This window comes from Vigna unguiculata, chromosome 8, assembly GCF_004118075.2.
Source record: "Vigna unguiculata cultivar IT97K-499-35 chromosome 8, ASM411807v1, whole genome shotgun sequence".
Taxonomy (NCBI): Eukaryota; Viridiplantae; Streptophyta; class Magnoliopsida; order Fabales; family Fabaceae; genus Vigna; species Vigna unguiculata.
In genome coordinates, this window is record NC_040286.1 from 9,874,290 (window position 1) to 9,946,378 (window position 72,089).

Below are 72,089 nucleotides of genomic sequence, written 5' to 3' on the forward strand. Positions count from 1 at the left end.
TTAAGTCCTGTTGTTGCACGACTCTGGCTGGTTAGAGCTCTCGTCGGCGCTATCCGTTCTTCATCATAGCACTATCGAAGAAGGGATAACATTGATGGCTCCCGACGACGACGAGAAGAGCTTTGACCAGTTAAGGCACGTAGCGACAGAACCTAGGTGCCCTTCTTGGAGTTGTTCATAATGAAGATGGAATAGTATGAAAACTCTTGATCTTTGGGATCCTCCGATCATGTGGTTCAATTGCAATCTTGATTATTATGTAAACATTAACGAATAAGCTTAGGTTTAAGAGATCTTTCTTAGACAATAAGGGAGGATTAATTGGCCGAGTACTTAAAAATACGCTCAATTAAAACTTGTAAAAACCTTTTTTATTCAAATTCAATTGACCAACAAATTAGAGTATTATTGCTTACTACAAAACCATACATTTCAATGGATTGAAAAACAGAAAAAACATATTAATTTGTTCATGCAATATGATTCAACATAATGAAATATAAAATCAATCAACTCATTTCCTAGGAAATTCGGTTGGAACACGAAATACACCAAACTCACTTAAACAACAAGCTTTATCTTTGAAAATTCGTTTCACTGTCTTCGCATTCAGAAATCTCAAGTGTTACTTCACTCTTTGAAAAACCAACTAATATAGCTCGGTCATAAGTGAATTCAATAGGTTGATTTGTCAGTACAAAAATGAGGACCAAATTAACCACACAACAAAAATAGGGACCAAATTGAATAATTTTGACGAAAATAAGAACCAAATGTATATTTAAGCCTATAATGTAATATTGTATATAATTTTCTAGCATCTTCATCGTTGCATAATCTTTCAAAAAATTTGATCGTTGTGTAATCTTTGGATAAAATATTCATGTTCTTGATAACATTGATAAGATAAACTTTGCACAAAACAATCCTTGATATTTGATATGGATCCAAATAATAAAGGTTGAATTTTTTCTTCCATCCTTGAGTTGTAAATATGTAAACCATGCAAATATTTTTGACAAATAATATACTTTTGTTTATATTTGATTCTTCATTGCTTGCACTCTTGATTTATTTTACAACTAATTAATTCCTTGAATACATTTTTTAACATTGCTCTAATCTTGTTTCCTTATATATAGAAAATAGGCTTAATTATCATTTTGGTCTCCTAATTTGTTGGGTTGGTTCATTTTGGTCCCCTTATTATTTTTTGGTTCAATTTGGTCCTCTAATTCTTTAAAAGGTTCAATTTGGTCCCTGCCGTTAAGTGAACTTTAACACCGTCTCCTTGACCTGCCACGTGTCATTTTGTGGAATTTTCAATTTTTTTTAATTTTTTTTAATTTTTTTTTAATTTTTTTTAAAAAATTAAACTGCCACGTGTTACCTTATGGTTGTGACACATGTCAATTTGAGATTATTTTTATTTAAAAGAATGTACTGCCACGTGGCAGGTCACGATTGTGCCACGTGTCCAACTAACATTGGTTGTTTTCAATTTAGTCCCTCTATTTACAATTTTGATTCAATTTAGTCCCCCAATTTTTTAAAATGATTCAATTTTGTCCTCTCTAATTTGATACCAAATTAGTAATTAAGCTTAATTATAACTTATATATACATATTAAAATAATTTTTATTATATTTATAGATTAAATTACTCCATCTAACTATTTAAATTATTATTATTTTTTACATGTATAGAAAATTTCAAGTGTAAAAAATTACAAGTGAAAAATGTAAGAAATGAAATAACATGAGTATTTAGGGAGTGATTTGATGTATAAATGGTAAAAAATCATTTTAACATGAATATATAAATTGTAATTAAGCTTAATTATTAATTTAGTATCAAATTGGAGAGGACAAAATTGAATCATTTTAAAAAATTGAGGGACTAAATTGAATCAAAATTGTAAATAGAGGGACTAAATTGAAAACATTAGCTTGACACGTGACACAATCGTGACCTGCTACGTGGCAGTACATTTTTTTAAATGAAAAAATCTCAAATTGACACGTGTCACAACCATAAGGTGACACATGGCAGTTTAATTTTTTTTAAAAAAAATTTAATTTTTTTTAAAAAAATTAAAAAAAATTAAAAAAATTTGAAAATTCCACAAAATGACACGTGGCATGTACGGAGACGATATTAAAGTTGACTTAACGGTAGGGACCAAATTGAATCTTTTAAGGAATTAGAGGACCAAATTGAACCAAAAATAATAAGGAGACCAAAATGAACCAACCCAACAAATTAGGAAACCAAAATGATAATTAAGCCTAGAAAATATGGTGGCGTTGTTTGTAATGTTAAAAACACTTTGTAAGCGAATTAATTCTTACAAATTATATGTCATATATGAATATAAAAAAAGTAAACTATTGGCTTAAGTTAATCAATCGATCAACCCTTGTTAATTACACATACCATTATATCATTTATCATATCGTAAAAATTCTTAAAAGGCTCTCATACACATACCTTTATACCTTTAACTTTGCTAAATAAAACACATGTTAGAAGATTAATTATAATTAACTTAAATTTATATTTGTTACCATTAAATCATTATAGTGAGAGATAATAATGTATTTAGACAAGTACTATATAGTTTGATTTTTAACAATTTATTGACGGTTTAATTGTGTGTTCTTCTATTAAGAAGTACCATGAAATCGGGAAATGTAAAAGATCTGGTGCAACGGTGAATCCATTTCCATGAAATCGTGAACGTACATTGAATCTCTATCTCTGTTTCCGTTATGTTCGACGACGTCGTTCCTTGCTAATCCACTTGGTAACACTCTTCCATTTCTCTCATCGTCCTACTCGACGGAGGATCTTCCATGAGTGCCTCCAACAAATGGAGAACAATGCCACCGCACCACCACCAGCAGCCTCTCTGCACGCGCACGCACCAGATCGGAGCCCTCCTCCTCGTCACCACCACCTTCTTCTTCACGCGCCTCCTCTCTCCCTGCACCCTCTCCACCAGCGTCGTCCACGTGTCACACCCGCAGTTACAGTGGGGGCAGTCGCAGCTCTCGCTCAAGATCTACGTCTACGAACCTGAAGAAATCAACGGCTTGAATAAACTCTTGCACGGACGAGACGGTAAGGTCACGGAAGAAGCTTGCTTAAAAGGCCAGTGGGGTACTCAGGTAATTATTTAATTAATTAATTAGTTAATTAATTAACTATTTCAAATCCCAATTTTCTTAATTAGTTAATTGATGTTGATTAATTTTTAGGTGAAAATACACAAGTTTCTTCTGCAATCGAAGCAACGGACGCGGAAGAAGGAGGAAGCGGATCTGTTCTTTGTCCCATCGTATGTTAAATGTGTGCGCATGATGGGTGGCCTTAACGATAAAGAAATTAACAACACCTATGTTCAAGTAATCCATTCTCAATTCTTTCTTAATTTCATTCCCTCAATTTGAATTGCAGTTACTTTGTTTTAACTGAATTTCTCGCAGGTCATAAGTCAAATGCCGTATTTTCGATTATCTGGGGGCCGCAACCACATTTTTGTTTTCCCCAGGTAGTAAAAAGGGGTTATTAATTTCTTGTAGAAAAATGCTAACTAGTGTAGTTAGGGAATTGATTAAGAAGTTGAAAGTTTTTTTATTGGGACGGGGAAAATTGTACTGTATCAAGGTTTTTTAATGCGCTCCCATATGATTTTAAATAAAACCTTACCCATATTAATTCCTTAATACAATGGTTAGCAAGGTCCTTTGTTGTATTATGAAAAGAAAAACTACATTGCAAATAATAGCTAATGCTTGATGTGTCTTTTGTGTTGTGGTCAGTGGAGCTGGTGCTCACTTGTTCAAATCATGGGCAACGTATATAAATCGCTCCATTATTCTTACACCGGAGGTGAGCACTTTTTGCTTATTATTGCTGTTTATTTGTTTGTGTGTGAATTAGAACTGCCAAGATTAGGTTTATGAACCAAGCTGCTTGTTTATTGTAATGGACTGTGTGTGTAGCAATTCTCTAGATGAAATTGTGTGTAATGTAGATAGGTCAGTGAATCAAGCTGCTTGTTAGGTGTTATGAATTGTGTCTTTAGCAATTATGAGGATGAAATTGTGTGTAATGCTGAAACAAGCTTCGGAATAAAGTAGCGAATGTGTGAATTGGCATGGATATGGCAATGCCGAACTGTTCTTATGAAATAATTAACTACCGTCTGTTTTATTTTTGGTGATAGTATCATATAAGGATTACTTGAGAGGGAATGGAGTGAGTGTATGTTTTTCCATCATTTTCTTGGTGGTGGTTGATTTATGCCATTCATTTTTTAATCTACTTGGAGAAAAACTTGTAAAATCTCTAGAGCTGGGAACCTACCTTTGATAAGTAAATTTGATTTTTCCCCAGTCCTGACTGAATACTTTGAAGAATTTGGTTTTAGGGTATTGCCTTGTCAATTTCATAGTGAAAAGAAGCTTTAGAATGATCAAGTTTCAAGACCAAGTAAAGCCGAAAGCACATCTGCTTTGTGGTAACAGTACTTGATTTTTCAACGTGTTTATCTTTTATTTGGGTTGTGTATAGAGGCATCCTCAGAAGAAATGACACATAATTCTCTCTAATTTTTCTACACCGGTGGGGGCATTGCTTAAAAGCTTAACCCTGTTAAGAGGGTGTTTAGTTTGCTGAATAAAAATTGAATAGTGTCCCTGGAACCAACGTTAACGTTGAACTTGGGGATCAGAAGGTTATAAAAGAACATAACATGAGGATCGGACCCAACTTCGAAGAATTATGCGTATACAAAAAACTATATTTATAGACATGCATATACATGTCCCTATTTTGTGTTTTTGCGTTTGCTTGGTCGGGTCTCCCATACTTGCTAGATTGTGAGTTTTCAGATATACTTTAATTATTCTTTTACTTGTACTTGTCCAGAAACATAGAAATTAGCTAGCTATCTTTTTATTAATCTTTGTCTAGAAAAATAGGAATTAGCTAGTTATCCTTTTATATCTATATTTTTTATTATTTATTATTTATCCTACCCTTATCTTAGGAAAAGGGATTAGTTAGAGAGGGATGTCATGGGCAGGCCCATCATATTTATAAATAAAAGGATACTAAGGTAGAGTGGAGGCATTCAGATCAGATCAGTAAACCTTGCAAGAATAGAGCAGCGTCTCATTTGGTACAAGGCTCTGATGTATGGACACATGATATATCTGGTCCTGTATCAGTATTAGCGATTTAATTTGTGATTTTCGGATATTGTATATTCCTCGGTGCTTATTTTCAAATATAGAAGAGAGAATTTCAAACATGTGGCGCATCTCTATATCTATGTTCTTGTGGCGTTTTCAGAGGGCATTACTTTTTTCTTTTTTTTTTTCTCTTTTAATACGTATGTTGTCAGATTTAACCAACCTCGATTTGTCACTCTAAAACCTACTACTTTAATATTTATTTATAATATCTTTTCTATTTTTATATATTAAATATTTCTTCTGTTATATACTTTTAGTGCTAAAATTAGTGTGTTTTTCAGAAATTATATAATTTTCCATTGATTAATCGATTTTATCATATAATGATATAATAATAGTAATAAAAGTATATAATAGCTCTTTAATAATTAATAATTGAATAGGGATGATATATTTTTAAGATAAAAATTGTAATTCAAAATATACGCCAGTGGTTTAAAAAGTTATAATTGATTTATTACTTGTATATTTGTATTATAATAGTAATAAAAATAAGAGTACTATAAAAAAAGATATTAAAGTGGAAATACTATCTCCAACTTTTGTTAATAAAAATGTTCTTTCCCTTTCAATTTCTGTTCATAACATGTTCCCTCAATTTAATCAGAGGTTCCTCGAGCTAAAAGTTCATTCTTTGGCATGCCGTTGTAGGGGGATCGGACTGATAAGAGAGATACGAGTGCCTTTAATACATGGAAAGATATAATCATTCCAGGTAATGTTGATGATGGTATGACAAAAACTGGGGCTACCGGGGCTACCGTGGTCCAGCCTTTGCCTCTGTCTAAAAGGAAGTATTTAGCAAATTATTTAGGACGTGCGCAAGGAAAAGCTGGCCGGCTTAAGCTTATAGAGCTTGCAAAGCAGTTTCCAGAGAAGGTATGTCATTTTCTGCACTTGGTTGCTTCTGAGTGATATTTTGCCATCATTGTTTGTCAGATGATCTCTTCTAGAATTTTTCTTTTTTCATTTTTGCTACTAAATTACAAAATCAGTGAACGTGATGCTAATGCAATCCTTATAGCGGCTAAGAAATTTTGATTATCATTTACATGGATCCAATCCTCATGTTGATTCAATCCTTGGAATTTGAAAGAACTTCATTCCCATTGAATGTTGCAAAATTATTGGTTTATTTATACTGATTATGGATGTTTTTAGTTGTATGTCAAAACCATTTTGTTTCACCATAATATTCTTAAAGGAAAAAATTAACTGTTGCTGTCCTTTATATGCCATTGTAGATATGCTCTCATGTCTGTTTATACTCTGTTGTAACTGGATGGATTAAGACAATGCTTATGCTTATGCTTATTCAGACTATAGAATGAATCTTTGTCATGGTACAGAAAAATATATTAAGCAGTATTGATGGTATAAACAGTTGGAATGTCCAGATTTAAAATTCAGTGGACCTGACAAGCTGGCCAGGAAAGAATATTTTGAACACCTACGCAATTCTAAGTTTTGCCTCGCCCCACGTGGAGAGTCATCTTGGACACTTCGGTTTTATGAGTCCTTTTTTGTGGTATATTATTCTCCCCCTCCTTGTGTTTATCTCTCTTGACCAGATGTACATGAGAAGTAATCCATATTGCATTTGACAGGAATGTGTTCCAGTTATAATATCAGATCAAACAGAATTGCCATTCCAGAATGTCATTGATTACAGTCAGATATCAATAAAATGGCCGTCTAGTCGAATAGGTCCTGAACTGTTGCAGTACCTGGAATCTATACCAGGTGGAAATGCAGCTTCCAGTTCCACACACAATACCCTTGCTGTTATATATTTCTAAGCTTTAATTCTAATTTATTTGTTTTGATTATTGCAGATGAAGAAATAGAAAAAATAATAGCTCGTGGTCGAGAAGTTAGGTGCTGGTGGGTGTATGCTTCGGATTCAGAACCTTGTTCAGCAATGCGTGGAATTATGTGGGAATTGCAGAGGAAAGTAAGGCAATTTCACCATTCAGCTGAAACATTTTGGTTGCACAATGGATCAATTGTAAACAGAAACTTGGTTCAATTTTCCAAATGGGAACTCCCTGTGCCTTTGCCTTGATGGCCTGGGAGATAGATGATGCCCTTGTACAAGTTTTTTTTCTTATACGTCTTATTTGAAGCTCATGTTAGGTGCTCTTGATTGTCATCATCTGCTCAAACAAGAGTTCAGAGCGGGACTATCTACTTTATCTTGAAAAATATCATCTTATCCTTTATGAGGTGCTGAATCTGCTCAACCGTAACTCATCTCGTTGGTGAGAACAGGGGTAGTTTATTTCAAAACTCCTAATTTTATTGATAGTCGCAAAATAGGTAAAAGAGAGTAGAGGATTAAACTTATAATCAAAAGGCTGGGGTAACTATCGATCTGGACTTGAAGGCCAGCCATAATGGTCGATGAAGCCAGGGAATTGCTGGTTTTAAAGATATAGTCGAGGAACCCATTGCTGAGTTTGAAGATTATGTAACATCTCCTGGATAATGTAATTTGGTGAGAATTCTAGTATATCCGAGAGAGGGGCCAAATCATGATGGTCAATGTGAGGTAATTGTTGCGTTGTTGAGGGAAGCTAACCCTCCAGGTCAATGTGGTGAAGTGCCAAGTTATCTTTAAAGGTTGGCAATTGCTGCTGTCTTAGTTTAGCATGTATTTGCTCCATTGAATTGTATAGAACACTGCGATGTTGAGGCAATTTGTCATTTTGCAAGCCTACAATTTCTCTTGCTTGTTCACTTACCAAAAGTTGGAAGGAGGCGCGTATTTATTCAAATGCATATTAAATAATTTTCTTATAAAAAGTAAAAATATAAGTAATGGAAATGTGATAGACACGTAAACGTAATAGTAGAGAATTAGGGCTTTGATGGTGCACCGTGAGTTTCTCCATGATCGTGGACAGTTTATTTTGAGTTTTCTGCCTCGATCTTTTCTCCATGATCGTGATCAGAGTTCTTTGAGTTTTAAGCCTTGATCTTCTGCTGCAATTGAGGTTGTCTTAGCTCTTTCTGTTCCGGTTTCTACTGCACACCATTTGTTAGATTTTTTGGTCTTCTTGCTGCGTTTATGGGGCTTGTCATTGAATTTTGCACGTTGCGCTTAGCTTGGGTGTCTTGCTCTTAGTGTTATGTGTTGTGAAACTAGTATTGCAAAGGTTGTGCGAAGGTTGCACAATATTGGTACTGCAAAATCCAGCCCTCAGTTTCGTGAGTTCTTCTTCCTCCCTCAGATGGTTTCTTCAATCTCTGATGGTTTCTCGAATGTTACATATAAGCCCTCAGTTTCGTGAGTTCTTCTTCCTCCCTCAGATGGTTTCTTCAATCTCTGATGGTTTCTCGAATGTTACATATAAACAGTTTCTTGTTTGGGTATGGTCGACGATTTAAGGTAGACCTCTATCCGCAATTGGTGGAACATTGGGTTTCCTTTGTGGGTCTATCTGTTGTAAAAAATTGACAAATCACGAACAAAACAATACTTCCTGAGGCGTGTAAATTCACTATCCTTAAGGACTTATCCGCGGTGTGTGCGCAAGCCCCCCAGGATACAACAGGAACTTCTCGGATCTTCCGAGAATCTCAGAACTAGCAAGAAAGTACTCTTGAGAGAGTATTTAACCCAGATAGTAGAAGAAAGAAATATGAGAGAGGAAGAGAGCTTGAAGAATGAAGGAGAAGATTGAGAGATGGTGTGTTTTGGAGAGCACCAAAACCACCTATTTATAGGTGTGAGTGATGAATGGTGAATGGCTGAAAATTATAGCATTTATGGAGAAAAATCAATGCATGGCAACGGTAAAAGAGTATCCCTGCAACGTACAAAAAAACAGCCAAGCTTTCAAGTTTGAAAATCTAAACGGATGCACCTCACTCATAAAACTTGAAACTGTAGCATTTATATTTATGGCATGCAACGTTCAGATTCTTTTGCAATAAAAAGGATTATTCTATAACAATCCCCCACATATTGCAAAAGATAAGAAAAGAAAGATTGAAAGAAGAAAATTCTGGGTCTTATAGGACGTAAATGCATCGGAGCTGGTATAGCAAGCTATATGAACCAGTCCTAGACAGATAAACTTAACACACAGTGTAGTTGGTATAGCAAGCTATATGAACCAAAGACACTTGATGTGTGTTAGTGGTTTATCAATCACAATACACCCCCACAATCCTTGCTGTTAACGCTGTGTTGCGCTTACTAGGCCATGCGCGTGCCCGGTGTTCATGAGTGCTCTAGAGATCATGCCAAGATCTCATACAAGTGGCCCCACTCGACACTCATATAGGTGATTTCATCAAGTGTATGCTGCAAATCATACACCACCCGTAAGGGATATGAAAATCATTAAAATTTTGTTTAAACTAAAATTCTTATACCACAACAAATTTTAATTTACAAAGTTTAACCACTCAATAATACAGTCTTTAGCACTTTCACATACACCATGGGAATGGACATAATTGATAAAAAAATCAATTTAGTGCTATCAGAACTAACAAGTGACTTGTTTTTACCCACATGAACCTTATTCATGGGATCTCCAATCACAAAGGTTGGGTTACCATCACTTGTTTGTTTGCAAGTGGCTTAAGTCCCATTCCCCTCGATGTTTCTAAAATCATATTTCTTCCCAGGGGTTTTGTCAGGGGATCTGCTAGATTCCGTTTTGACTTCACATAATCAATGGAAATAGTTCCACTCTTTAGCAGCTGCTTAACCAGATTATGTCTCAATTGTATATGTCTATTCTTTCCATTATAGTTTTTGTTTTTAGCTATAGCTATTGCCGATTGGCAATCACAATGTATAGATACAAATGGGGTTGGTTTCATTCCTAAAGGAATGTTTGCTAAGAAGTTTTTCAACCACTCAGCCTCACTACCAGCCATCTCGAGAGCAACAAACTCAGATTCCATTGTTGATCTTGCAATAATTGTTTGCCTAGCTAATCTCCATGTAATCGCACCACCCCCAAGTGTGAATACATAACCACTAGTGGATTTTGTCTCATCTGAATCAGAGATCCAGTTAGCATCACTGTACCCTTCTAGTACAGCGGGAAATCCACTATATTCAATGGCATAATCCATTGAACCTCTTAAGTATCTCATAAGCCTTCCAAGTGCATCCCAATGCTCTTGATTAGGACATTGATTGTATCTACTCAGTCTACCTACTGCATAAGCAATATCAGGTCTTGAAAAGCTCATTAAGTGTAGTAAGCTCCCAATTATCTGGGCATACTGAGGTTGAGAAATAGATTCTCCTATATTTTTCATTAATTTAGAGTTAGCATCATAAGGGGTACTCACAGGTTTAAAGTCATAATATCCAAACTTCCTAAGAAGTTTCTCAATGTATTGTTCCTGGGATAGTAATATACTATCTCCCTTCCTTATGATTCTAACACCTAAAATCACATTGGCTTCATCCATGTCTTTCATTTCAAACTTAGATCCTAGAAACAATTTAGTTCTAGAGACTATATCAATGCATGTACCAAAAATTAACATGTCATCCACATACAAACATATAATGACACATTCACCATTTTCAGATTTAGAGTACACACATTTATCAGCATCATTAGGTGAAAACCTATCACAAAGTAACACATTATCTAGTTTTTCATGCCACTGTTTTGGTGCTTGTTTTAACCCATACAAAGATTTTAAAAGTTTGCACACCTTATTTTCTTGACCAGGGACAACACACCCTTCAGGTTGAGTCATATAAATTTCCTCCTCTAATTCACCATTCAGAAAAGCAATCTTAACATCCATTTGATGTATCACTAGCTTATGGGTAGCTGCTAGAGCTAACAAAACTCGAATAGAGGAAATCCTAGTCACAGGGGCAAAGGTATCAAAGTAATCTATGTTGGGTTTCTGAGTAAAACCTTTCGCTACCAACCTTGCCTTATATTTATCTATGGATCCATCAGGGTAATACTTTTTCTTAAAGATCCACTTACAACCAATGGGTTTTGCTCCTTTAGGCAAATCTACTAAGGTCCAAGTATTATTTTTCTCAATTGATTCAATTTCAGTCTTAATAGCCTTATCCCATTGTTTTGCATCAAGAGCACTAGTAGCCTCTAAAAAACTTGTTGGATCATTTTCAACTAGATAAGTATAAAAGTCATCTCTAAAAGAAGTTTCTTTCCTTTGCCTTTTACTTCTTCTTAAACCCTCACTCATGGCATCACTATTAGTATCTATAGGTTGTTCAGATGTATCACTAACCTTTAAAGGAAATATATGTTCAAAAAAATCAACATTTTTTGTCTCCACAATAGTATTATGTTCAATCACATCACTTTTAAGAATAAGAAAGCTATAGGCAGCACTATGTTCAGCATAACCCAAGAACATACAATCAGAGGTTTTAGAGCCTATTTTTCTTTTCTTGGGATCAGGTAACATTACTTTAGCTAGGCACCCCCCACACTCTCAGATATTTAAGATTAGGTTGATACCCTCTCCATAACTCATAGGGAGTTTTACCCGTTTTCTTATGAGGTATCCTATTTTGTAAAAAACATGCAGTAAGAAGGACTTCTCCCCCAAAGGTTATCAGGTGCATTAGAACTAATAAGCATGGCATTCATCATTTCCTTAAGAGTTCTATTTTTTCTTTCAGCTACTCCATTAGACTCAGGTGAATATGGTGGGGTTACTTCATGGATAATACCTTCTTTTACGCAAAAGTCATTAAATAAAACATATTCACCACCTCTATCAGATCTAATCCTCTTAATTTTCTTATTCAATTGATTGTCTACTTCTGCTTTATAAGTTAAAAATACATCAAAGGCTTCATCCTTACGTTTGATTAAGTACACTTTGGTGTATCTAGAGAAATCATCTATAAAGGTTACAAAATAATTTTTACCACCTCTAGACATGGTTTGTTTTAAATCAGCTAGATCAGTATGAATTAACCCTAACAATTCTGTTTGACGTTCTACGGGATAACATGTTTTCTTAGTTATTTTGGATTCTACATATACATCACATTTACCACTTTGTTTATCATGCATATTAATTAATCCTAGTCGTTGCAATTTCATAACATATGAGGAATTCACATGTCCTAATCTAGCATGCCACATATCATATGAGTCAACGATATAAGCAGAAGAACATGATTCATTTATAATTTCTGAAATATTGAGTACAAAGAGACCTTGATCACAATATCCCTTCCCCACAAAAAACATTATTTTTTGTCATTACAATCTTGTCAGATTCGAATGACACTTTAACCCCCACTTTTCCCAGTAGTGCTACAGAGATTAGATTAACTCTAATAGAGGGCACATATAACACATCACTCAAGGCCAGAGTCTTCCCAGATGTGAGTATTAGAAGAACCTTTCCTTTTCCAATGACTGGAGTTGTCTTGGAATCACCAAGATAAACATGTTCTTCTCCATCCCTTACACTAGTGTAGGAGGTAAAAGCACTCCTGTTTGCACAGATGTGCCTGGTAGCACCAGAGTCTACCACCCACTTGCTCACATTGGTAATCAGATTTACTTGAGAAACGACCGCAACTATAGTATCATCTTCCCCTTGGGCTATATTTGCTCTAGGAGGATTGTCGTTTCTTGCTTTGTGCCTGCACTGAGGTGCATGATGGCCTGGCTTCCCACATACGAAGCAATTACCCTTTTTCTTAAAGACGGGGTTAGATCCATTGGGACGGGAATTTCGAAAGTTATTTTTCCTTTTGTGATCAGGTTTGTTCTCGTACCTTTTTAAAGCAGGTTTGTCTTCTACCACATTTGCCTTTGTGGATAAAGCTTTGGCCCTTGCAGTAGCACTCCCCTTCCTGTTGGTGTCTTCTATTATGATGTGTGTAATGAGCTCTTGAAGCGTCATTTGCTTGTGTCTATGTTTTAGTTGTTGTTTATAGTCAGTACAGGATGACGGTAATTTCTTGATCAAAAGTTCTAAAACAAACTCATCAGGCAGGAGTATGTTCTCTGCTTTGATATCTTCAAGTAACTTGTGATATTCGTTGATTTGAGTCTTTATGTCTTTGTCTTTGATCATCTCCCAACGGTAGTAATTCCCTATGACGAACCTTTGTCGGACGACATCCTCAGCAGTATATTTGAGAATCAACGAATCCCAAATTTCTTTCTTCCTTATATGAGCAATACACATCGAACAAATCATTAGACAAGGTGCTAAGTAAGGTGTGTCGGCATACCTTGTTTGCATAAGTCCAATCTTCAACTTGTTTGGCACTGGATTCGTCAGGTTTTGAAGTTGAGAGAGCCATAGCTACTCCATACATGTCTAGAAGAGTAGACACACGTTCTTGCCAGCGTCGGAAGTTCTGCCCAGAGAATACCTCAATTTTAGATACATCCGGAAATGGTTTCGCAAAGACGGTCAGAGTTCCGGAACTATTTTGATTCTCCGGCATAGTAGAGTTGTTGTTGTTGTCAGCCATAAGTCCTTAAGATTGTTGTAAAAAATTGACAAATCACGAACAAAACAATACTTCCTGAGGCGTGTAAATTCACTACCCTTAAGAACTTATCCACGGTGTGTGCGCAAGCCCCCCAGGATACAACATGAACTTCTCGGATCTTCCGAGGATCTCAGAACTAGCAAGAAAGTACTCTTGAGAGAGTATTTAACCCAGATAGTAGAAGAAAGAAATATGAGAAAGGAAGAGAACTTGAAGAATGAAGGAGAAGATTGAGAGATGGTGTGTTTTGGAGAGCACCAAAACCACCTATTTATAGGTGTGAGTGATGAATGGTGAAGGGCTGAAAATTATAGCATTTATGGAGAAAAATCAATGCATGACAACGGTAAAAGAATATCCCTACAACGTACAAAAAAACAGCCAAGCTTTCAAGTTTGAAAATCTAAACGGATGCACCTCACTCATAAAACTTGAAACTGTAGCATTTATATTTATGGCATGCAACGTTCAGATTCTTTTGCAATAAAAAGGATTATTCTATAACACTATCTCCCTGTAAATAGAGTCACTCTCTCTTTTGACAAATACAGATATCCACATATCTTCTCTTTACTCATTCTCATCTTATCTTTGTTTCTCTTCTCTCTTATCTTCTTATATTCCTGGTTATTTTGCTTTTAAAAAGTATTTCTTGTTAGTTCTTAAGTCCTCAAAAAATATGAGAAGTTCTTATCATATCCTAAAAGACTTGTAGAACACACTATAAATAAGTTCTTAAGGACAATGAATATACACATATTAGGAAATCCATTTAGTTTGTGTCATCGTTAGCATTTACAATAATCTTAAGGACTTCTTGACTGATAGGATACCAATAACAACTTTACATGTAGAAGTCAAATAATATTTTTGGAAACAAGCAATATTTAGGGAACTTTTCTTAGATATTTCGAAAGTTGAAGATACAATAGTAAGGAGTGTGTTGCTACAAGGCCTAGGGCATTATCTGCTAAAGCATATATGGTAAAAGGCAAACCAACTCCAAAAAGGTATGAGAAAATACTTGATCACAAGAGTAAAGTTAATTTTAAAAAATCACATCCCAATGTATCTAACCCTAACCCCACTTTTAAAGAAAATAGAATTAGAGATGACAATCCTCCTAAGACAAATATAATTGAAGGAGAAAATATAATTATTGTGGTCGTTTCTTAAATAAATCTTGTAAGCAAATAATGGTAGAGTCTGGTGCTACTAGGCACATATGTGCCAATATAAATGCATTTACCTCCAACACTAGTGCGATGGATGAAAAAGAACATGTTTATTTTGCTGATTCTAGGACAACTCTTATCCTTTGAAAAGGAAAAGTTCTTTTAAAGCTCTAATAAGTGCTCATTTTACCTATAATTCAAATGCATTAACACGTCTTGATTGATTGTATTACATATAATGATGATTTTACTCCTTTTTACTTAAAATTCACTAAAAGCACGAGGATAAAAACATGTGTGGTAAAATTTATGCGTTTCTGATTAATTTCTACAGAATTAAAAGAAACAGAGCACAATACCTTGAGCGCTAGAATCAAAGCTTGAGCAGTGAAAGAATGTTTTAAGAAGATTCAAATTTTGCTTCCATAGCTCAAGCAGAGAAGATGATGCCTAAGCTACACAAAGAAAACTTCACCATGAAGCAACCTCAAGTAGCAGGTTCTAGAGCTCGACCATGGAGGAAAGCCAACATTGAAAAAAGCTTCGTGATTGACCACCATGTTTGGAGCTGCAACCAGTCCCCAATTTTCTATAAATTAAGGGGTAGACCCCCTTGTTTGAGAATTGAGAATTCCATATCTAGGATCTTAGTTTGTCTCTAGAATCTCTCTCTCTTCACTTGAGTTAGGCAAAAGCTAATTCATCTTATAGATCCAATTGACTCATCTAAGGTTGTTAGTAGGGATGGCAACGAGGCGGGGCAGGGACGGGTTTCACTATCCCATACCCATTGCCATAAAAAAAATTCATCCCCATACCCAAACCCAACGGGTATCAAAGTTTTATCCCATCCCCATCTCCACCGGGTAACGGGTATAATCTCGTACCTATACCCGTACTAGTTTCCTTACTACTTCAATATAAATTTTAATTAAATAATAAAAAATTACGGTAAATGAAACATAATATTATCAAATATTCAATATCAGGAGGATGGTTGTTTCTTCGATATCAAATACTTTGAAATAAATTATAATTGTTTACATTTTAGATTGGAATACCAAATAAAATTTCATGAGAACTAAAATATTTATTAAATTTGGAAATTGCAAACATTAATGAAACCTAGTTGATAAAATTTAAAAATATTTTTAAAAAAAATTAAAGGAAAACAAATATTCAAATTAAAATATATTTTAAATGTTTGTTTACTTCAATTTTTTAAATTCTAATGAATCTCTTTTTATATACTAATAAAATGATAATACATCACTTAATCAAAATGGCGCAAATAACAAATAATAAACATAAAAAAAAATTAACATGGATATTGTATCTTTTGAACTCCAATATATGTTGGATGGTGATAAAAAAATATTCATGACAATTACATTAAATTTTGATATTGTAGTAAATAAAAGTTATTTATACAATTATAGTGAAAAATTACAGTATGATTGATATAATGAGTTAGAAAATAAAAAATAATTAGATAAAATGTACTGAAATAGTATTCTACATGATGAAAATAAACAATAAATAAAAATATTAAAAAATTAACAAATGAATGTCTTAGAAACTATTGAAAGAAATCGCACAAAGGAAAACAAATATATAATTAAGGGTATGATAAAATGAAAAATACCTTAGACATCTAAGAATACTATTCAAATATCAACATATATACTCAATAGTTGAGAAATAAAAATAAGTAAATAATTTTTTTTATATTACCTAGTAATTGAAAGGTTTATGTTATTAAACACTTAAATTGAGAGTATTAAACATACTCATGTGAAAGGAAAATATACAATAAATAAAAATATTAAAAAATAAGAGAAATATTAAAATATGAGACATAAAATTTTTTAATTGACATACATCATTTTAACATAATTACATAAATGTTATGATAAGATGAAGAATATATTGAAGATGCAAATGAGTTTCATGATAAACCAAATAATTAGAAGAAATAAAAATTGAAAAAATAGTGTATATATATATATATGTATGTATATAGGGTTACTTAATTAATTGTGAATATTTTAACAATTTAAATGATGACGGAGATATTGCAGGATGGGTATTATGGCGGGGATATGTACATCCCAATAACCATCCTCATACCCAATTGAAAAAGTCGGGGATTCCCCATACTCATACCCATACCTAGTCAATGCGGGGATTCCCTGTCAAAACGAGGATAAGTTCGGGCAATACCCATGGGAACGAGTTTAGTTGCCATCTCTAGTTGTTAGGTGGCGAACATGCATCTATATGAGTTAATTGTTGTAAAGAGTCTTAGTCATTAATGCAATGAGTTCATTCATTAGGAGTAGAGAAATCACACTGAGTTTGAATGTCTTTAGGTCCTAGGCTGTAGACATGTGTCTTGGATTACATTAGTGTACTTTCACAAACAATGAATAAACCTTGTTAATTCAATAAAACAGTAACCGAGCATAAGAACAAAGTAGTGAAGTCTAATTCCCAACACATGTTATATCATTCATTTATTCAGTCGTTAACTTTGAGTTCTTGATCACTATCATTTTACAATCAAACGTTTAAAATCACAAATCCAAATAACATAATGAGTTTTGATAAAAGTTGATCAAATCCCCTTGGATATGACACTTAGTACTATAATTGAACCAATGCACTTGTTAAAGAATCTTATTCTTCTGCTTATATTGTTGATTCGTATGATGTGTTGCATGTTAGATTAGGACATATGAATTCCTCGTATGCTATAAAATTGCAATGACTAGGATTAATTAATATGCATGATAAACAAAGTAAGAAATGTGATATATGTGTGGAATCTAAAATAACCAAGAAAACTTATCATTTTGTAGAATGTCAAATTGAAATTTTAGGATTAATTCATATTGATCTAGCTGATAAAAAACAAACCATGTATAAAGATGGTAAAAATTATTTTGTAACGTATGATTATTCTATATACACTAGTATACTTAATCAAAGATAAAGATGAAGCCTTTGATATGTCTTTTAACTTATAAAGCGAGAGTAGAAAATCAATTGAATAAGAAAATTAAAAAGATTAGGACACATAGAGGTAGTGGATATGCATTTTTTTTTTATGTTCTTAGGCTATACAGAACATAATGTTGCCTATGAGTTTCTTGTTCTTAAAAGTGATGTAATTGAGCATAATAATATAGTGAAGACAAAAAAGGTTGAGTTCTTTGAACATATATTTCCTTTAACGGTTAGCGATACACTTAAGCAACTTATAAGTGCCAATAATGATGATATGTTTGAGGATTTGAGAAGAAGTAAAAGACAGAGCAAGGGAACTTCCTTTGGAGATTTTATTTCTATAGCAATGAGACTAGCCAAAACTCAATGTTGAGTTCGTATACATGGTCTCCACTTAGGTTAATAGCAACCACATACTATTTTTTCCATAGCAAGACTGATCAACCTACTCTTTCACTTGATGACAACACTATGATTAAAGCCAAAGGTTTCTTTCTTGTGTTCTTGTTGATATAAATTTGTTATTCGAGCTACATAATCAACTCCTAGTGCATAAAAATGATTATGCTTTTGGAGTTGATATTGAATATGAAACATACCTCCTTTTTGTTCTTCATGTGAGATGATTGGGCATAAATTGAATAATTACATAAAACACAATAAATTTGTAGCCTTTGAGAAAGGTGTGCAAAATGTTAAACAAATGTTTGTTCCTAAGCAAAAGAAGCATAAGGTTTCGTTTCTTATTGATGATAATGTTGTTGATGATATCAAGGTTTGTAGAATTTGCTGCATTGTCGAGGTATTGTCATTCACATTGTCACCTTGATGATTCATGTTCCTCGAAGTCTTCATTGTTATAGGTTGATTGATAAGTAAGGTTATGATCTAGTTTTAGCGAGTTCCATGATGAGTGACAATTTGTTCTGGTCAAGAGTTTGGAAATCTTACACTAGAAAATAAAAAATAATGAATAATATGATTCAAATTAACGATACTTCAAACTAGAAAATCTAGTTACCTTAACTTTGGGTTTATCTTTCTATTTATAAGCATTTCGGTTATAAGTAGAGGTGTCAATTTGGCCCAGCCCACAAGGTTTGGCCCTGGCCCATGTGGGCTAGGGCCAAAAAAACACACATTGAAAAAAAGCCCCCAACAAAGAAGCCCACAGGGCCAAAAATCCTACAAAAGTCCTGTGGGCCAGGGCCAACCCATGGGCTTTCATCTTCCACATGAAAAATATATTATTATTTTTAAATATATTACTATTTGTGGGACAGGCCCAACGAACCGGACAAGCACGACGACCCGAATAGGTCTAACGACTCGGACCTGCCCGACGACCTCGACAAGAAGGACGACTCGAACGGGCCCGATGATCCAAACAGGCCCAACAACCTGAACGGGCCCGATGACCCAGACGGGCCCGAATACAGGACAAACCCGACAACACGGACGGGCCCAACGACATGGAAGGAATCGACGACCCGGACGAGCTCGATGACCTGGACGGGCCCAATGACCCGGGCAGGCCCGACGACCTGACAGGCCCTATGACCCAAACAAGCCCGACGACCCGTATGGACCCGACAACCCGGACGTGTCCTACAACCCAGACGCGCCTGACGATCAGATGGAACCAACGACACAGACATGCCCGACAACCCAGACGGGCCCGACGACCCATATCGGCCCAACAAGTCGGATCGGCCTAACGACCAAGACGGGTTATACGACCTAAACGAGCCTGACAACCCGGACAAGCCCAACAACCCGAACGGGACAAATGATATGAACAGGCCCGACGACATGGATGGGCCCGCCGATCCGAACGGGCCCAATGATCCAGACAGGCCCAACGACCCCAACGAGCTTGACAACCTGTATGGACCTGACGATCGAAACGGGCCCTACGACCCAGACGGGCCCGACGACCCAAACGGGCCCGATGACTCGAACGAGCCCGAAGACACGTATGGGCTCAATGACCCAGACGGGGTCGACGACCCAGACGGACCCGACAACCAGGACGGGCCCGACGACCCGGATGAGCCCGACGACCCGGATGAGCCCGACGACCCGATGAGTCCGACTACCCGGACATGCCCGAAACCCATACGGGCCCACCGACCCTGACGTGCCCAATGATCTGAGCGGGCTTGACGAGCTGGACAGACCCTACGAGCCGGACGAGACTGACGACTCGAACGGGCCCAACGACCCAGACAGGCCCGATGATCCACACATGCCCAATGACTTGAACGGGCCCTACAACACGAACGGGTCGTCAGGCCCATTTGGTTTGTCGAGCGCGTTCGGGTTGTCGGGCGCGTTCAGGTAGTCAGGCTCGTTCGGGTTGTCAGGCCCGTTTGGGTCGTCGGGCCCGTTCGGGTCGTTTGGGACGTTTGGGTCGTCGGGCCCGTCAGGGTCATCGGGCCCATTCGGGTCGTCTGGCACATTCGGGTCATCGAGCTCGTCTGGGTCGTCGGGCCCGTTCGGGTCATTTGGCACGTCTGGATCGTCGATCCGTCTGGGTCGTCGGGACCGTTCGGGTTGTCTGGCACATCTGGGTCATCGGGCCCGCCTAGTTCGTCAGGCCCGTTCGTGTCGTCAGGCCTGTTCTGGTGGTCTGGCACATCTAGGTCGTCGGGCCCGTTCGGATCGTAGGGCCTACTCGGCTCGTTGTGCCCGTTCGGGTCGTCGGGCCCGTATGCATCGTCGGGCCCATTCAGATCGTCTGGCAAATTTGGGTCATCGAGCCCGTCTGGGTCATCGGGCCCGTTCGGGTCATCTGGAACGTCTAGGTCGTCGGTCCGTCTGGATCGTCGGGCCCGTCGATGTCGTCGGGCCAGTTCGTGTCGTCGGGACCGTTCGGGTTATCTGGCACGTCTGGGTCATCGGACCTGTCTGGTTCGTCGGGCCCGTTCGGGCCATCGGGCCTGTTCGGGTCGTCGGGCCTGTTCGGGTCGTCTGGCACATCTAGGTTGTTGGGCCCGTTCGGATCGTCGAGCCTATTCGGCTCGTTGGGCCCGTTCAGGTTGTTGGGCCCGTTTGGATCGTCGGGTCCATACGAGTCGTCAGGCACGTTCGGGTCGTTGGGCCTGTGTGGATCATTGGGCCTGTTTGAATCGTTTGGCCCGTCTTGGTCGTAGGGCCTATCTGTCTCATCTGGCCCGTCCGGGTTTTGAGGCCCGTTTGGGTCGTCGAGCCCGTCCGTGTTGTCTGGCATGTCCGGGTTGTCAGGCCCGTCCTGGTCGTCGGGCCCATTTTGGTCGTCTGGCCCGTCCGTGTTGTCTGGCATGTCCGGGATTTCAGGCCCGTCCTGGTCGTCGAGCTCATTTTGGTCGTCGGGTCTGTCCTTGTCATCGGGCCTGTCCTGGTCATTGGGCTCGTCCGGGTCGTCGAACCCGTCCGGGTCATCGGGCCCGTTCGGGTCGCTCAACTTGATCTTTGACTCTAGCTTAATGTAGTATTATTTGGGGAGCTAACCCACCTTAACCCTAGTCCTAACCCACTAGAAAGGGGGCTTTGGGGGTTGGGGCTTTTTTTTGACCCCCTCATTTGGGGGTCCCCTAAAAAGGAGCTTTATGAAGAGTGGGCCAGGACTGGCCCATGGGCTTGGGACCATATTGACACCTCTAGTTATAAGTCATGTATATTCATTACCTGAAGATAATGCTTTATTTACATCTCCTATACCTATAGGATACGAATATAATACGGTATTAAGCTTACAAAAGATAATATAAACCACTTCATAATTTCTAAAAATCCCAGCTAAAAATCTAGAATCCCTTTTTATCAACCGAAAATCTTAATCTTATAATTCGACTGGTCTCTGGAAGTTGGTTTTTGGTCGACTTAAGGATGTTGGGTCTGGCCAATACCTAGGTTAACTTTTGAATGTTGGTTTTTGGCCCGATGTTGTTTTTTGGGCATCCAACTAAAATTAGGCGATAAACCGGGCTTTAGGCGTGCCAATGTAGTCCTTCAGACCCGATCCTGGATGATATAGTTTAATTTGTTGTAGTATTCCAAGTTTTTAATTTCAGAAGTTTATTTTCTAACACCCCAAATTTGAAGTCTTATAAATATATTTTCTATTACTTCAAAATTTTAGTCAAATTTTTTTAAAGTGAATCTTCTTATAAATACAAGTAACTTCTAATTTAAAGAATTATTAGATCTAAATATATTAAATTTGAAAGCAGTTAAACTTTAAATATTAATTATAAAGACAAAAACAATTATTCTTTACTGTATTGCTTAGAAGAAGTGGGGGTAGCAGTACTGTGATTAAAGTTTCTTGTTCTAAACTCCGTTATTTAATTCCTCGCATCCAACACGGCGTGCATTGGTTTGGAAAATTCCGTAGAGGCACGACCCCTGTTGTCAACGGACTTGACTCGACCCCCACCAGAACAGAATAAACGCACGACACACAAACCAGACAAAAGTAACGTATTTAACAATTTAAACTTTAAACTTCGGTGGGACCGACCACTCACATGAATTGTCGTGTTTCATCATCCCCATTCACACACCAAACAAAATCTCACTCCCCACATTTTCCAACTCCACTCTCTGTAAAAACCCAAACTTTACTCACATATTAACTCTTTAATGTAGAAAAAACCAACCCCTTGCTGTAGTAACTGTCACTTCCTCGCTCCTTTCCTCGAACCTTCGTCTCTTCTATCTGCGTCTTCTTTTTCATTCCCTCTTCACTTGCTATCTGCTTTCATAGCCCTTCCTACGCGCTTCATTCAATCCCTCCTCTTCTTCTTTCTCTACCTTCATTTTCCAACGCAAACTGCTTCAAACTTTTCACTTTTCAGGTTCCTGCTTTCTCCGTTTTTGTTGTTTTTCTCCACTTTTAATGTTCCGTTACTTCTTTTTCTAGTTCACCACAGTTTTGTCGAAATCTGGGAGTTTAATCAACGTCGACATGTTAGTTATTTTCAACGAAAAGTTCCGTTAAAAAAACAACATTGTTTTTAATGGAATCTTATACAATCACGCTTGAGAACTGTATTTTTGGGTATCACAAATTTGTTTTGTTTTAACATTACATGTTTACATTGATTTCATCGGTTTGTGTTTTTCAATGTTTGTTATTCATTTCAGGATAAGGGAGTATGGTTCATGAAGGAGGTATTCAATGAGATTTACAAGGCTGGTTCTGCGGCATTTTGAAGTAGGCTATAATAATGAGTACTGCACAACAAGAGAAGTTTGTTAGGTTAGTTTGATGATGCGTGTCTTATTTACTCTCAGTGATTTTATGTTGCTGTCTATGGAAATTTTAGAAGCATTCTACTTTTTATCCGTAGTGTGTTTTTTTCATTTTTGCGGTTGAGGGTAAGGGTCACAGTTCAGTTACTACTTCTCCAAATCAAAGTGTTTAGAACTTCCAAATTACCAACCTTATGTTACAGAAGTTTATTTGCCTTAATCAGTACTTATATGGAAGACATCTTTTACTAGGAACTGAGTTTATATTGTCATTTATTCATTGTTTAATATGTATGTGATGTTCAGGTTTCGGGATTCAAATTTGGAGAAGAGTTCTGAGGGCAATTATTCTGACACTAAAATTTCACAGTCAGGGATATTTAGAACTACATTAAGTTCAGTTTCGGAGAAGTTTCAAAATGGATTGGAATCTGGTTCTGATAGGATGAAAAGATTCAGAACATCATTCAAATCTTTTCCCTTTAGTAGTGTTCTTTGTAGAAGCTTTAGTTCTAGAAAGAAAATACTTGATCCACAGGGTCCATTCCTTCAAAGGTGGAACAAGATTTTTGTCTTATTATGTGTTATCGCAGTATCACTGGATCCTTTGTTCTTTTATGTTCCGGTTATTGATGATGAGAAAAAATGTCTTTCACTGGACATTAAGATGGAGATTACAGCAACTGTCTTAAGATCTTTCTCTGATGCTTTTTATATAATCCACATGATTTTCCAATTTCGTACTGGATTCATTGCTCCCTCTTCTCGTGTATTTGGAAGAGGTGTTTTGGTTGAAGATTCTTGGGCAATAGCAAAGAGGTATCTATCATCGTATTTCTTTGTTGACATTCTTGCTGTTCTTCCCCTCCCACAGGTATGCATACTTTCATCTTCTCTATGTCCCATTAAGATCTTATTGTAGATTCAATTTTACATTGTGGGGTTCATTGGTGATCTTATTGATTCAAGGATTGGTATAATATTGCTAGGTGGTGATTCTAGTTATCATTCCAAAGATGAGTGGTTTTAAATCACTTAATACCAAGAACTTGCTGAAATTTGTTGTCTTCTTCCAATACGTGCCTCGTTTATTGCGAATCATTCCATTATATAGAGAAGTTACAAGGGCCTCTGGCATTCTCACTGAAACTGCTTGGGCTGGAGCTGCATTTAATCTCTTTCTTTACATGCTTGCAAGTCATGTAAGTTTATGCTATATACTTTCATTTACATACATCGAAAATGAATTTTGAGGATATTGCTCTCATATAGGTATTTGTTTGTGTTATTTACTTGCTATTTCTGGGTTTACTGGTCCTTTTTTTTTTTCTGTTTTGTTCGAGCAGTTATTTATAACTTTTCAGATGTTGTCTTTTTTGTGGAGGCTATGTGTACACGCATAAGTGGGTTGGGATCTTCACTTGCACTTCTGCATGCTATGCTAGTTGCATAACAGACATATAGATTATTAGATGCAGGTATTTGAAGATTGAATTGGCTAGTTTATGATAGGGACGGTCAAAATGAAAATTGCATAATAGAATAGTTTCTAAAGAGTCCTAGCTTTAGAATGACCATCTCCATTTATTACCTCTCTTTACAGTGAATTGTAAACCCTACTACTCCAGTGGCAATCATATGGTTTATTTGATTTCCATTCCCCTTATTAAAAAGTGAACTTTAAGTCTACTCAATCCTACAAAACTGTCTTATAAGATAAGGTTTGCATCCACTTATATACTCTTAAATCACTTTATCTTTAATTAATGTGAGACTTCCAACACCCCTGGTGAGAGGTGGGTATATTTTCTTTTCCATGGGAAAATTGGATTTTGAAACTTACTCTCAGAAATACTAAATTCTAATGAAACATGTCATGATTTTACTTGTTAACAACATTTCTGGTTTTGTTAAAGCTTTCTAGTCGGGTTTTTTTTCTTGCCCCATTTTATTCCTAAGCAAATTATAATATTTATGGTCACGGTAATCATGGCAATTTTGAATACTAAGTTGTCATAGGTGTTTGAGGGATATTGAATACTTAATGAAGGCTTCTTAAAATAATTTAATGGTATTCATGTGTGACTCTATATTTCTAAATGTTAGTACTGTTAAATTCTAAAAAGTTATTTTCAGTCTTTAAAATGTCTTTGAATGTGCTACAAGATGTAAGCAAAAAGTAGAGAGGAAGAAAAAAAATAAAAAGAGACCAATTCAGTTTCCAAATGATCTTTCTCTGTCTAAATTTTTCTACACAATATTGTTGGAATTAAGTTCTTTTACTGTTAAATAAATACCAACAATTTCTGCGGAATATCACCCACAAACCTTGAAGCACCTTAAGTGGAGATGCAACATGAAAGGTTAACTACCTTTGATATGCTAATTTCTAGAATCGTGGTAAGTTGTTGATGTAAGGTGCATCAATTGTCTCATGGTGTAGGCTAGGTGGACTAAGCCATAACAAAATGCGGCACTTGGGATGCTATATTTTAAAGTAGAAAAAGTTGTGTTCTGATTATAAGCTATAACTTTTGGTCTTGTGGTAAGAGTTCAATTACTAGTGGATAATTGTTGAGGGAGAAATTATTGTAGGTTACATTGTTATCCCGTGTTAGGGTAGATGAGTCAAGTTACAATCAAAAAGTTCAATTCTTAGTGGGACAATTGTTGATTATCATAAAGTACATCGGTTGTCTTATGTCGTAGGCTAGGTAAGCCAAGTCACAATCTTGACGCTCTCAACGTAATCAACTTAGAAATATGAGATTTACACTGACTTATATATATATATATATATATATACATATATATATATATATATATATATATATATATATATATATATTGATTTGGGCATATATCTAGCTGAAGTGAGATCCACAAGAGTTTCCTAGTTGTGTTTGAGACTGCAAAATAAATTCTATTGCACCTTTCTCTTTATGTCAATTTAGATAAATTTTGTGATCAGTAGGTTGTTAATGATCTCTTATTCATCATTTATATACTGTAAAAGATGTTGATGTGCCCGTGTTGGACACATTTTAGGGATTTGTGTCAGGTGTGAGATAATACTTCAAATTTTTGTTAAAAAGTTTTCATGTTGGTGCCTGTGTATGTTAATACTTCTTAAGTGTCCATGCATATTGTAGTTACCATGTACCTTTTTATTTTAATTCCTAGTATTGCAGGTTTAAATATGACACATCAATTTGCATTTTTCTTACAAAATATAATAATTAATGGAAGTTTGGAGCTTTGAATTGATGTAGCTTGCACTTCTTTGTGATTGCTGAGTTAATTTCTTTTGCAGGTTGCGGGTGCCTTTTGGTACTTGTTTTCTATAGAACGAGAAACCTCATGTTGGCAAGAAGCCTGTCGAAATAATACAGCAGTGTGTAGCAAGGCAGATATGTATTGCAATGATTATTTGGGTGGGTTGAGCAAAATTTCGACATTCCTGAATACTTCTTGCCCAATTCAGAATGCAGATAAAAATCTCTTTGATTTTGGAATGTTCCTTGATGCTCTTCAATCTGGTGTTGTGGAGTCAAGAGATTTTCCACAAAAATTCTTTTACTGCTTTTGGTGGGGCTTAAAAAATTTGAGGTGCACTTCTTTGATTTTTATTTTTACTATTCGGTATGAATTTAGGTTTGAAGGTAGATCATATTATGTTGCAATAAGTTTACTATTTTGTGGCTTCTTTTGGGGTTTGACGTGCAATAATAAGAGTATTTTTTGTACTGTTGCTCAAAGCATGGAAATGTTTATGATAGTTCCCTCTTATGTTGGAGGACTTGTTGTGTTTACAAGTTCTCTTCCTTCCAAACTGCATGCATCTTCAGGTCCAAGTGTTTTTGCAAGAAGTTGTTGGGCAGATATTAGTAGATATATAATGAATGGATCATCAATTAAATTAATGTACTTGTTAGATCATCAATTACTAAAGTTATTATCTAATATTCTGTAATTTTTTATATTGTAGTTCTCTTGGTCAGAACCTGGCAACAAGTACCTATGTCTGGGAAATATGTTTTGCAGTTTTCATTTCTGTATCTGGTTTGGTGTTATTTTCATTCCTCATTGGAAATATGCAGGTTCGTACCAAATACTCTGCCTGTTCCCTTTTTTAGGGTAGTTGAAGGTTCTTCTGGAGAAACTAAGAAATGCAATATTATTTTTTTTTTTATTTCAATAAAATATTTATTAGATTTTTTATTTTACCCTTTTCCTGTCTGTATCATACTAAAGTATATCTTTAAACTAGTTAAAATTAGGTGAAGGGTGAGAGTATAAATGGTTAATGACAGTTAAATAGAAACAAAAAAAAAAATGTCATCTAATTATGCAATGGAGCTGACACGTACTATTTATTAATTTTGGATTTTGTAGTACATTTATTGCAAGCCTGTCTCATATTTTCTTGTCGTTTTCTTTTCCTTCTTTGAATTGAATACTGTTGTTCTGTAAGGTCAGTAAATGTTTTTATCTTGCTAGTTGAATTAAGACATCCTAGTTGAATTATGGGATTTCCAAGGAACAACTGCCGAACTAGTTTTTCTTATCCATCTTCTAATCATATACTCAAACGCTGGTCTCCTTAGCCTTTTCATCACATTTCTACAATTCTTGTTGTGGCCTAAAATAAATGAGTTATGAACAATGCTACAACAAACAGTAAAAGTAGTGATGAGTTTAGTAGAGGTAAATTAATTTGATAAGGAGTATAGTTGCAAATAGAGAAAGAGTTGGTATTAGTTTTGATTTGCCATGTGAAACTCAATCTATTATTTAGAAGCCTGAGTCATTCTGTTATATTTTCTCTCGTTTTTTTGACCAATTAAACTTGTTTTGAAACAGACATATTTGCAGTCAACAACCACAAGATTGGAGGAGATGAGAGTAAAGAGGAGGGATGCAGAACAGTGGATGTCTCACCGATTACTTCCCGACGGCCTGAGAGTGCGAATAAGACGATACGAACAGTACAAATGGCAAGAAACCAGAGGCGTAGATGAAGACAATTTGGTTCGGAATCTTCCCAAGGATTTAAGAAGAGACATTAAGCGACATCTTTGTTTGGCTTTGCTGATGAGAGTAAGTGTCCCTGTCCCCTTCATAGGTTTTGTTCCTTTTCTGCTCCTGTCCACATATTTTGAATTTCTTACCTTTGTTGAATATCTCTTTTCCAAAACACCTACTTTTAATTTTAAAGATTACTATGAGTATCCAATGTTTTTAGTAATAAACGGGGGCAAGACAAAAGCCCAACTAGAAACAACCTTGAACAAAACAAAAAGTTGTCATTTCACTTTTAAGACATGTTTTATCTGGTTATATTGATGTTTTTAAGACAGAACAGTAGTTTTTTCAAACTTATATGATCCAAGGTTAATCTTATAACTTTATGTCATGTTAGTAAATTTCAATGGACAAGTTTCACAAAACTCAGGTTTTAGACCTTGCAACAGAGAAGATACTCTCTAACAGTTAGTTTTGTTTCAAAATTAGTTTCTGGCATTCTGCAACAACAGTTGTGTGGTTTTAATGACATTCATTGAACATTTTGTGTGTTGTGTGAACCCACGAAAGGTGCCAATGTTTGAGAAAATGGATGAACAACTTCTGGATGCAATGTGTGACCGTCTGAAGCCGGTGCTGTTCACCGAAGAAAGCTACATTGTGAGGGAAGGAGACCCGGTTGATGAGATGCTGTTCATAATGCGTGGTAAGTTATTGACCATAACAACGAACGGTGGAAGAACTGGTTTCTTCAACTCTGAGTATCTGAAAGCTGGTGACTTTTGTGGAGAGGAGCTTCTGACATGGGCCTTGGATCCTCATTCCTCATCCAACCTTCCCACTTCAACAAGAACTGTTCAGACTCTTTCAGAAGTGGAAGCCTTTGCTCTCAAAGCTCATGACTTGAAGTTTGTGGCATCACAGTTCCGGCGCCTGCACAGCAAGCAGCTACGCCACACTTTCCGGTTCTACTCCCAACAATGGCGCAGCTGGGCGGCGTGTTTCATCCAAGCTGCGTGGCGGCGCTATAGTAAGAGGAAGCTTGAAGAGTCCCTGGTTGAAGAAGAGGAGAATAGGCTGCAGAATGTGTTGGGTAAATCTGGTGGAAGCTCACCCAGCCTTGGTGCTACAATATATGCTTCAAGGTTTGCTGCTAATGCTCTTACATTGCTTAGGCGTAATGGTGCAAAGAAGGGTAGGGTGCCTGAGAGATTACCCCCCATGCTGCTTCAGAAGCCTGCAGAACCTGATTTTACTGCGGATGAGGAATAGGGAGTGTGTGAGTTGGAAGCACAAATGATGAACATGGATTCATGTTTTGGTACAATTGTATATGTAATATTTTGGTAGAACAAGGCAAGTTGTATATATAATAATATCTTGTTATTTAATGCTTTTTAATATGTTTTTGGTTTCTTCTTTTCTTTTACTCTAAAGTATTTCGTTATTCAGTAATCAAAGGCATAAAAATGGAGTTTATCTACCTATCATTCTATCTATCTACCAAGTTAATTGATACGGAACGGCAAAATTAATCCAATTCACTTTTGCTTGGATCCAATCTATTTAAGTCCCATTTTATTAAATATTTAATCAATTTAAAATCTATTTTATTGAATCAGGATTTCAATATGATATACATTTTATATATTTTATAGATTGAATATCCGTTCTCTAAATTCAGATTTTTAAATATAGATAATCCAAAAAAATCCAATCTATATATTCAATTAAAATTTTTAGTTAGTTTAGGTTAAAGGACGAAATGGACTAGTCCAAATTTAGCCATATTTAGAAGTTGGTTATATAAATTTTTCAATATGATCTACATTTCTTTCTAGACTTTCAAATTTGTTAGTGTCTCACTAGAGAGTTTGGTTTAGGCATAACACTTTCACATTAGTTGTAACATGATCTTGTTTAAATTTTTCCGAGGGAAATCCTCTTACGTTCACATTTGGCACTAACATGCCCAAGTTTCCCACAATGTTGGAAAACACCTTTAACATTTTTAGAAAACATTTTCTTTATCTTCTTCAAACCTTTCATATCATAGCCTAGACCAAGTTTTCCAAATATATATAGAGTATGAAACAAAAATATTTAGAGCTTTAGAGCTCTTGAAAAAAAAAATTAGAAATCATGCTTGTAGCATGTGGTTTTTCTTTGTAGACGTTCAAACTTTTTAGCATCTCACTAGAGAGTTTGCTTTGGACTTAACACTTTCACTTTAGTTGTAACATGATCCCGCTTAAGTTTTTTGTCTTTTAGAAGAAAATCTTTAAATTTTTGCTTTAATTTAAAATGTTGCTAAAAAGTCTAATTACAACCGGTGAGAAGATCCTCATACGCTAGAGCATTCTCAACTTCTTCCTCGGATGATGAGTGAGAAGCAATTTGAGAGAAGATTGAGGATTCAAAGTTACCTTATCATCTATGTCTTCCGTGAGACATGGATTAATGTGTTCTTCTTTTGAGCTAAATTTTGAAGTTGAGTTTGAATCTTCCCTTGTGGCCATCATACTCTTCTTTTTAAACTTGGATTTTCTATTCAACTTAGGGCATTCTGTTTGCGTGTGCCCAAGTTATTTGCATTCATAGTAGATCATTTCTTATCCTTTTCCTACTGACGGGTTCATTTGGGTCGGTTGACCTATTGTACTCCTTAAATACTAGCATCTTCCAAGTAAAGGAGTCTCCATGATATCAGTAATGAACAAGTGCATTCATGTCATGTTCACTGTGACTATGGCAGATGGGTCATGATATTTGCTTCCTTGAGTCGGTCGATTTGGGCCACGAGGATTTGGTTGGTTCGGGTTGAGTTAGGGTAGAAGGAACAAGCTCCTTCATTCCCCTATTCTGCCTTATAAGCACATTCTTGATGTGTAAGGCTTTAAATTCTTCCTGGTACTTCCTCTTCATTGCATCCATCTCCCTCCTCATTTATCTCATCATAACCATAGGGTCCATCTGTTGCTCTTGCAATGCCTCCTCCACTACTACATTGTTCATGTGCCTTGTGGTTACCATGGGAGAAAGTAATGCTCGCTTGGCCTCACGGTGGATGTCAACATGTTTCTACAAGATCGATAAGACAAAATTAACTCCTTGTAGGCTTGGACTTCCGGTCACTCTTGTCTCCAATTTGTCCATTATCAAGTATGTTCTGATCGTCTTGAACTATTTGAGTGGTACTTGTAAAAGACACTTTGATGCTTAAGTCAATAGGTGTCTGGTATTAAATGCAGTAATCAATATAAAGAACTACCTTACTTGAACCTCCTATTTATATTATTTATAATGAGCTTTTACTTACCATTAACCTAATTACGACCCAATTATACCTTAATACGATTACTTAGCTATTTTATATTAAGCTATTTTTAGATTTTATTAATCACACTGAATGTCAATCCATCGATCATATTTTATATTAATTATCAACCTATAAACCGGTCCATTAGTCATGGTTGTTTGACTCGTTGGTGTAGTGTACAAAACTTAATAAATATTCTAAATATTTCTTTATTTTAAATTATAAGAACATGTTGCAGGTGGATCTTCTTCCCAACACGGCTAAGAATGAGATTAACTCAATTATGTGCTATGTCGAAACAATTTTAATAGTCCCATGGTGTCCCTAATTTAGAGCACTTTCGGTGTATTTCAATGTAAAAAACCGTTATCCCTCTTTTAGGTGATTGTTATATACACTTATAAAATTTCATATTTTTGGTCTTTTAAATTTGTATTCACTTATAATTTTTTTTTTCACACTCTAATACCAGCCAACGAATGAGATGAGAGAAGAAATTAAAGGGGATTGTTTTCTCAGAAGAAAAGAAATGTAGAGGGTAATGGGAGAGAGAAAGTCTAGGGCGATTATAAATAAAACCCAGATTTATAAAAAAAATATTATTAGTTGGAATGAAAAATATTTTCAAATATCTTATTGGGTCGTTGGTAACATAAATAAACCCCAAAATTTCATTTTTTATTTTTCTCAAACTCCAGAATTTGTCTCTTTCAATCGGATTGATTCCCCGACTCCATCGATAAAGTTGGAAGCAATATAAAAGGCAAAGTAATTCTGAAAAGAAAATGTTATATTATATTTGATCGAAAGATGGAGGACGAACAATTCTTTAAGTTAGTTGCGACCATCTTTGTTTACTGCAAAACACAAAACAAAGCCAACCAACGAATCTGCCATTCTCCAATCGCTTCTGAGTTCTCTTCTTGAACATGGCTTCTCTGCCATTCCTTTCGCAAATTTCTCACTCTCTTTCTTTTCCGCGGCATGGCCACTGCTTCCATCGCCACTTCCCTACCGCTCTCGCTGCTTCCTACCAATCAGGACCCTCCTCTGGTGCGTTTTCTGGACACTCTATTTCTGAACATGAATTCTCATAAATTAGAATAGAAGAAGAAGATTGTACGATTTTTACATGATTAAGTTATACAAGACTAAGAAGAAAAAGAAATTTTCATATTGTACTTTTTAAAAATTTTACTTTCTCGTGTCCTTCTAATCAATGTTGCTTTAGGAAACTCATGGCGCGTTGACATTGCAGATTCTAAAACTCAAGTATCTCGTGTTCCGGTTTTGACTTCCTCGGAGGTCTAATCTAATCTCTCTATTCACTCTTTTTTCTTTGTGATTCGGGTTAGAGGCTATCGTGACTGTAGAATATTCTCTCTTAGCAGTTTTTTTCTTTTTTTTTTGTTAACTGTATTGTTACTGAATATTTACCAATTTTGTTGACGACTAATCTCTCCTATAACAATCTTTAAAATTAAATGGGATTACTTTCAATTTTCAAACCTATTTTTTCTGTGAGGTTGAGGTAGATGTAAATTATTTTGTAAGATGATATTTGGCGACTATCCTATATCCATTAAAAGGGTCATACTGTGTGTTATTTATGTAGCTAGCCCAGGGTGCATTGGAGAAAAATTCCAAGTGAGGAATATACAAGGGAGGAAAATTCTAAACTTACAAATCAGTTTTCAGGAGTTGAGTTAGACATAAATCACTTTAAAAGATTATAATTTTTTTTGTTTAGATCTATTTCCAACCATGCTTTTAGAAAGCACTAATTTGGGATTTCACAAAGGACTTGTGGATTATCAATGGTTGTTTAATTGTCAATATTAGATGCAATTCACTGCATACGGGAGTAGATGTTTGTGAATGATCTGATAGTGGTCTAACAAAGATGACATAATGCTCGTCTTTATATATTATAATTTGGCTATATCTCAAGTTAATTTGAGATATTTTATACTAGCGAAACTCACATAAATCCCAATTAATAATAAACTGTGTTAGAAAAGAGAGAGTTCGTTTTGTTCAATTCAAGCTAGTCAAAGGTCTAAAAGTTATGTTTGTGACAAAAAAATGTGTGTGTCGTAAGTAAAGATAATTACTTTTGTACAGAGTGAAATCAGATAGGGAAAATAATTATTTTGAATATGTGATTTTAGTATTACTAACTAAATCTTTTTTCGTATTTTCTTTTCTTCTTTTTGAACGCACAAGGCCTATGAAAGGCTAAAATCATTTAGAGAAAAGATAAAGGGAAAGCAACAATTCCTTGCTATGTATTCTAGTATTTTTGATGGGATAACAACAGACCCAGCTGCTATGGTTATTCCCATGGATGACCACATGGTCCACAGAGGCCATGGTGTGTTTGATACTGCTGCAATAATGAACGGGTTAGTGATTTCTACTTCTCAATGACATTAACACTTTGTTTTCTATTTTCTAAAGCAGTCAAATGGTGTATTGTGTGCATTATAGATACCTATATGAGCTAGATCAACACCTTGATCGCTTTTTAGGTTCAGCATCCTTGTCTAAAATAGATCCCCCATTTGATCGTGGAAGCATAAGGAGAATACTAATAGAAACTGTAAGTGCTTCCAAGTGTAGAAAAGGATCACTTAGGTATTGGCTCTCCGCAGGACCTGGGGACTTTCAGTTATCTCCCTCTAACTGCCACCAATCAAGTCTTTATGCAATAGTAATACAGGATCTGTCATCGTCGCCTAATTTCAGGGGAGTTAAAGTTGTTACTTCATCTGTTCCCATTAAACACCCCAAGTTTGCCATTACCAAGAGTGTGAATTATCTTCCAAATGTCCTCTCAAAGGTGGAAGCTGAAGAAGCTGGTGCTTTTGTAGGAATTTGGTTAGATGATGAAGGTTTTGTGGCAGAGGGGCCTAATATGAATGTGGCCTTTGTCACTAAAGAGAAAGAACTAATAATGCCTCACTTTGACAAAATTTTAAGTGGCTGCACAGCTAAGAGAGTTTTAACCCTTGCCGAGGATTTGTTAAGGGAGGGTAAGCTTAAGGGGATAAGGGTGAAAAATGTGACTGTTGAAGAAGGTAAGAAAGCAGAAGAAATGATGCTTCTTGGCAGTGGAATTCTTGTTTGCCCTGTAGTGCAGTGGGATGAACACGTTATTGGTGATGGTAAGTGCTTTTATTTCTCGCAGCAAAATTTTATACGATTTAGTGTATGTTTGGAGGGAACTTCTATGCAAGTACTTTTAAAAAAAGTAAGAGAGAAAAATGAAATTAGTTTCTCCACAAGTTAAAATTAACTTCTGAATTGTGAATTGTTGATAATAATGATAAATATAGGATTCTACTTTAGAATTGACTCCCGACCTTCCTCTTGAAGGGAATGCCTGTCAAGCTTTCCTTGCCTCATATTTGGTCATGTTGATAGTTTGATCATGCCAATGAATATTCCTTAATGCATTTTTTTCTCTGATTCTCTTGTCTCTACACAAGATTTTATCTCCAAAAGTTTTACATTTGGTTGTTAGTCGGTTAAATTTGAAAATGATCATGGAATATTGTTTGGTCGAGGTCTTTTGACCTGCAATATGTTAAATTGTGAACTGTTGCTAACTTGCATTGTGCGTTCCTTGTCAGTAGAGGGGACCCTTTAATTAGCATTCATTCTCTTGATTTACTGTTCGCTTGGTCCATCAGACACAGTTTCTGTAATCATTTTGAGTAAATGTATGTACCTTCTTATGAGCTGATTCATTGTCATGCATTCATTGTAGGCAAAGAAGGCCCTGTAACACAGGCGCTCTTCAATCTAATTGTTGATGACATGAAATCAGGACCCTCTAGCGTTCGTATACCTGTTCCATATTGACACTACTTTATTTCCTTCCCTACATTTTGTAATGAAGATTCATCATCAGTGGTTGTGATGCCCCAACTCCAACAGGAATGCCTTTTAGTAACTCCATTGCTACGTAGTTTGTAAAGCTTGTAGTGTTGTAAGAATCAGTATATTCCATGGAGCTTAGTTTTCAAGTGTGTTCATGTGTTGTGGTTTCATGAACCGTTCCTTTTGAGACTTGCTTCTCATACCCGTGGCACTTTGAATTTGTTGAAATTTTCAGAAGCACATAAGTTTATCTACAATGTTACAGCTATACTGTTAGTCATGAGCTGTTTGACAAAAAAATCTAATTAAAAGCATTTAGAGTATGTTAATCAACTGAAAGATTTCAATGATTAAATTCAACTGGTGGCAAAATGGCATGCCACTTTTTCCCGCAATTATTGCATCATCATATATTTTTAGTGCAGCTCTTTATAACAGTATAATAACAAAGTTACCTTTTAAAATCCTTGTATATTTAGGATGTTTGTTCTAGAAACGTAATGAAAAGCTTCCAAAATGTTTTATGGAGCGTTTATAAAATCTTCTGGAAAGCTTGTTTGGAAAGCAACTTATTAATCACAGAATAGCTGCATGCTGCGGACTGCGGTGAATGACCCTTTCTTTGGTTGGCATGATTTTTAATCACAGAGGCACTTATGCAAATGATTTCAGAGACTCCTTTACTCGCTAAAGCAGCGTTCACTGCCTTTGCTCAAAAGTTTTGGGTAAAAGAATTTTTAGAGTTCAGTTCTTTTTTCTATTATTCCATTATGTTGAGGTGTTCATAGTGAAGAAAAATTGTGATATATGGTATTAGATTCAACACATTTGAGATTCTTTATTAGTATCATGATCACTTCTCATGTTCGAGATGTAGAAACCTTGCTCCGTTTGTATTCTTTTACACTATTTCAAAAACATTAAAAGAAAACCAATGTGTATGTACAGTAGTTATCAATAATGGCTAGACCATAACATTTATCTCCCGAACTTCAGGTTGTGAGTGGAAACACAAGTATGTTTAAAAGAGTTTTTCAATTATTTCCCTTTTTACATGCTTTACACAGAAGGGGAGTTTTCCAAGACACAGATTTGGTAAACCTCGAACACGATTTTTCTTTGAAAGTTTTGAAATATATTTGAGGTTTAAGTGTTCTATCTTTTTATGCCATAGCCACATTTCATCTTCTCTTGAAATCTAGCAAGTGACCTTTTGTTTACTGAAATCCAAAAGACCAATCTCAGAGACATTTCTTCCATTTGGCAGTGAACACAATATGTCCATCAAATGATGAGACTATGCATGTATCCTTATTTAAGGAAGCTACATAACCACAATGTTGGTCTCATTTCAATCTTGGATTATAAATATGTATAAACCCATTGTTTTAATTAAAAAATTTTAAATTGGGTTAAATGGGCTTCAACTAAAATCATTGATTAAAATCAATTTGACTTTCGATAAGCATTAGATAGTCTACACAAACACTCTACACAAATGAGTCTCATTAGAGGATCTAGTCAGATGAGCTTTATCAAATGTGCCCAATTAAGTATTGATAAACGGTCTAATGGACCATCTAAGTGTTGAATTTTGATGATAAGTGTCCAAATTCATTCATGTTTTTTGAACATTCTAATGTGTTTTGTCCAACTAAAGTATAAACAAGTTCATATATTGTTTATAGTTGATACAATGATAAACGATCTAATGGACCTATGAACGATACTAGAAGTTTGATTTAGTGATTATTTCAGTAATTTTGAGAAGATAGGATTTTGAGCTTAATAAAAAAATAAAGTGTTCTAAAGATTGGATAGCTAAGGTAGTTCATGACAAGTCTAGTGAATCACTAAACCGTCTGATGTGTTGACCACTAGATTGTTAATGTGTGGACCACTTGATTGTCTAGTGTGCTGAACATTAGATTGTGTGACTCTTTAAAGTTTTAATGGACCATCTGCCATGTTGAACCATTTGCAACAAAATATATTACTTTAGACTAAATTAGTAAAAGCCCAAGATAGCAATTGTGAAACAAATTTAGTTATCCAAAAATCCCTACAAGCAAAGAAGGTCACAAACACAAAATACATCCATCACTCCAACAGTCACCACACCATGTTCTACACTATTCACCATCGCTTTTCTATTTTTTTATTTGATAATTCTTTTTTATTGTTTTTTTTCCCTTGGAAGGCCAAACTTTCTAGGTTGATCTTCTTGTGAGTTTAAGTGAATTATGAGGTTCTATGCAATAAGTGTTGTTCTTCAATTTTTGTAAAATAAACTTTAAATCATTTGTTCTTTTTGAATTCTAGTCTCTCTTCTTGTGATTAATTTTAAACATTTGTTTAACTCAATTATGTTATTTAGTTGAAATTCTCATTAACTTTCTTAATTATAACAATAATCACTTATTTTCTTAATTAAAAAAAAGAATAAAATCCTCACATGTTTATACTCGGAGATAAGTGAGGCACTCAATGAATTAAGTAGCACTTGCTTGATTAATTCAAATTTGTCTAGAAATTGAATAGATGATAACCATATGATAATTGTTTTGGTCAAAAGGCAAATTTCTGTTTAACCAGGACAAAATGAGAGAAATGATTCATTTCCTCTTCTTTTGTTCAAAAAAGTTCGATCCCCTAACATTGAAAGTGCCCTTCATATTTATAGAGCTCATTTTTAACTGCTTTGGATTTTTTCTCCCCAAAAGAAGGGGCTTGGCGGTTACATCATTCCACTACCCTAAGAACTAGCACGTTGTGGATATTTAGAGAGTGTTTCCTGAAATTTGGGAGATTTATATGGGCCTTTAGTTGTTTTTAGGGCCCACCCACGAGCCACTTCCACTTGGTTGCTTGGTGTCTGCAAATCTCCTCCTTCGCCACATACTAGCTTAGTCTTTATCCGACCTAATATACTCATCGTCTAACCGAGTATTTCGTTGACTTAGCTACCAGCCTATAAAGGTGATGGATAATCACTAAGTTGTCTGTCTTCCTCTAAAAGACATCCTTGTCCTTTCGCCGAGTTGTATGTGAATCCTCTAGGAGATCTGCTCATGCCTACGTCGAGCTATTAACTTTGTCTACGAGGCTTCTCTAGGAGATCTGCTCGTCCTTACGCCAAGCTACTAGCTTCGTCTGCGAGGCTTGTCCAAGAGTTCTGCTTGTCTCTATGCCGAGCTACTAGCTTCATCTGTGAGGCTTCCTTAGGAGTTTTGTTCATCCCTACGTCGAGCTATTAGCTTCGTCTGCAAGGCTTCCCTTTCCCTGAGATTCACCACGCCATGTTGCCGACGCTGTAGGGTGGGACGATACACAACCCTTCAACCTTGAGCTGACCATCTTGGGATGCGAGAGGTGCATCATAGTCGTCTGAACCCTCACGCTTCCCACGCTTATCATTGTCTTTTACCTACCTTGCCATGCGTGTGATTGTGAACGTTTTGATGGCCACGTGTGCGGCTAAGATTTTCCTAACTTTTGGCTAACGTTTCGTTAACTCTACTTAGCCGACCCCCCCCCCCCCCATTTTCTCACGCTCGTGGCTGTTCGAAAACTGCTTGCAGTTTGGTTTTCGTTGCTTCTTTACCAGGTACTTCATCATTCACCACATTCACCACATTCACCCTCTTTGCTCTTTCGTTGGATTGGATGTTGTTCTCTTTGATTTCGAGTCATTATTGTGTGTGCGATTTATGCTTTTCTGTCTCTTTACTAAATTTGGCATCTCTGGGTTTTAGTTGCATTTTGCTCATTTCGCTTTTCATCGCTTTTGATGGTTTTAGACCTATGCGTTTTAGGCTGCCTCCTTTAATTGTGTTTCTAGGTTTGCGGGTTTGGGTGTGGTGATTTTAACTTTGCCATTGCAGTATTTTCTGATATCTAGTTTTGTATTTCTTCTAGTTTTCATCTCCCTGGGTTTTGCCCATTTTTAGAACAACCTCATCGGAGTCCGACTTCTAAGTTATTTGAGTGTAGAGTCCCCTTGTGTAAGCAGCCGACGTTGGTTATCGAGTTGTCCCTCCCTTTTCTAACTATGATTGCATACGACCCTTTTTATCTGTGGGCAAAGATGGACCTTAAGCGTGAATATACGGTGCTTGGTACTGAGAAAAATATTAAATTATTCCCAAGGAGACACACCTTATAAAAGAGTGATGAGAATGATGTTGTGGTGGGGACTTGTGAATTAGACGAGCCAGTATGTCAAGATGATTCAGTACCCACGCTTCATATGTTCACTTTTATTTATGTCACTATTTTTGAGAAAATTGGTCTTTGTCTACCGTTCACTACCTTCGAGAAAGCCTTGTTGTCGGTGTTAAATGTATCTCTTACCCAGCTGCATCCTAACAGTCAGACGTTCATCCAAGGTTTCCATATAATATGCTCTCACTTCGACATTATTCCGACTCCTTCTATGTTGCTGTCTTTCTTCTCTTAGCACGGTGAATGGCCGAGGGTTGTTGACTTTATTCTAGTCTTCTTATAAAGGTTTCAAAAGTGTGTTTTTGAAGATAATGGCCCCGAAACACAACCCCACTTTACTTGATGGCTTCCCTTTGTATTGGACCTAAAGGCCTAACCTCCAAAGTCCTCGCCAACTGGAAGATCTTGACCCTTCGAGAAAAGATATTGCCTTATGTTGGAGTAGTTGGGGTTGTGTTTGAGACTTGTCAACTCATAGAGTTCGAGTATTGAGTGGCTAACCTTAAACGTTACATTGGTATTGTTTTGCCACATTGTGTTTTGCCTTTTTCTTTCTCTTATCTATACTTTGCTAGCGTTTTTGCTTTTCTACAAAGAACGCCATGGTGATGTTGCATAAGGAGATTCTCTGACATATGAAACAACAGATGTAGTGCGCGTTATGTGCTCTGATGTAGATTTTTCTTTGTTGAATCATCAAAGATGGTGGTGGACAGGTAGATTGTTGATATTCTTGATGAAGATTAAAATTTAGCTTTGTATTGTATTGCGTCTTTTGTATTTTGTCCTTACTATTTTGTACAACTTGTGATCTATGCCCTAGTTGGCTTCTATGATATTTCGTACTTCGTGCTAGATTTGACTCCTTTTGTTATATTGTAGTGGATACTTCATGCTCTGTGTGTATACTTGACTTCCTACGCTATATTGTAGTGATACTGCTTTGCATTCTTCTTGTTTATTTTTGCCACCTGAATCTTGCAAACTTTGGTGTTGATCTTCCAACTTTCAATTTTAGGGATAAACTCGGAATTTGGGCGACGCACTTAGATTCCCACTTTCAATGTGCTGATGAGGTCAGAATTTGGGCGACATGTTTGGATTCCAGCCTTTAGTATGTTGATGAGGTCAGAATTTGGGCGACGTGCTTAGATTCCAGCCCTCAGTCTGTTGATGAGGTCGAAATCTGGGCGACGTGTTCAGATTCCAGCCCTCAGTTTGCTAATGAGGTGACGCGCTTAGGCTGCTAGCCCTCAATCTGCTAATGAGGTCAGAATCTAGGCAACGCGCTTGAACTCCTTTGTGCTTTGGTGGTGTTGTTCTGCAGTTGTAGTTATGCTTAAACTGTTTTTGTTTTGCCGGTGTCGTCCTGCTTTATCGTTTTTGTTTTGGCAAGTGTCATCCTGCTTTATCGTTTTCGTTTCGACAAGTGTCATCCTACTTTATCGTTTTTGTTTTGGCAGGTGTCATCCTGCTTTCTTCGTTGTTTTTTTGGCATGTATCATCCTGCTTACTTATTTGTTTTTGTTTTAGCAGGTGTCATTATGCTTTATCAATTTTGTTTTGGCAGGTATCGTCCTGCTTACTTTATTATTTTTGTTTTAGCAGGTGGCATCCTGCTTTGTTGTGGACGTGAGTGATGGGATCATAATATTGAAGAAAATGCTAGTAGAATGAGATAGATCCCAATGGGCTAGTGTTATTCTTCATGTAAAGAATGCTTATTCTGGTAGAAAAATATAGAACAAATAAAAGTTTAAGAACATATATGCTCAAATAAGGAAAATAAAACCAAGTGATTAGAGTGATGCGCTTTAGCTGAAATAGAAATGCAAATTGGTTGCGTTCCATGTTCTTAGGATGATGCTACCTTCAAGTGTCTCCTGTTTGTACGCCCCTCCTCCTAGTACCTTCTTCACCCTGTAAGGCCCCACCCATTTTGGGGATAATTTACTTTTGATTTGCCAAAGATGGGCCCTCTTGAACACCAAGTCAGCAGTTTTGAAGGTGCGGTGGATCATCTTTGTGTTTTAACGTGCCCTTACTCTTCTTTTGGTGGCCTCGCTTCTGATTTGGGCCTGATCCCTTATTTCATTTATGGTGTCCAAGTCAGCTCTTCTTCCCTCATTTGCGTGTTTTGGGATGAAATTTGCCATCCTTAATGTGGAGGTGTGGGTTTTTGTGGGGAGCATGACATCTGTGTCATATACCAAAGACTGCCTAGTAGTGTTCATGAGCCGCCAAGCAACATAAGAGGCGTGAGGCCATTTTCTGGGTTTTTCCCAGAAATTGCCAAGCGGTGTTCGTGGGCCGCTATGGAGCACGCGAAACTCTGACTGGTTTCTACGCTTTGTTGAGTTATGTGGAATTTGTGGGTGTTTTACATGTTTCCTTCCCTATTTTGATCGTCTGTTGATACAAATTGTTGAACTTGTCATTGTTTTATTATATCTTGGTAATTTGATGATTGAACAACATGAGGGTTCACTTTAGGAATTGGGGAAAATATTGAAACTTGATGTTTGATGTTTAGATGAGGAATTGATGTAATGCCATGCTGTGTGAATCTAATTAAGCATGTATGACCATTGGAGACATAATAGAATGATTTTTTGTGAAAAATGTATGTGTGGGTTGCTTGCTGGAGATTCTAGAATTCTTGTAGGATAAGAGATTTAATCTCTATATATGCATTTTGAAGCATCGCCTGGTAGCAAGTATCTACGCCAGGCGACGGGCCAGTGCGCAACAACACTTTGAATTGTATTGTGATCGTTGCGAGTTTGGTTTTTGTTGGGGGTTGCTTTGACTCATACATGTGATAGTGGCAGAAAATGGACAAATTAATATTATTGCAACCCTAATGAATGAAATTTGATTGTGTGATGAGGTTCAACTTGAATTGGTTTGAAGTATTGGAATAAAGGAACAAGTGCAGGTGTTGGTTTGAGGAAAGTCATAATTTGCATGAGTTGTATGAAATCCCTGGTTTCTGATTTTGAGTTTCTTATGAGTATGTGGATTCTATGTTCAATTCAAGTGTTGGCTTAGTTCCAAGTCGCGAATGCATGTGTATTGATAATGGAATGATGCAATGTAGAGTATATTGAAGTATAAGAATGTGCATTTTAACTTCTGGATGTATGAGAATTGAACGATTGGATGTTGGGAATTGCCTTAGAGTGCCTAAAACCATAAGTTTCACACTACTAGTATAGCGCCTAATGGTGTAGAGTGAATCGCCAAGCGGTAGCAAGAACTGGGGAAGCCCTAGAATGAGAAGTGCCCGACCACAAGTTCAGACCGTCAGGCAGTCTGCACTGCCATTTCACTTGGTGACGCTTAGGTTGCGTCAGGCGATAGGATAGTGGCAGGGTACGTTTTGCATGGCTTGTTGTGAGGGTCTTTGTTTGGGATATACTTGGATAAATTACGAGCGGGGCGGTTCGTAATGGAGTTGGAAACGCGTGATTAATACGAACAAGGAGGTTCGTATTGGATGTACTCTTGTGTGGGTATAGGAGCGGGGAGGTTTGTATGTTTCGTGCTCAAACTTGAGGCTATTATGAGCGAAGACATTCATAACAGGTGTTCACGCGTGTTGGACTATAAGCGAAGAGGTTCGTAGAGGTTGAGTACGAGCGGGGAGGTTCGTAGAGTTAGATCACAAGCGAGTAGGTTCGTGGAAGCATATGGAATCCCTAAGACCAAGGTTAAGTATGTACTGATCTTATATAGGTCAGGTTGATGATATTGAGGAATTTACACAACTTATGGTGATGGCTTTGGCTTTAAGACATGTTGAGACCCATTTATGAGTGGTGGCTTGTAATGGATTGTAAACACGTGGCAATCACTAGTGGTAGGCTAGTAATGTTGGAAATCTTGTGTGAGCATACGAGTGGGACGCTCGTATTGGCTAGCTCCACTTGATTGTCACTTACGGGTGGTAGGCTGGTGATGTTGGGAATTATGTGTGAGAATACGGATGATGGTTCATATTCGTTAGCTCCACAAGATTTAGCTCAAATCCAAAGAGATATTTGAACAAAACTTGAACTTTGGGCATGAATCATTTGAATTTTGGGCATGAATTGCTTAACACTAGATGATGAAGACATTCTCTACCACACATACCTAAGCTTTAGAATTTTCTTCCTACTTGTCGACTTGAAGTTTTGGTTTATGCTTATCATCTGATTGATCTTTTTTTTGCTTATAAGATAAAATAGAACTTGACCTATTCAAGCTCTACATTTTGTTGTATTTAAGCATTCAATCAAAACATTCAGAGAGTTGGACTTTTGCTCCAACAAATATTATAGTACATATTCAAAATATATTACAACAAATGATTTGAACCAATAAAATAAAAACAAGGCATTCCTATGCCAACCAAGATTTGAACCTGTGCTCTTTCTCATACCAAAGAGAAGCTTATTCCCAACCATTAAGCTACATGCTTAATTTAGATATAATGCACACACCATAAAATTAAAAAGACCATATGATACGCGAGCCATGAGAAAAAATCGTAAATAAATCAATTAAACCATTCATACGTCTAATAATATTGGAACACGTGATCACTACACCAACAAGATCTCTCAGTAAAAACTCTGCACCCTTGAGAACCACAACAAAAATCTTTTCGCATTAAAACACTAGCCACTTTCTAACTTCTCTTGGATAAGTTATGTTTTTCCATGCGTCTTACAGGAAACTTTGATATGTGCAATTTTAAACCTTGCGTAAACACTATTACAACAACACAAATTGAAGCATAAACATCAAAAGCCGCAAATGAAATTTAAAAGCATAAGAAATAAAAGTTTGAAAACATAAAATAGAAGCAAAACTTAAACACACAAAATTCATAAATTGGAAGTAAGACTTTGAATTGAACCATTGTATTTCATTGAAAATTTAGAGATATATGAGATCAAGAAGAGTGTTGAAATTAAAATGGTGAAAGGAAAGTCATTTAGCATAATCACGACTACTTTGTGCTTGTGATTGACAAAGTGAAACTACCTAGAACACTGGAGAAAACCCCAATCTCTAAAGGTCATTTTATGCTCATTAGACAAGAGGAAACCCCTTATAATTCACTTTCTTTACCCTAGCTCTCAACACATGGTTCTTTATCTCGCTCAATCCAGGGCTCCCCTTATCAAAACCTAATTCATACCTTAAAAACCTCAAAAAATAAAATTCAGAAAATACGAAATCCTATTAGTTCATGATTCCTGTGATCAACAGTTCGTACCTCCCTTCATCAGAAGCTAAGCATGGATCAATCTCTTTAGTGAAGCAGTGCATTTTGGAGAGGAAAAGACTGGTCAAAGTTGCATTTGACCCACATGGACTACTTTGGAAAAATAGAAATTGGAGTCAAGGGTTCAACATGCAAATCAACCAATTAATAAGGACTTCCTAGCAAGCTAATTTTATTAAAAAGGGAGTTTTAAAAAAAAGAGAACTAAATGCAACAAAATACTATTCAAATTAACCTTTTTTATCACATTTTTCTGAAAACTCAATTTTTCTAAACATTCAATAAAAAACTAATTAATTAAAGACAAACACATATTTATTTAAACTAAAACTAAATTATTAGAGAGGAAAAATATAGAGAAATAGGATATTAACAAATTAATTCTACAAAACCTACAATATAAAGTGTGCATTTTCTTCTTTTTGGCATAAGTCGCACTATAAGAAAAGCTCTAATAATATCTTCAAAACATATTTTCTTCTTTTCTACTTAAGAAAATAAATGAAACAATATCCCACATAACAATTATATAATAATACCTTGTTTTTTGTGTTTTGATTGTGCGTACTTCTAGAATGAAATCGTTCAATTCAAATCAACAAAATCAAATTTGGATTAGCAACTCAGTAAACTAGAAGCTTTGTGACTTCACTTATTCCTCAAGTGCACAAAAGCACATGTTAGAATGTTCGAATAACATGTGTGAATTCAAACATCAAAGTTACTTATCATTGAAAATTCAATACATAGATGACCATTAGATCATCTAATTAAATTTAGTAGATCAAACCATCTAGAGTTGGATCATTTGATTCTCATTATTTTGTTCTAGTGGAGGTGGGTTTTCTTGTTTTTGTTGTCATCCATGTTGTCCTCCACAATTTCCTCGTCCCCGATTTACTCGTCCTTCACAACCCCGACCTTGTTTAGTACATTGTACAAAAGATAGCGAATGCCACTGATTGGATAAGTTCTTCAATCAAATCTTTAACCTTGATCCATTCCTAAGTAAAATGACCTTGATTTTGGTGGTAGTTGCACCTCTTACTAAGATTTCCTACTCGCGGATTTGGGAAGGGATTTGGAAGGTGGATGACCTCCAAATCGCAGGCTTTTTGCAATATAGTCTCTCGACTGGCATTAAGCATTGTGTATCATATTTTCCATGTCATCGAGTTTTGAAAGCTCGAATGTCCGAAGAATCCTTTAGTCTAGTAGACCCCAATGTTTTTCCTCAAATTTTCCTCTGTGGACATATGACAAGAAGCTCATACTCTGAGTTTATCCATGTTCTCCGGTGGATCATTGATGAGTGAATCCAGGAATGGTCCTGGCTATAGTGCACATATGATAACATGCATAATAATTTATGGGTGTAGTCTAGGACCTTCATTAGATGTGGTCATAAGTTGGTCAATAAACTATCTTAGGGGTTCATGATCCCTTTGAACAACATATTTAAGGCAAATCGACAAGGCTACCACCAACATATGATCAGCAGACCGTGTTGCAAACATAGCACATATCGTGTTGAATGAACGAATGGATTGAGTTTGATGCAGTGCCATTCCAAGGCTTGTCCCTTAAGTGTGGTGGGAACATGCCAACAATGCATTTTTGTGTGTCTAGAAAGGATGTTAACCTACGTGACATAGGACTTGACATGTGCTTCTGGGTTTGAGGTTTTGTCGTACTTCTCAAAATTGATGACAACTCGCTTTGGAATATGGACTCTTTTTATATTTGGGGTGAAGTGCAAACCTTCAATCAGGGCATGCATGGTTGTGTTTAGCTCAACTCAAGGGATAACACGAAAGGAGATATGTTGATAACATACTTTAGAATCCTCGTCCGTTGATGTCGCCTTCCTGTTTGAATCACGCTGATTAACTTTGACTCAGCTCTAGGTTGTACTCAAGATTCACGGTCAACCATTGTGCGTAAGTCGAGCTAGTCACGATTGTCTTCTCTCTGACCATGGGTTGAATGGTGACTCTCAGAAACTCACTCTTGAATTTTAGGTGAGGGGGAAATTTTTTTGTGATTGGACAACTTTCGTTCTCTCCTTTTGCTTGTAGGGAGAAACCTGGTTGTCGCAATTTGTGTGCTCCTTTTTTTGCAATTGGACGGTACGAGCTATTATGGATTCAACCACTCACATCGAATATGGGGATGGGCATCATGTCCTTGATCAATGGATAAAGCATTCTCTATCCAATTTGGCTAACATTTGATTCAAAGCTTGCAACTACTGTTGGTGATGGGTGGGTATATGGTCCAAGCAGGTTTCTAGATCTTTGTCGATCTTTTGTTTTATCTCTTGTATTCCAGCAAGCACTTGTTGGAGATCTTCCTTGCTTTTATTGAGGAGTCTCTTCAAATGGATCTTGATCGTGTTGATGGTTTGTGGATCCATGTCAAGTACTGAAGAAGTAGATGTGTGAGTTTGATCGTGCGTCTACACCATGCACTCGTGATTGTCGAGAAGTATTTCTACTAGGACCCCACAGTGAACGTCAAATGTTCTTATACCATTTAGCCGAGTGGTCTCTGAGGTTGACTAACTTAATTGAAGGCGTGTAATCCAGTTCTAAATTAAAGAGAGAGGAAAATTCACCTATAAAAATTCTCTGACATTCAAGTCAATAAAAGATTTTGAGTGAATATTTTGTTGGTAAAAGTGATAATTGATGGATCATACTTCATGTAATCATGTATATTTATAATTTTTTAGACCTATTAATATCAATATGAAGCATATATTAACATATAAATATTGTCCGTGAATTTCTATCATGTATCACACAAATATTGTTTTATCCCGACGGTTCATCTAGATATATTCAACTGTTGGACATATTTAGGCATGCTAATACACATAATTAATTATAATATTGTGTCGGGTAGCTATATATATATATATATATATATATATATATATATATATATATATATATATATGTGTGTGTATATTTCACAATTTTTTTAAGATTTCATTTTTTTTTCAATGCTTAAATGGAGAAATTTTATAAGATTCACATTTCAATTTTATAACCAATAACTATCCAATAAAGATACTGCAGCGTTAAACGATTCTTTGCATGTGAGAAAGTTCTCAGAATGTGATCAACAATTCTTTGAATGTGAGACAGTTCTTAGAATGTGAGCAAATATAAAAAGAATAGTTTATATCTGCATGATGTAATGACGTGCACTAGAAAAAATTAGGTATATGTGTCAGGATAGAAATAATTATACGACCCTTTGTTTTTGTCATGTGTAATTTTATAAGTGAAATTATATATATATATATATATATATATATATATATATATATATATATATATATATAGATAGTTAGATCGATAGATAGATAGTTAGTTGTAGTTATTATTATGGTTTAAGTGATTTATTTAAATTTAATTAATTTTTAAATTAAAATAAATATTTTATTATTTAAATTTTTAAGTAATGCTTTTTCAATTTAACTTATTCAATCATTTTACCTTTTAAATAATTATTTATTTCAATTTAACTGTTTTTAAAAATTAAAAATAATTATTTAACAAAAATATATGTGTATGAGATAAATTTTAAAGACAGTGGAATGTGACTCTTATGTGTAAAGTACAGAGTGACAAAATAAGTTAGTCCTTTTTAATTCTTAATTCGTCTCATTTAAAACATACTATAAGCATATATATTTTTTAAAAGTTTTATTAATTAATTAATGTTTCTAATCAAACTTAATATATGAATGTTAATTATTTAAATTAAAATATCATTATATGTTGATACCTTAAAAACAATATAATATACAAAATTAAATTTTTTAAATGATTTTATTTTAATTTTTAATTAAAAAGTGTAAACTATTAATTAACAACAGGTTAAAAATTTTAACTGGATCAAGTACTTTTTTTATTACTACAACAAGTACATTGGTGAAATTAGGCCAGTGAGTGTAGGGTACTTATTTAGGGTTTTCTTGGAAGACATGGTAAGCAAAATTGGATACATATTCAGACAGAGCTTTTAAGGCCATCTGCAAGGACAGATACGCCTTTAAGACATTTATTGATAACACTTTTTATCCCAAGAAGTAAGTCTTGTTAGTACATGTATTTTAAATTGTTTTTGACAACTTATTTAATACTCTTCATCAACTATACACATATAGTAATAGGACAAAACACTATTGATGTGGGAAGGAAGGATGTGAGTTTAATTATTTTATTTCCATCTTGTTTTTGTATTAAATAAGTATAAACTTTTTTGTTTTATTTTCATTCTTAAGATATGGTTATCCGTAATTTTTTTTTTTACTATTTTAAATATTAATTTAATCACATTAAACAACAATGCGTTGCCAAGAATTTAATATCAAAATTATACATATGTTTTCATAATATCAAATATCAATATTGGATAAAGATTAAATAATTATAAAATAGTAAAATTACTTAAGAGTGTATTTTAAAAATAAGTTACAAAATTAAGAATTTGAGTAAAGTTACTATAATTATTTTAGATTAGTTGTATTAGATAAAGGTTCTAGACAAAGAAGAAGATGAGAACAGAGGCGGACGGAGACACGATAGTGTGAATATATTCATACACATCCTATCTTATACTTAATTTAAAAATATTTACTCATACTCATACATAATAGATGTAGGATGTGAGTTTAATTATTTTTTTTCGAATTAAAAGCTTCTCTCCCTCTTATGTTTATATTAAATAAGTATAAATTATTTTGTTTTATTTTTCATTCTTACAATATATATATATATATATATATATATATATATATATATATATATATATACACTATTTGTTCCTGCCGAGTAAAGACATACTTGAGTGAACACAAGTTGTATCAGAGCCAAGGGGTTTCAAGTCAAACGCATTCACTTTCTTCTCTTTTATGTCCACCCTTGTAAGCCAAAATGTCTTTCACTAATTAGGGGATACCAACCTGGTGGGGGAGCCTGCAAAGTCACTCCGTCGCTCAAGTCAATATCAGAGCAATAAATGATAAGAGTAAAATAAGATCATAATAGAATCTTTACCTCATGAATAATACCTTTTTTACTAGTTTAATGGGTCTAGCCCTATGGGCCTAGGGTTTGTGTTTAGCTAATTTTAGGGTTTGTTAACTATGTTTAATTAGTTTAATTCGCTCCATCTTCCAGCACAGATCCTATTTACGAATAATCTATATTATTTTTCAGCAAAGACGTTCTTTACCCCTGGGTTGAAGCCACTTCGACTTCTACCTCGGTTAACCATGTGCTCGTGATGTCCTCTATCGCTAAGCACCTTTGCTTATGTTTCAACATTGCTCATCTATCGTTAATTATCGTGCGTACCTTAAAGACTTATCAGGCTGGAGTATACTCGGATTAATTTGTTGACAGATATCAAGTGGTTCAAGGTCTTCACGCCATTTGCACTACGTTTACTGAGCTGGAGTATATTCGGCCTCCCAGACTGATGTCTACTTAATGGTTCAAAGTAGCTTTTTTCCCACTATGTACATAATTCAATAATATTTTTATAAAAAACAAAAAATTACATTAGAAAAGCATGACATTATCGAGAATTTAATATCAAAATAATATATATATATATATATATATATATATTCTTAATTTACACTAATAATTTATCATACTTTTAGAAAGATATCTCAATTATTTGCAAATTTTAAAATAAAAAGATATTCTTAACCACTTTATAACTTATTGAATCCATACAAATGAAATGATATTAAGATTAATGGGGTAAATTAGAAGAAGCATGAATCGGAATGTTTTGCATATGGATTGTTCTGATAATGGATTTCTAGTTTTAACTTTTAATTGAGTTTAATTCAAATTATATATATATATATATATATATATATATATATATATATATATATATATATATATATATATATATATATATATATAAAAGATATATAAAAGATGTGGGAACATCGCGTTGTTAAAGGTAACTAATCTCATGGATGAATAGGTTCTATATTTAAATTGTTATTTACTATGCAAAAAATTATAAATATTTGTTCATTCTTTCTAAATGACTTCTTTTCTCTATAAAACAAATATTTACTGCACAAAAAATTGTAAATACTTACTAAATGTGAACTTTTTTATACGGTTAGAGTTGTGATTCATATATTTAATGAACTCAACCATTTTTTTTAAGAATTTAAAGATTGACATTATATAAGTATTTTAGAATGTCTTGTATTGATTAGAAATTATAGTAAATTTTCTCTTTCATTTAAAATTGGAGTTAAAAAACTTATTTAAAATATATATTAAAACTTTCTCGGTGATAAATAATTTTTTAATTGATTAAAAGATTTTTTGTATATGTTAAAACGTTCTATTATACTTATAAGAAGGAAATTTTTAATGCATTAAAATCATTTAAGTTCAATTAAATGTTTTTGATTCTTCTGTTTTAATATGTGAATTTTACTAGTAAGTGAATTTAACCAGTTAAAATACAATATTAATCCATTAAAAATATAGATTAATATCTAAATAAATCTCTTATTTCTTAATTATTTTACACTAAATAAAAACCAAAGTTTTTTAAATCGTTTATTCTTTTAAGAGGGAGAGTGTCCAAACTAAGTTGAAAATTGTTTTTAAATTTGTCTTTGTTTAAATTTTGGTATTAATACTATGATCGAAAGAAAACATAGATGTTCATATGGATATTTATTTTCTTATATGTATATCCTGTCTAAATGATATTGTTTTCATTCCCTCAATTTAATTTTAATCTTAAGACTTCTAAATAGGTTTTTCTGATATAACTTAGTAATACAACACTACTAATAAAATCTTGTATGATTCAAGATTTAATATATTGAATTTTACTTTTAATATTTTGATTTTTACTATTTTGATTGTGTGCTTGTAAAAGCTCTGAAATTTAAGTATAATCTTATAAAATTTTGATTGTGCTTGTAAAAGTTCTGAAATTTGAAAATTTAGTATAAGCTTTAGTTAACATAGATAAACAAGTGGATCTAACTTCTAACTCTAATATTAAATGAATATCATTCATTATACATATCTTTCTATTTCTTTATCATTTGATTCTTAATATTATTTCACTTTCATTTCTATGAATGAAATAGAAAACAATTAAATCTTAAAATTAACAAATTTAACAAGATTCTCATTTTGTATTTTAAAAAACTAAAAAAAAAATAATCAGTGATAGTTCAGTTCAACTGACTTCTTAAAATTAAGAAAATGAAGAACATATCTTACTATTCTTTTCATAAAAGTTACTCTTGAAAGTAACAGTATCATTTTTTTCTAGCAATCATAGGTACAATACAAATCAATTTTCACCAGCAATCAATCTATGGAACCAACCCTCACACCAACCACAGCAGTTATGACTACCTGCGTTAAAAATACATTTCAAAATAATTTTATTACATTTTACTTCTTATTCTATTACACCAATAATCTTATATTAGTTAAGAATTAAAATAAAGTGCAGTTTAAATATATTTTTTTTCCACTCTCCAATGCACTTTACAGACAAAATCGTGACGGATTTTTAATCTTCAAACTATAGACAATACTTCAAGAATCTGGATAATTCATCCGATGATGTTTAATTTTGTCTGTTAATTATTTTAGATATTTCATTTTGTGTGTTTATTATTTTAGATATTATATATTTATATTAAAAATGAAACTTAGAAACTCAACTAACTCTTGGGTTCATGTGGGATGCTTTAATGACTTAGGAGTCTTATTCAAATCAAACACTACAGATAATTTTTCTTACAAGGAGGTCTATTACAAGCAACACTGACCTTACTTCTTCATTCCTATTTATTACGAGTATAAATAGAACACACCAACTAAATATCGTGTTGTTGGGTCAAATTTGAAGCATCACATGGCTAGCGTTTCAACTCAAATCTCACAACTGCAGCTCTTTATGGAAGATCCAGCTGAACTTAATGCTACGAGGTTTCATCTTTCGCGCTCGCTCCTCAGCACGTTCTTGCAGCTTCCTAATCCTCGGTGCTAACCCACACACGTAATCCTGTGCCCTCTTTCCCTCCTCTCTCAAACCCTCCACCTTCTCCAATCTCCACCGTCCGATCAGGAACTCCAAGATGTCTGCGTAGTCATTCACCGTGTACACTCCCACACGTTGCGCCACTGCAGCGTAGTGCTCGAATAGCCTGGGGTCCTCCCCATCGTACATAAGATGCGCCGGCATGGTGATCTTTTTCTCCATCATGCTTCCTATTGCCACCATTGTTCCCGTCGGATCCACTTCTAGAAGCTTCTCCACGATCCTCGAGTACGCTTTCTCGTGTCTTTTCTCATCTGCAGCAATGGTTCCGCATATGCGCGCCAGCACAGGATCACCACCCTCCTTTGCGAGCCTTGCAGTGTTACCATGTGACACGAACGTGGCTCGCTCTTGGAATGACGTGTATACGTACCCCAGATATGGGTTGTTCTCAAAACCAGGGTCCTACACAGTCCAAACAAAAACATAAATGGAACATCCTATGCTCATTCGAAATTCAACTACAATTTTTAACTTGGAATATATATATATATTTATATATTTTAAATTTCAAATTTCAAATCTTTTGAAATAATGATAAGAAAGTTTCCTGTTATACTTACCATGCCTGCAGCAATGAGGTAATGAATGGTCTTTTCAATCATGTTCATGTTAACACGACCAGAAAGATACAAGTATGTTCTCAGCAAATCCCCATGTCTGTTCTCTTCCGCGGACCAGGCCCGAGTCCACACGGCCCACGGGCTTGGGCTTGTTCCGCACTCGTCTTTCACGCCGTCGAGGCTGTTCATTATGGTCTGGTAAGTGGGAAGAGCTTCCTCAGTAATCATGTCACCGACCAGCACCAAGAAGTACTCGTCAGATAGCTCCTTCGTTCGATCGCGAAGAGCCTTCACCTCCTCCATGAACTCTTCAAACGGCAACGATGGATCGGGAACGAAACTCTCGGGTTGCCAGCTTTTTTCCACGGGTTTCAGCAGCGGAAGGACACACTGCGAAGCCCACCCTTCCAGCGACCTGAAAACCTCTAACTTTTCCGGCGGCAATGAGTGGGCCCTCCGCGCTTTCGATGGCGGCGACACTGAGAGGACACATTTCGGTGGCAGCATGCGGTGGGGAACACTTCTTGGAGTGCATGCAAAGGGGAGAGTAGTTTGTATGAGCATGGTGGTTGAGGAGGGTGTGGGAGATATTTTTGTGAGTGTGGTGAGAGGAGTGAAAAACTATGTTTTGATTTGGCCGTTAATATATAGAAACAAAATTTTGAAGGCGGTGGAAAGTGGCCCTTTATGAAACAAAGGAGTGAGTTCGAGACATTAAGCGTAAGAGTATAGGTGTCGGCTTCAGAGCATCATAAAAAAACTACCTTGTAGGTTTTCTTGCAGGATGTAGTGCCTTGTACCAGATTCCTTGCATGCTTTAAAACTTGAGGCCATCTTGAGATAGACACAGTTTAAGGCATTTATTGATCACATTTTAAAAAACGAAAATTTTACATGCACACCATAAATAAAGTTTTCTTAAACTTATAAGACACTTAGTCAGAAATGAAATTTTTAAGACTATATTTTACACCTTTGACAAGTTTCTTATCACGGATTTTTAAAACTATATTCACAATTGTCGTCCAGAACATTTCTATATGTACCTGTCTTCAGTTGAAGGGTGTATTTAGCGACGTGCGTTCTGGCAAGAGTGGTTGGATTTCATTCTCAATGGATGTCATGTGTACTATATATGTGTATACATGCTGTGACCACATCTCGGAGAGTCATTACACTTTATATCCGATTTAGATCTAATAAAATAGGTTTAGTCTGTAATCCAAATTTGATTTAGGTAAAATGGATCTCGATTAAAATTTGGATTTATTTTAATTAAATTATTTAGATTTGAAATTTTTTCAATTTAATTTAAACTCGATTAAAACTAGATTTTTTTTTTGTCAATTATCTTGAATTTAACGAGATCGATTTATATATATGATTACTAAATCTATTATATATGAGTTTGGCTCGACCCTTCAGTTTAGGCCGACTCGGCATGACTCTTTCAACTTAGACAAACTCGTCTCAACCTTATTAGATCTTGGTTAATTCGGCTCGACTTTCGGTCAAGGGCCTACTTAAGACAACTAATAGATGTAACACCCATTTCGAGATGTCACGTGAAATTGTTTTTTCAATACCAAGCGAAACTCTGATACCATCCTATAATTAAGAACTTAGTAAAATTACATCATAAATACTTGTCCAAATTTCTTCAAATAAAACATCTTAATTTTTTTTCCAAACATCCTTAAATAGTCCATTACAATTCTTCAAATCCAAAAGCCAAAGAAATAAAATCCAAAAAGAAGTTTGAAATCCATTTCCAAAAGCCTTCCAAATCTCCCAAAGTTCTCCCCATTGCATCTCCTTGCATCTACGCAATTTTACTATTATATGCATTCACATCTACTGCTGTAAAATACACAAATTATCCGATCATCGAACAACTACAACAATTGCAAGGGTGAGCTTGACCAGAAAAAAAAAATACAATATACAACCATATTTTGATATCGTACAACTCATCTCATAATCACAACATAATTCATGGTTCACCCAAATCATGTTACCATAAAATGATATCACATATTATAGCATTCTCTCATACCTATTTCCTTTCCTATGCGCCAACGCCGCTTGGATAGAACTTTTTACCTACTTTTCATAAGACTTACAAGCAACAACCCTTGAATGCTCACCAAAGCCTTAGGCAAGAGCAAAATAACTAAGCTTAAGCCAAAGTCTTATAGTAGAACAAAACCCCATTTTACCTGACTCACCAAAGTCTTCTGGGTAAATGTGCAACTTGGTTTTACAGTTATGAGAGAATTCATATTGATCCATCACATATGTATACACATGCATGCATCACATGATCAACCTACCTGAACTCATCATGCAACTACATTATATCATGCCTCATCATACCATACCATACATATCATGTCATATCACATAATCCAACATGCATAAACTCATCATGTCCAAACATCCAGTATACTACAAATAAGGACCCATCACTATCTATCACAACACAATACAACTAAAAAAACAACAATCATGCATGACATATATCTCCAACTACAAAATTCCAAACGAAGATCACATCGTTCAAACTGAAGAATAACATGTTATGGACCATCTGTCAAAATTTTAGCTCAATCCAATAGTTAACGAATCAGGAACTCAATTTTTTGAAAATTGCGTAGTCTAGAAAACGTTAGTGGCATCCAACGCCCAAACACCAGAGGCTCAGTGCCTGGCGGTAGGAAGCTAGCGCTCGTCACCCAAAAAACCGGAGACTTAGCGCCTGACGATAGGAAGTTGGCACCCAGCCCCACAACCAACGTCAAAAATATGAAAAACAACATCAAATCACATGAGAACCCATTTCCAACACATGCAAACAACCAAAATATGCTACCAAACTTACCCAACATCTATTGAACATAATACTTGGATTCTAGAACCTTAAGACTCCCAAAAATCTTCTTACTCCAATAGATCATCCAACCCAAAAATTTCATAACTTCCAAATTGATTGTAACAAAGAAATATCTACACTTGTTATCAAATTACAATGATCAACCATAAACTCATTTTCTTCTTCAGTTAACAACCTTAAACCACCATGCTAACTCCAAAATCATATCAATTGCTAAAAAACACAAAATTCCCAATATAGGCATGAACAAAAAAATTTCCAAGAACTTATAACCCAACCAAAACTCTTTTGTGCTAACAATAGAAAATTCCACTACACAAAAATTATTATTAACCCATACTATATTCATGAACAAAGAATTTTCATTCTTCATATCATGACAAACATGGTCTACAATCAACTTATACCTCTCAATTAAAAGAAAACATTTCAGAACCAATTCCTTGTAGCCACAAAATTAACAATATTGGGTTTGGTGGAGGCTCGAGCGGAACCCTAGAGCTTTGGCTACTTCCATGACTCAGATGAAGCAAAGCAAGGGGATCACTACAACAATAAAGGGAAAAGCCAAAAACGGAAGGTGGTAAGAGAAACTAGGTAAGATCTGAAAGTTTTTCTTTATTGATTTGAAAACAGAATGGAAAACTGTTATGTTGTTTACAAGAGAAAGGAAACCTATCTTAAATAGGCTTCGATCTAGCAGAAGGTAACCACAAACGATAACCTTAACTAACCCTAAACTACTCTAACATCCCCCCTCAAGATGGACTATGGATGTTCAGTAGGCCAAGCTTGGAGGTGATTATGTGATATTGTCGTCGATGAAGAACCTTGGTGAAGCCGTTAGTAAGTTGCTCTTCAAAGTGAATGGGAAGGAGGCGGAACAGAATAACTTGGACTTTTCCACGAAGAACGTGGCAGTCAATGTTAAGGTGATTTAGGAGCTCATGGAAGCTCTTGTTGTGGGCGATGTGGTGAGCGGATTTGTTGTCACAATACAAGGCAATAGTGTGGTTTGGTTGGATATGGAGATCACGAAGGAGATAACTCAACCACTGGATCTATCATGATGTAGTGGCAAGGGTGCAATATTCTGCCTCTATAGACGACCTAGAGACAATTCCTTGCTTCTTGGATTTCCAAGATATAAGAGAGGAACCTAGGAAAATGCAAAATCAAATGGTGGATTTCCTTGTGTCTAGGCATGTACCCCATTTAGAATCATTGAAATCTTTCAGTTGAATATTGTTATCAACTATAAAGAGCAATCCTTGTGAAGGGTTGGTCTTGATGTACCATAGGATGTGTTGAACAGTAGAATAATGATTGACAGTAGGAGCCTGCAAAAATTAACTAAGAAGGTGAATGAAAAAACATAGGTCAAGTATAGTATTAGTGAGATATATGAGCTTCCTTATGAGTCTTCTATATATGGTAAGGTCTGTTAGAGGGCCAACAACATCATATGGAGCTTTTGTGTCCTTAAGGTAGGGGGTTGAGCATGGTTTGCAATCCATCATTCTAGTGTGACTTAGAATATCAAGAGCATACATACGTTGGCATAAATGTATGCCTTTCTTAGATCTCGCAACTTCAAATCCAAAGAAATATTTGAGATTTTCTAGATTCTTTTTCTTAAAAGCCTGGTGTAGAAGAGTTTTTGTAAGACCCGTAGAATTTAATTAATTAAATAAATAATTAATTAATAAATACGGGAGGGGTAATAATTATGACATTAAATTATGGTTGGTATGACGTGGAAAAGTGCTAGCTCATGTGGTTGAGAGCACTTTGATTGTGGGAGAGGACTTGGGTTCGAATCCTATGTATGTTAACTTTCGATGTTATGGTTTTGTTATTTAAATTTATGAAAACATGTTCTTGTATATTATGATAATTGAATTGTGATTCCTAGTATGAAATATGACTTGGTTACATGGTTGATAATGACTTGGCAATTACTCAGGTTATGGGTTCAAGCCTTGGAGAACTTACATTAAACTTTATATTTTTGGCATTTTTGGTTTTGACGTGAATATGGAAAGGTGGAAAGGAAACCTAAGTGAGTGGGCAGCCAAAGGAGGCTGGAAGGGCAGCCATAGGGAAGGATTGAATGGCACATTATGTCTTATTCAATGCCATTTTCGTTTTGGTAATTAATCACTTAGTCTAGGCACACTTTAAAAAGGAAAATTAGGTTAAGGGCTAAGGTTTGACAAGCTGGGAAACTATACCTAAAGAGAGAGCGAAAATCTGAGAGAGTGTGAGAGGTTCTGGGTGATTTTGAGTTGCTGAATAGTGAGGAAGCAAGGAAGGTGGGTGATCAAGGGGGAACCTTACAAATTGTCAAGCTTAAGCGAAGGAGAACCAGGTTAGGGGAGCTTACACGTTAGAACTTTAATAACTGTATTCGAATTGCTGAATTTTATGTGTGTTGATGATTCTGTTCATTGCTGTTTGGATTTTTCTAAGTTTCTGGAAAAATTCCCAGAAACCGCCTGGCGGGCTGCTCATAGCCGCTAGGCGATGCATGTAATATCACGTGGTTTGGGGTTCCTGTAAGGGGAACCGCCTGGCGGCACAATCCCGACTGCCAGGCGATGCTTAGGGTTCTAGACATTCTGGGTTTTTCTGATGCACTGGCTGGCGGGCGATAAACTCCCGCCAGGCGACGCGAGGATGGAATGTGAGGTTTGGTCATTTTGAGGTGGGTTAACAGGATTGTGATCGGAGGGAAAGTACAAGTCGGTAATTAGAGAGGATCTAATATGGTACTTATGGAAAACAGTTTAACTAATAGTTAAGTTGGCTGAAACGGTGTTTTGAATGGGTTGGTGGAGAGTTTCGGTACTCATCGAATTAGGGTTGTACTTGTAAGGGAAAACTTTGAGTGAAATAAGTGAGAGAGTGATGTAGGAACGGGGTTCTCAATCAATAGAGTTGATGAAGGGGAGGGAAAAATCGGAAGTTGGGGTAAGATTCAAAGTTCGCAGAATGTTGGAAACAATGGGGGAGTTCCTGGAGAATGCAGGAACCGCCTGGCGGCCACCTATGAGCCGCCAGGCGCTGTATCAGCAAGGGCCAGATTAAATGTGTTGGTAGTGTGGGATAGTTAAGTGCAATCACAAGTATATAATAGCATGATGAAAATGAGTGAAAGTGGTTAAGAATGTAGAAATAGTGGTTAAAGGATTACACTATCTAGTGTATGCGGAATTGAATTAACAAAGGCTTAAATAATTGAAAATGGTATGGATGACTGGACGGTTTACATTATAGTATGATGGGCAAAATGAGATAGGGTTGGAGAGATGTGTGTTAGATACCTCAGCACAGGTTATGTGTAAGTTGTTGGGCAAAAGTTGGGTGGTTAATTGTGTAATTGATTAACTATCGAGACATGGAGGATTTTAAAGACTATACTATATCAGTATCCTAGTATCTGGACTGCGACGCGAGTTTTATAACAATAGTAAATTGACGTGGTGTAAAGGCAAGGTAAGGTATTATGGAATACCAATATGGTAAAGCTAAGGAAGCTTGAATTGGAAACTGTGTGGGTAGTGGTAAGGTAAGGACTCCTACCCAATAAAGGAATGACGATTCGGTTTCACGATTGCGGGTGATCATAAAAGTTATAGGATAGTAGGAACGTAACCCAATGGTGCGGATGAGGAAGGGATGCCAAACTGGGACAGAAACTGGAGTCACGCAATACTGTCATGGCGCCTGGCTGTGGAACGGGGAGCGCCAGGCGATGGCAAGGACCCAGTGGGGTTCTGGACTGGATGGCGCTTGGCGGTTGGATAGGCTCCGCCAGGCGGCGGCGACACGAACAATGGCTCCTGGAACAGCGTCTGCCTGGCGGTGTAGACTGTCCCACCAGGCGGTGGTTGCAGACTTTGTGAGTTTGATGGCGGTTGGATAGGCTCCGCCAGGCGGCAGCGACACGAACAGTGGCTCCTGGAACAGCTTCTGCCTGGCGGTGTAGACTGTCCCGCCAGGCGGTGGTTGCAGACTTTGTGAGTTTGAGGCGCTTGGCGCCTGGCGGTACGTGTCCTCCGCTAGGCGGTCTGGAAGCTGGCAGCGCCTGGCGGCACGTGTCCCCCGCCAGGCGATTCGCACTACTGCAGCTTTGGATTTGGATTGTGTATGTGTGATCTATGTGGCGTCTAATGGTGCTTTAAAGGTGGGATTGCTGGAGTTCCTTGAGTTGTGGCTCGGAACGTATCCCTTGAGTTGTGGCTCGGGATAGGGGTTAAGCACGTGGTATTCCTTGAGTTGTGGCTCGGAATAGCATCTCTTGAGTTGTGGCTCGGGATGGCGGATGAACACGAGAAACCCTTGAGTTGTGGCTCGGGTTGGCGAGTGTTGCCGGTATGAGTGTGCTGGTTGTGGCCAGTACGGATGGGTCCAGATAGATTGCCCTCCTCAGTTGTTGGCTGACGAGTTTGGTAGTCTTGGGACGATACGAGCTTTCTTCGTATATGGGAACTCTACCTAGCGTTGCGGTGTATGATCCGTAGCATGTTTTCCCGCACGTGCTCTATCGGTTGTGGCCGATAGGTATGGCAGCAAGTCACCTTGAAGTAATCATCAGATGAAGTAGAACACGAATAAACGTATTGGGGATCGGATCGTGGGAATGAAAATATAGGGCAATATGGAAAGTTAAGTTAAGTGCTGTGATATGTATGCATGTTGATATATATATGTCTATAGCTTTGTATATATGTGATTTTTATCTGCTAAGCTCACCCTATCTGCGTGTGTGTGGCGATGATCGTGTACACAGTACACAGGAGCAGATGTTGGTGATGCAGGTGGCTCTGGTGCAGCTTAGTCGTGGAGAGGGGATGGACTTGGGAAACTTTTATATGTATTTATTTGTTTTTGAAAACAATTGTAAACCCTGATGGGTGACTTGATGACATTGTGGTTTTAGTTTTGTAATGGATGCTCTAAAATTTATCCGCTCAATTGATAAAGCTTTAAATTTTCTCGCGTTTTGGGAAAATGAGGTATTATTAAACGCGTTGTTTTATTTATTCCATTTATTTATTTATAAATTAGTAATATCCTGACGGGATGTTACAGTTTTGATGTGTTTAATAGTCTCCAAAGAGTTTCCTTTTAAAATGACATCATCTATATATACAAGAAGAGCTATAAAACTGCAAGATTTATTCTGTATAAAGAGGGAGTGGTTAGATTGAGACTAGGTGAAACCAATAGAAATTAGAAAGGATGAGAGTTTATCAAACCACTGTCTGTTGGCTTGTTTTAGACCATAGAGTGATTTTCTCAGTCTGCACACGCATCCTTGTGTGTCAAGGCCTGGTGAGGGAGTCATATACACTTCCTCATTTAAATCTCCTTGAAGAAAGGCATTGTTTACATATAACTAATGTAGAATGCAGTATTTTGTTGCTGCAAGAGCAAGGAGGAGCCTAACTGTTGTCAATTTTGCAACTAGTGAAAAAGTGTCAAGAAGTTTATCCTTCGAGTTAGATGTATCCCTTTGCCAAAAGTCTTGCCTTGTGTCTTTCAATTCTTCCATCCGCCTTGTGTTTGACTTTATATACCCATTTGTAGCCTATAACAGTCTTTCCATTAGGTAGTTGAGGCAAATCCTGGGTTTTATTGAATTGTAAGGCTCAAATTTCATCTTCCAGGGCCTTGATCCATTCAGGCTGAGTGCAGGCTTCACCATAAGATTATGGCTCATTAGTCGAGCAAATGGCAAGAATGAATTTTAGTTGTTTTTCAAATAAAGAGTGGTAAGAAAGAACAATGGATATGGGATAAGGAGTTTTAAGATTATTTTTGAAGTGAACAGAACTGTGAGTAGAGTTAGAACAATTGACCTGATGATGATAATCTTTAAGGTAGTCTGGAATACGTCTGGCTCTATTAGACCTTTTGATTTGAGTAGGGTTTTGGTTAGCTTCTCTTGTGTACTCTAAGGGTTGCTCAGAAGCATTGGCAGAATCATTGTCAACATGTATATCAAAACCAGTTTGGATAGTAGAAGCAATATCATTCTTAGTGCTAATGTAGTCATGAAGATTATTGTTGTTAGGTTCTCCATTTTTACTAATGTTAGTTTGGTTTATACCTTCATTATTTTTGTAAGGAAATATGTTTTCATAAAAGACAACATTTCTAAAATTTCTCTTGTCTTGATATTTAAGACTATGTAACCCTTTATCCCAGTTTTATAACCAATGAAAACCCCTTTTCTAGCCTTAGGGTCTAACTTGGTCCTATTATTTTCCAAAGTAGAAGTATAACAAAGACAACTAAAAACCTTTAGATCAAGAAAAGTAAGGGGATCATTATAAATGATTTCATAAGGACACTTGTCTTTTAAAACAGGAGTAGACAACCTATTAATTAAATGAATAGCATGAGAGGTAGCATATGTCCAATAGGATTTAGGCAAGTTAGATTGAAAGATTAAGATACGGGAAACATTTAAAATGTGCTAATGTTTTCGCTCAACAATGGCATTTTGTTGTGGGGTTTCCACACAACTTCGTTGATGAGTAATGCCATTTTCATGATAAAATCAGCATAGTTAAACTCAAGCCCATTATCAGATCTTATGGCTTTAATGGTTTTCCCATACTGGTTTTTAACATAGGCAATGAAATTATGCAATAAAGTCCTAATTTCTCCTTTTAAATGCATCATAAAAGCCCAAGTATGTCTACTAAGGTCATCAACAATGCTTAAGAAATATTTGTGACCATGAACATATATGACTGACATAGGACCCCATATATCTACATGTGTAAGGTCAAAAATAGCAGTAGAAGTAGTAGAACTGTGAGAAAAAGGAAGTTTGTGATGCTTAGCATAATGCCATATATCACAAGCAGTTTTATTCAGATATTGTATGTAAGGAAATCTGGTACATATTTGATCAATAGTTTTGTTCCCGTAATGTCCTAGTCTAAAATGCCACAATAAAAAAGGAAACATATCTTAAATAGGCTTTGATCTAGCAAAAGGTAACCACAAACGGTTACCTTAACTAACCCTAAACTACTTTAACAAACAAAAATCATGCACTTAGCAAATTATACATTTCTCCCAACCATAACTCGTGTAATTCAACAATTAAAATTCTGCACCCACCACTTCACTCTTCTGAAATGCTCATATCCAACAAAATTCTGCACTTAAAAAAATATCTTGACAAGAAAAAAAAACAGAATTTCCCGTGATCACATCACCATACCAATTCTCAACTATGCCCAATTTTATTATGAAATAATTTCTCTAACCCAAACTATTTCAATTCCATCCAATACAAAAAGAAAAAAAAAGAACAGAACATAAAATAATTATATTGTACCCTTAATCCCAAAAGAAATTTATGCCACCAATATCTTAACATCATCTCCCCATAGAACTCATGCATGAAATAAGAATTATCTAATGATTAACCCTATCAAGAAATTGGATAGCTCCATTTACCTCAAAAATATTTTATCACCAGCTCTAATTCCACTAAACCAATTATGCACCAAGACTTTTCTCTCCACACCAAGAACACATTGCCTAAGAAAAAAAATTTGTAGCCCGTCTTTTCCTTCTCTCCCAAAACTTACATTCAACTCTACTCTCTTTATGCATTCTTCTTAAAAAAATATTTCAGGACTTAAAGTTTCTAACCATTCAGTTGCCCAATTAAAATAAGGCTCTCAAGCAACATGTTATACTTCACTTACTCTATCAATTACTATTATTAATTATTATTTATTACTTCTACGCCCACCATTTCTCTTACCATGTTACTTATTTATTTTAATACTCTTTCCATGTTTCACCAACTTGCTTGCAAAAATTATAAATATTTTTCCTGGGTCTTACAATAGAGGCCTTTTTTGTAGTACGAGCCTCATAAAATAAAACTAAGTTTCCCCCCCTTTACTAATATAGTATAAGAGGTCAACCTAGGTCAGCCTAAGGAGCACTATCATGTGAGTTCATTGATTGAAATTTATATATTTTTAGGAATTTTTGAAAGCATAAAGATAGACAATTAAATTGAAATCAAAGCAATTATAATGTGAAAAAAGTAATGAAACTAACTCACTAAAAATTTATGGCAATGGAAACACAAGGTGACCAGCAGAAGCATAAATCTCAATTGTATATTTCATAGCATAATGGAATGGAAACACAAGGTGACCAATAGAAGCATAAACATCACATCTCCTAGAGCATTCATTATGATTTTCAGTCTACCCAATATTAAAACAACAAGTTAAACATTAATCTAAAGTGAAATAAGTAATCAACCTTAAAACAACAAAAACATGAAAATAATCTAAACTTCTTACAATAATCCAGTTGAGACATTAATTCCTTCTAAGAAAAATACCTAAGAGCTCCCAAGCTATAACACCAAGACACCCTTTTTCTCACATTCTAAAAGAGAAAAGAAATACCCTTACGTTACTCCCTCTTTACTCTAGACAAAGGGCGACCTTTTTTCTCTCTGCAAAGTTGTCACTCGAGGCCCAAAATCAACAAAATAACAAAATTCCAAAAAACTGCCAAAAACTGACAAAAGCTGCTTTATGTTTGTGATGTGTCTTATGCGTAACAGAATTAGTGATTCTATTTTGACTGCTAACTTAGCGTGAGTGCAAAGCTCTAGCTCAACTTCATTTGGGCCATGCCTTGTGTAGCCCAACGATCTTAAATTTTTTTACATGTTAAAGGACATTTTAAACTGACAACTAGAACATGTCAAATAGTGTAAACAACTCAAATAACATCCTGAAACACTGTTTGCCATGTAAAAAAAGAAAATAACTCACTAAGGTTAGGAAGACTATATATATTCATTTTTTTAAAAAAATTATAAAACTGTATCAAAATTTTGAACATGGACAAATTCCAATTTAGAGTCAAAGTTTAAGATTAAAAACATATTTAACACTTTATTTGATTATTTTTATTTTCTAACTCATTCTCATAAGTGTAATTTCACCACCACAATTGTATAAAGATGTTTCATTTACTATAATATAATAATTTAATGTCATTTTTATAAATCTTGTTTACACCGTCCCACATAGATTTAGGTTTAAAAGAAAAAAATATCTCTATCTAAATTCAAAATATTATTAGCTTAATATTTTTTTTCTCTTTCCAATTTTATTCAAGTGGTGCACTATAATCTTTATTAGCGTATAAAAAAGGTAATTTCATCATAATTTAGAGAAAGAAAACAAAAGACATTTAAATTTTTTAAATGTGAATATTTTTTTATAATATTTTTTAATTTTATCAACTTTGTTTCATTAACATTTGAAAAATTAGATGTTTTGGTTGTCATGAAATTTTATTTATATGTAATTTGATAATATTTTATATAGTTGTTTCACATTTATCCAATTGTCATTTGTTACTCTAATTTGAAATTTATGTAATTATAACTTTTCTCAATATTTGACATTGAAGAAACGAGAATATGTCCCTTTTGATTTTGAATATTTGATAATATTATGATTCCTTTGTTGTCATTTTTACTTCTTTTTTTATATAAAAATTAATTAATTGGTATTGAAACAATAAAAAAGTGGATATGGACATGTGTACAAGTACACCCATTGTTCCTGCATGGAAAATATTAAGTTATTATGAGACTCAAACTTTATCTTATCAAAATCATTGGATTCCTTGGATGGATACTCCACGATCTTGTCCGTTAGGCCCTTGTTACCGGTTGCTTCATATAGGCTTTAGAACGAAAGGGAGTGAACCTGCAGAAAGGGCTCCGATAATCAAGTCAGCAAAAAGCTCTCAAAGTCAAAAACTCATATTAAGGTGTTAATGAATTGTGTACCTTTAATTACTTGGGTCCACCTTTATTTATAGAGAATTAATTATCCTTGCGGTACATTGCTCGTTAATTATAGGCTAAGGTTTTGGGCTTTGACTAGATTTAATTGACTTTGACTAAGCTTTATTGGGCCTGACCAGACTTAATTGGGCCTACGTTGCAAGTCCAATTCTCTCTTGATCATGACATGCATTGTTAATAGCACAACATTGATCCATCAAAAACTATCCCTATCTTGACATCACCTTTCAGCATAGGCATGCAATTAACAAAAGACTCAATCATTGACAACCACCTATATTTTGAAAAGTATTTGGTTACATAGAATCTATCCAATCATATCCCAACCTTAGAGGGAGACAACTCTCTGCTTGTTCAGTTATGAGATCCCTCACCCTATCTAAAACATTAACCAAACACAACCTTGTCTCAAAGATGGAGCTGACATCCCGAACTGCTACAGAAGACTCCCTTAAATCACTAGATTGCAAATCCAAAGAAACTGATACCCTAGAGGAAGAAGACATCACTAACCTAGAGGGATAACAAACTCTCTACACATAGCCACTACTTTGATCTTTGAAAAAAAAAAAGAAATGTGGTCCTACCAGCGACACCCACCTCTATTTATAAAGCAAGGCCACTATAAGCCACCCAAATGACATGACACCCTTATCGTTGGATTGACCATGATTTGATGGTTGCCAACCTAGGATATTTAAAATTCTTGAGCCTGCACCTACATCACATCACTAACAAATACATCTAAGTTAAGCAAAGTAAGACCTACCTAAAGCAATAAATAGAGTTGTAAAAATGGGTTGGAACCCGTGGGCCATCCTGGCCCACCACGGGTTTTTACTAGGTTGGGTTGAAATTTTTTTACTAATTCTAGTACGGGTTAAATTTTGAACCGACCCACCTAGAACTTGACTCACCTAGGTTGAACTTGTGGTGAGTCGGGTTAGTGTAGATAAGTGTCACACAAGTTTTTTTAATTATGTTGGACTTTGAATTTGGGTCGAGTTGGTTTGTATTTTTTAGCAAACACATTGATAATTTGTATTTTTGTGATTTTGGTTTGTATTTAGAGTTTAACATTCTTTTGAATTGTATTTGGCTTGTATCGAAGTTTATTAGCTTTTAATCGGAATTATAATTTAGTTTTTTTGTGATTGAAGAAAAAAATTGTATTTTTTTTAATTAAGTGAGCTAGTGAGCCAACCCGTTTAGCCCACCAACTCATGGTGGTCGAATCGGGTTCAAATTTTTTTCAAATTTTTTTGGGTTGTTAATAAGTGAGTCGGGTTAGGGTCACTAACTAAGTGGCCAACCCGTGGTGGGTCGGGCCGGGCTGGGCCAGGTTACCTGTTTTGACAACTCTAGCAATACATATTGAAATTGCATAATTAGCATTGTTAACCTATATGACTTAATAAATCAATACATAGATTTCATAGCTTCCAAACGTTCAACTACTTTAAAAGAAATTAAACCATACATAGCAAACATAATATATCACAAAATCACTCAAAATACTGAATTTACAATACTTTTCAAACTAATCAATGCATTAATTGTCCTAGAATAACTCTATGGGTACGTTAAAATGTTAAAAGAAAAGACCTATCTCTCTCTTAGGGATTGCTCTGCATGTTAGCCATGGCTTATCAAATTATTGCTTAATGTAACACCCTAATTTGGAATGCCACGAAAAGTTATAACATGAAGACGTTTGGCAGAAAAAGATTATCATTGAAAATGTACTAATAAAAAAAACTTATAATTTAATTTAAATTGCGTAGTTAAAAATGACAATTTGTCTTAAAAAATTCCAAATAACAATTGTGAACAAAAGAAAAGTACACAGTCTTCAGTATTTGATTTAAAACAACTAAACAACTTATAAGAAACTCTTAAGTTCACCTCAGCTTCTCGTCAATCTACTTCATGCCAAAAGCATTTGCATTATCACCTACTCCCGTATAACACACACGTTATACGATCATCACACACACAAACAAACAAATAGGGGTAAGTTAACCATAAACAATGATATATAAAAGAAATTCAAAAAAAAAACATAACAAATAATACTCAACCTCACATCAAAGTAAAACACTTAAGCATTACAATCACAATCAAGTTTTGGTTTTAACACATAATCCCCAATCCAAACAACCATACCAAACCAAACAGACTATCACGTTCATCTAGAATCCTTAAATATAGTAATCATAATCAAGCTTTAGTTTTCCGCCACCTTTTACCCCACCACATCATCTAGTATGCTGGAAATAGATGGTTCAATGTGTCTTGCTATCGCAGCCAGGTTGTTTCCCTTATTCCTCAAGGACTTATGAGTAAGCACATCGATGCATCGCACACCATCACTATACTCGTAACGAGCCGAAATAAGGCGAAATATCTTTCCTCTCCTCACTACTTCACACACACGAGAGAGTACAACACTCAAACCAATCCTCTACCACTGCTTCACACAGGCGAAGAGGACCCTTTTTCACTGCTTCACACAAGCGAAAGAGTTATAATTGGTTCTCTAGGTGAATGGAAAACCTCACATAAAACATAACTCCACCAAGACTCTTCAAGGAAGACAAAATAATCCCAATCATGTAACACATGAGAATTTCATATTGCTAACAAAATACACACCACCACATCATACATAGCAATAAAGTTCCATAACGAAAACTAAATTCATATTCCATACATAATTCACATAAGCAACTAACTAGACCAATGATCATCAAATCAAACTAAGTCGCACTATCATGCCATACCTAGAAGCATCCAAAAGCTATTCTCAAATACACCAAAAAGAGAAAAGAAATGATGTAACCACCTAGTAGTACAACATGCCATCAAGAACACCGACACACTACATATATGGCAATCAGATGAAAACATGCACCACCACCATGAGTAAACAAAAACCATGCGGACGACATGTTTACCATAAAGCACCATCACGAAAACTAGAAGGCAAAGAGAAACTACACCAAACTAAATGAAGGAAACAAATTTTTCATGTGACCCAATATCCTACCAAACACCTAAAACATAATGTGAAAAGGAACCAACCAAAAGCTGCACGTAACATAAGGATGCAAAAGCAAAGACGCATGCGATATAAAGTAGTAAAGAAACAACAAAATATATATATCCACACTTATTCAAAGTGAAACCATAAACACGGAAAGAGATAAGAACTGGAACTAGATACTGCAATGCACACAACACTGTGTTTATCATTTAGGAGTTCTTCCACTGTCTACTTATGTGACCACAAATGACCTCTTGACAGTCCCAACTGCACCCACCATACTCAACGTTGCAACCCATCTAAAGTTGAATCAAACTTGTGTGACCCTATAAAGCCCTTGGTATTCTCCCACATGCGTTGACCCAAGCAATATACTTCATGCACTCCCATGCCCAGAAGTTCAAGGAGAATGCACTTCCCCATACTTATGGGTTTGCGTACCCAATATACAAAGTAAAATCAGAGAAAACAACAAAACCATAACAACATAAAGAAAACAAAATGCATTTAAGCCTATTGGTATGTACATACGTAGAGAAGAACCACAAGAACTACGCACAAAAATCACAAAATATTGGCTTCAAACAACAACAGAAAGCAAACTCAGCTTCCCTTACCTAGCTCAGTTTTTCCAAAGTGTTCTCCTCTGTGCCTCCACCTACACTCTCCAACGTTCTCTCTTGGTCTCCCAATCTCCCTTTTGTCCCCTCCCTTCTAAGTACCCTTTTTTTCTTTAATAAAACCCTAACCCTAAAGTGTCTAGCATTTGCACATTAAGTGGAAAAATCCCTAGATTTACTGTGTCATTTTTATTTTTCTTATAATAGTGGCAACAACGAGTGTTTGAAAAAATAAAAATGAATTGTAACATTGCAGGTGCAACGATGAGAAAATGAAAACAAAAAAAGAGAGAAACCAACATTTTCAAAGATTAAAGGAGGAGAGAGAAAAATAAAGAAAAAACAAATAAAAAGATCCATTTTGTGCACAACTAGAAGGTGATGGTGTAACATTTATGGTAGGAGTTGATAAATTACAAGCAACATGGTGGGAAAGGGATGAGGTGCATCGATCAACTAGTGACAACACAATGGATGGGCCAACATGAGTTTCTTGTCCACTTGATCTAACAATAGGGGGTGGTGTGGGTGTCAACTTAGCAACATCCAATGTAGGTAAGGTGGATCTAGCAATGGAAGTTGAAGTAGGTGTAGCTGGTTGAGTGGACAGAGGATTTAGGTTGTTTACACTAGATAACAACTTTACCACATAAGTTTTTTTTCCCTTCCTCTTATTGGCATGAGCTAACGGGGGAAGAGGACCATCATAACCACCTACTAACATCTACATTAAGAAAATACATGAATATTTTAGTACCCACATCATAAGAGAATGGTGGTTGAAGAAGAAATATCAACATGAAAGGGTGTAAGAATAAGAACTGAATGCATGATATAAGAATGAGCAGTGCAACTAAGGTTGATGCAAGAATGCTAACTAGGGATGGCAAGGTCAGGTTAGTCACAGATAGTTCCTACCCGCAACCCGACCGACAAGAAAAATATCCACCTGCAACTTGCATGTTTACTCTCTAGGTACCCATTTAAAAAATACACGTGGGGTACGAATAGTATGATACTCGCGCCCGACCTATTTATAAACGGGTATTAAAATACCCGCTACTCGCTATCCGTGGGTAATAAATATCCACGGGTATAAACTTTTTGTTGCAGATTTTATCCGCAGCTACTCACGAGCATGAGTATTTTTTCCATCCCTAATGATAACAAGCCTACTTTATCCTAACAATATTAATTATGCTCTAATGCATGAACAAGTCTACTTTATCTTAACCATACTAATTATGTAATTAGGATGAAAAGTATATGCTAAAAACTAAAATGTTGCATGAAAACTAAAGCTGGACAAATTTTACTGCACCAAGAAATTGTTAATGATGATAATGACAAGAAATTGGCGGCACTAGACTTGGTGACACCTAATTTATTTGACAACAACAACTTCAAGAACTTGATTCAGAAGAAGGTTCTTCACTCAAATCAATTATATTCAATGAGGGTCTATAGATTCTATTGTGTCCGAATACAACAAAAATCCTACAATATTTAAGTCAAACTTTGTAGCTGTTATGATAGAAATGGGAGATATTTAGCCATTAACTGGATCACCTGAAATCATGAGAAAGATTTGTAGTCGTGGTGGCTCATATTGACTGGCTCCACTTGATTTTGACTCACGGGTGGTAGGCCGATGATGTTGGGAATCTTGTGTGAGAACACAGATGGTGGTTCGTATTGGTTAGCTCCACTTGGGTTTTACGGATGGTGGTTCATAACATGATATTTTCACGCGTGTTGGTCTACAAGTGGGGGCTCGTAGAGGTTGGACCACAAGTGGTGGCTCGTGTACTACTAAAAAAACTCATATTTCTTGCCACTTTTGGTTTGAAATTTTTTTCGTAGGAAATACTTATAAATTTTATTATGAAAAAAAATTGCAAGAAACTGCTACCAATTTTTTTGCAAAATATTTTGCATAAAACACTTTTCACAACAAATTTTGTAGGAAATACTTACGAATTTTATAATTTTGTAGGAAATAATTACCCATAAAAGAATTTCTCGCCAATTAAGATTTT

At 35.8% G+C, this 72,089-nt stretch overlaps 4 protein-coding genes across 6 annotated transcripts; 3 read left to right on the plus strand and 1 right to left on the minus strand.

Moving 5' to 3' along the window:
• The first annotated feature begins 2,674 nt into the window (after positions 1-2,674).
• Positions 2,675-7,984, plus strand: LOC114195472 (probable beta-1,4-xylosyltransferase IRX10). The gene is made up of 8 exons (XM_028085958.1): positions 2,675-3,171; positions 3,262-3,408; positions 3,490-3,554; positions 3,826-3,895; positions 5,917-6,144; positions 6,650-6,793; positions 6,873-7,008; positions 7,101-7,984. The coding sequence occupies exons 1-8, from the start codon at positions 2,857-2,859 to the stop codon at positions 7,328-7,330; spliced, it is 1,335 nt and encodes a 444-aa protein (XP_027941759.1). The 5' UTR covers positions 2,675-2,856; the 3' UTR covers positions 7,331-7,984.
• Positions 7,985-22,567: 14,583 nt separating this feature from the next.
• On the plus strand, positions 22,568-29,620 carry LOC114194190 (cyclic nucleotide-gated ion channel 1-like). 2 transcript variants are annotated; one of them, XM_028084288.1, is made up of 8 exons: positions 22,568-22,987; positions 23,074-23,188; positions 23,488-24,055; positions 24,171-24,383; positions 26,495-26,790; positions 27,170-27,281; positions 28,045-28,281; positions 28,777-29,620. In XM_028084288.1, the coding sequence occupies exons 2-8, from the start codon at positions 23,157-23,159 to the stop codon at positions 29,476-29,478; spliced, it is 2,160 nt and encodes a 719-aa protein (XP_027940089.1). In that variant the 5' UTR covers positions 22,568-22,987; positions 23,074-23,156; the 3' UTR covers positions 29,479-29,620. The 2 variants fall into 2 exon arrangements, with proteins under 2 accessions (XP_027940089.1, XP_027940088.1); XM_028084287.1 differs by having other exon boundaries at positions 22,568-22,784.
• Positions 29,621-32,243: 2,623 nt separating this feature from the next.
• LOC114194616 (D-amino-acid transaminase, chloroplastic) lies at positions 32,244-35,743 on the plus strand. 2 transcript variants are annotated; one of them, XM_028084956.1, is made up of 5 exons: positions 32,244-32,578; positions 32,757-32,830; positions 33,752-33,930; positions 34,016-34,692; positions 35,298-35,743. In XM_028084956.1, the coding sequence occupies exons 1-5, from the start codon at positions 32,455-32,457 to the stop codon at positions 35,390-35,392; spliced, it is 1,149 nt and encodes a 382-aa protein (XP_027940757.1). In that variant the 5' UTR covers positions 32,244-32,454; the 3' UTR covers positions 35,393-35,743. The 2 variants fall into 2 exon arrangements, with proteins under 2 accessions (XP_027940757.1, XP_027940759.1); XM_028084958.1 differs by having other exon boundaries at positions 32,784-32,830.
• A 16,937-nt stretch (positions 35,744-52,680) lies between these two features.
• Positions 52,681-54,398, minus strand: LOC114193988 (stearoyl-[acyl-carrier-protein] 9-desaturase 6, chloroplastic-like). Its single transcript, XM_028084003.1, has 2 exons — positions 53,606-54,398; positions 52,681-53,447 (listed from the first exon to the last, which is right to left on the minus strand). Exons 1-2 carry the CDS (start codon positions 54,167-54,169, stop codon positions 52,881-52,883), a joined length of 1,131 nt encoding a protein of 376 aa, XP_027939804.1. The 5' UTR covers positions 54,170-54,398; the 3' UTR covers positions 52,681-52,880.
• Positions 54,399-72,089: the final 17,691 nt, after the last annotated feature.

What these genes read in the sequence shown, in the direction of transcription:
- LOC114194190 (XM_028084288.1), top strand. Translation starts at nt 23,157, where the DNA reads ATGAGTACTGCACAACAAGAGAAGTTTGTTAG. An exon ending in CTGTTCTTCCCCTCCCACAG is followed by an intron (nt 24,056 to 24,170) that starts GTATGCATACTT and finishes TAATATTGCTAG; the next exon opens with GTGGTGATTCTAGTTATCAT. An exon ending in TGGGGCTTAAAAAATTTGAG is followed by an intron (nt 26,791 to 27,169) that starts GTGCACTTCTTT and finishes TTTATATTGTAG; the next exon opens with TTCTCTTGGTCAGAACCTGG.
- LOC114195472 (XM_028085958.1), top strand. Translation starts at nt 2,857, where the DNA reads ATGAGTGCCTCCAACAAATGGAGAACAATGCCACCGCACCACCACCAG. An exon ending in AAGGCCAGTGGGGTACTCAG is followed by an intron (nt 3,172 to 3,261) that starts GTAATTATTTAA and finishes ATTAATTTTTAG; the next exon opens with GTGAAAATACACAAGTTTCT. An exon ending in CACATTTTTGTTTTCCCCAG is followed by an intron (nt 3,555 to 3,825) that starts GTAGTAAAAAGG and finishes TGTTGTGGTCAG; the next exon opens with TGGAGCTGGTGCTCACTTGT.
- LOC114193988 (XM_028084003.1), bottom strand. Translation starts at nt 54,169, where the DNA reads ATGCTCATACAAACTACTCTCCCCTTTGCATGCACTCCAAGAAGTGTT. An exon ending in ACCTCATTGCTGCAGGCATG is followed by an intron (nt 53,448 to 53,605) that starts GTAAGTATAACA and finishes TGGACTGTGTAG; the next exon opens with GACCCTGGTTTTGAGAACAA.
- LOC114194616 (XM_028084956.1), top strand. Translation starts at nt 32,455, where the DNA reads ATGGCTTCTCTGCCATTCCTTTCGCAAATTTCTCACTCTCTTTCTTTT. An exon ending in CCAATCAGGACCCTCCTCTG is followed by an intron (nt 32,579 to 32,756) that starts GTGCGTTTTCTG and finishes ATGTTGCTTTAG; the next exon opens with GAAACTCATGGCGCGTTGAC. An exon ending in TGAACACGTTATTGGTGATG is followed by an intron (nt 34,693 to 35,297) that starts GTAAGTGCTTTT and finishes CATTCATTGTAG; the next exon opens with GCAAAGAAGGCCCTGTAACA.